Genomic DNA, 72,089 nt, shown 5'->3' with positions numbered 1-72,089 from the left:
TATCACGACATCGTCTGCATAGCAGACAGGTCTAAGTCATTTCTGGGTTAGGTTCCTTAGGAAGCTATTAATCGTGGTAACCCAGAGTAAAGGTGACAAAATGCCACCCTGTAATATAACGCGAAATACCTTCTTCCTGATAGTTATATCGTACATCTCGCAGCTTAATTATATGTTCCTTAGCATGTAGTTGATCCAGTTACGGAGCACCCGGTCAACATAAAACTGGTCTAGGGATTGGATAAGAGTATCAGTGTGCACGTTATTGACGTCGCATTCGATGTCAATACGTACCGCCAGTGTATACAGTTTGCTATCGAAGGATTCATTTATGTGGGGTACAACTTCGTTTTAAGCGGATTTCATCGATCGCCCCTTGAAATTTGGTGTAGGAATTAAGCAATCTGATGAAGTTTAAACTCATCTGAGAAAATTTCAGAGTAAAATGAAATCGTATTCTCAAGAAAGTCAGTTTCATGTTATTATACATGCGATATGATGATTATGCAATTATACCTCAACTGAATCCTCTACCGACGCCTTTTAATACAAAACCCTCGTTCCCACGACAATTGGATCTTCGCTCCGGAACGACCCGAGTCATACTCTGCCAAAGATTGTCATCCCAGCGACAGCTGTATCAACCGAAAGTTTTTCCCCAGGAAAGAACAATCGGCCACAGTCGAACTGTTACAACAACAACAATTCAAAACCCTGTCTTTGACACCTATCGATTGTCTCCAAATTGACGAATGGTTTAAAGTATTTTATATCTTCTAATTAAAGGTTCTGGTTAAAGGTTCAGCATCATCAGCAGATGTGGTCCCATATTAGAGACGGATTTAACATTCGCAATAAGTTGTTATAAGGGAGGATATATGACACCTTTTTATACCCACCATCAAAAAAGATGGGGGGTATATTGATTTTGTCATTCCGTTTGTAACACATCGAAATATTGGTCATAGACCCATAAAAGTATATATATTCCGGGTCCTTATTAAATTCTAAGACGATCTAGCCATGTCCGTCCGTCCGTCCGTCTGTCCGTCTGTCTGTTGAAATCACGATAGGGACCACACGAGAGGAGCTAGACAGTTGAAATTTTGCATAAATATTCTCTATTGTTAAGGTTTGTTTGGTATTGAAAATGGGCAATATCGGTCCACTTTTTCGGATAGCCCCCATACAAGTGGACCTCCAAAAAACAGCTTTAACGGGCATAACTGTTTTATAAGTAGGAGTATAGTGATGAAATTCGACATAAAGAAGTTTAATGTGAGCCAAAATCTTTCTACCAAAGTTTTTGAGGATCGGCCTATAAATGACCCTACCCCCCATATAAGGTCCCCTTATGAAAATTACTTTAACAATCATTACTGGTCCCAAAATGCAAGTATAGCGATGAAATTCAGTATAAGTATGTTTCTTACGAACCAAAATCTCTCTACCAATTTTTTTTAGGATCGGCCCATAAATGACCCTACCCCCTATATAAGGTCCCCTTTAGAAAATGACTTTAACACTCATTACTAGCCTAAAAATGCGAGTATAGCGATGAAATTCAGTGTAAGTAAGTTTCTTACGAACCAAAACCTTTTAACCAATTTTTTTTAGGATCGGCCCATAAATGACCCTACCTCCTATATAAGGTCCCCTCCTGAAAATGACTTAAACACTCATTACTGGCCTTAAAATGCAAGTATAGCGATGAAATTCGACATAAATAAGTTTCATGTGAGCCAAAATTTTTCTACCAAATTTTTTGAGGATCGGTCCATAATTGACCCTACCCCCCATATAAGGTCCCATTTAGAAAATTACTTTAACACTCATTACTGGTCCAAAAATGCGAGTATAGCGATGAAATTCGGTATAAGTAAGTTTCTTACGAACCAAAATCGCTCTACGAATTTTTTTTAAGATCGGCCCATAAATGACCCTATCCCCCATATAAGGTCCCCTTCTGAAAATGACTTTAACGATCATTACTGGCTAAAAAATATGAATATAGCAATAAAATTTTACACAATTAAGTTCTTCGCGAGCCAAAATCTTTTTAATAACTTTTATGTGGATAGGTCCATAACTGGCCCTACTCTCCCTATTGGGTCCACTTCAGGAAATAGCTTAAACGCTCATTACTGTCTTAAAAATACGAGTAAAGCGATGAAATGCTACACACGTAAGTTTCTTACGAGCCAAAACCTCTGTACCAATTTTTTTGGATCGGCCCATAAATGAGCCTTCCCCCATATAAGGTCCCCCTCTGCAAATAACTACATGCTCATTATTGGCTTCAAAATATGAATGTGACGAAAATTGACGCACATAAGTTTAATGCGTGCCAATATCTCTCCACCAAATTTAGGGAGGATCGGTCCATAATTTAATTTTCAGAAAATTACTTAAACGATCATTACTGGCTTAAAAATATGAGTTATGAAATACGGTTATGAAATTCGCTCCGAATTTCATGTGGAATGTGTTGGTAATACACAAAAGGTTCCCTTCAGGAAAGAGTTTTGGTTAATAACTACGAGTGTTCCTTATTTAAAATATACATAATCTATGTACAAAATTTTATGAGTATCGGTTCATAATTGACGCTCACGGTTTAAGAATTGAAATAAAATATTTGTTTTTTTTTTTAATTAATATTTTGGTAGTTCAAAAGAGCTCTGGCCATAATTGACTTAAGCCATATTCCAAATATCACGCTGATGTTTATATGGGAGCATTCCTTTTACAGCATACGGTTTGATGGTGGGTATATGAGATTCGGCACAGCCGAATATAGCACTATTACTTGTTAAGAGTATATTTTTGTATTCCCTTTTTTAAAACTACATACAGACGTCCTTATTGTCAGATCATTCCTTTTCACATTTGTTCAGCAAAAAATGTGTTGCAGTTAAAATCTCTGTGCAACTTAACAATCAAACTATCGGTGGTCTTAACAATTATGGACAACACCTTGCTCTCTCAGTTAGTGATCACGGTCGTCGTCACCATCACTTCGTCGACATGGGCTTCATCTTCATTGTAATAAACGGCTACTGTTCTTTTAGTATTATGAATTTAATCGTACGTACTTGGATGGTTGGTTTGATCGGTAGCAGTAAACCAGTAAACAGTGTCTTCGATAAAATGCTCCTTTAAGCTTTAGGCCAAATTGTTTAATGAGCTTTTAAGGTTAACAGCTTTAAAGAAGATCTAAAACAAGAAGATATTTTTTGTTAAAAAAAAACAACAAACATAACAATATAACACGATCACGTATTGTTGGCCACCATAGCCACAGGTATTACACATTTAACAGTTCTTTATCTTTGGAATCTTATCTCTGGTTTATAAACTGTTGCTTTTTTTTTCTTTTTATTTAAGCATCTTGTAGTTAAATCTGTTCTAGCGATTATCGTTTTAAAAGTGTTATAGCAGCACTTGCAGTTAAGGCTGCTGTTGTTGTTTTTAGTTATTATCCGTTAAATGTAGTTTTTTTTATTGTTGGTATTGCTGCTTAAATCAGTAAACCAGTACTTAAAGTGGCATCATTTTGGGCCAAAACTGTGCAGTATGTAATTGGTCTTCAACAGTTTTCCAACACCATGGACCAAGTAGTGTTATATAGATAATTGGCAATAAAAATTCATGTTAATGGATAATTAATCATATTAGCAATTAAGTTTACATTACTGAAGATCACGATATCATGTAAAATGTTAAAAATCCAAGTCAATTCAAAACGAGTACCAGGAAAACAAAGTACTGAAATATGTATGTATTACCTTGCATTGAAATTAAAAATTGTCACTGTAGTTTTTTGTACTTCGAAGGAGACTTTTGATAAATGTGTATTATGAAAATTAAAAAAGAACTCAATACAATAGAGTTATGAAATTGCTCTCCTGCTAAGTTTTTCAATAAATTATTTTAATCCCACTTTTCTAAGGTAAAATCACTTTTGCAAAACAACCTTACTATGCCCTACAAATTAACAAATAACAACTGCTTTTGGATATCTGGTACAGTGATGAACTTCGGAATAACAAGTTTGCGAAATGGGGTTTAATAGGAATATGACAAATACCTATTGATACTACAAATGGTTCAATACTACTTGAAAGAGTCGGTAGTGATAAATATAGAAAAGTATTGGTGGAGTCTTTTGTGCATTTTTAAAAACTATAGTTTTCAATCTCTTAAAAATGCCTAAAATAGCTTTAAACATAAAATTAAAAAAAAACAAGTTAGAGTGCTATATTCGGCTGAGCCGAATCTTAAATACCCTCCACCAGCTACTTGTATGTTAATACTTCTCTAATTGATCAAATATTTGTAGAAATAAGTTTTCTCATGTCTTAAATAGAAAAAATACCAAGATTTAAACAACTTAAATCTATTACAATTCCAAGATTTATTGAACATTACAAACTCCATTTTCTTTATATTTTAATAGCGCTTAGTGATATTTAGTAATTTGCACGAATGCATGTGTGTGAAAGATTTAAGGATTTTCAAAATACATACATATAATTTTGTTCTACACAAATTGATAATGCAACTAGTTAAATACGGTTTTAAGGGCAGGACCTAGTTTTGGAGATATGACCAATTATATACCGATCGTAAAAAATTCTTTAAGCTAAATTTCTGTACATAAAGGCTATATTTCAGTCAAATTTTGTATCCATATCGAAATTTTGTAATAAGTTATGAGTGTTGATTTTCTGAAGGGAAACTTTTATGGGACCGACCGCACCCATGTTATGAACCGATCGTGAAAAAATCTTGAAATAGAATTTTTGTATACAAAACTAATATTTGTGCCAAATTTTGTATCAATAGCTTTATTTGGTAATGAGTGATGTGCGTTTAAGAGATTTTCGTAAAAGGACCTTGTATGGGAGCTATGACCAATTATGTATATAAACACAAAATTTCAAAACTCTGTATCTATATCATTATTTGGTAATGAATATTGTGCAATTAAGTGATTTTCTGGAGGGGGCCTAGTATGAGAGCTATGACCAAATATGGACCGATCGTAAAACAATTTTAAAGGTTAATTTATGTATATTTTTGCTAAATGTATGGATATCAATATTTGGTAATGAGTTATGTGCGTTTAAGTGATTTTCGGGATGGGACTTTTTATGGGAGCTATGACCAATTATAGACCGATCCAAAAAATTTTCATAATAATATTTGTGTATATAAGAGCAATACTTGTACCAACTTTTATATGGATATCTTCATTTACTAATGAGTTATGTGGTTTTAAGTAATTTTCGGGAGGGGACCTTGCATGGGAGCCATGACCAGTTATGGACCGATCGGAAAAAATGTCTCAGTAATATTTCTCAGTCATATAAGCAGTACTTGTACCAAATTTTATATGGATATCTTACTTTAGTAATGAGTTATGCGCGTTTAAGTGATTTTCGAGAGGGGACCTTGTATGGGAGCTATGACCAATTATGGACCGATCGGAAAAAAATTTCTCAGTAATATTTCTGTACAAATAAGCAATACTTGTACCAAACTTTATGTGGATATCTGAATTAAGTAGTGAGTTATGCGTGTTTAAGTGATTTTCGGGAGGGGACCTTGTATGGGAGCTATGACCAATTATGGACCGATCGGAAAAAAATTTCGTAGTAATATTTCTGTATGTGAGAGCAATACTTGTACCAAATTCTATATGGATATCTTAATTTAGTAATGAATTATGTGCGTTTAAGTGATTTTCGGGAGGGGACCTTGTATGGGAGCTATGTCTAATTATGGACCGATCCAGAAAATGTTTGCTCTGAATGAATTCTATGGACATAAGATTTTAATTTGTATAATTTTGTGAAGATATCGACATTGCGACGGAAGTTATTAACAAAAAACTCATTTTCCGGGAATATGTACTTTTGTATGTGAGGTATATGAAATTGTGGACCGATTCTAACAATTTTCAGCAGGGATTAAGTTCTAATGTAGGAACTTATGTATGGTAATTTTCATGAATTTATCTTGCATAGTTTTCGAGAAAATTACATCCGAATGTGCAAAAAATGCTTATTTTTTTCGAGGTTGTTTTAAATTTTGATTCATAACTTTTCACGGTATGAACCGATTTTGCTCATTTTCAATGTCAAACTGCTTAGGATAACAGTGAATATTTTCGGTGAATTTGGTGTACTTCCTTTGCTTAGTTTTAACGTGAGGGTTTTTTAGGCAGACAGACAGACAGACAGACGGACAGACAGACGGACATAGCTAAATCGACTCAGAATTTGATAAGGACCCAGAATATACATATATACTTTGTTGGGTCTCAGATGAATATTTCTTGGTGTTACACACGGAATGACAAAGTTATATATACCCTCTATCACCACTGATGGTGGTGGTGTGTATAAAAAAAAACGAATGCCCAAACGTTGATCTGCAAAGTGCATCGTAGATAATAAATTTTTATATTTTTTTCAAAAATAATCGAAACTACATTAAATATTTTATTGACTTCTACTCAATTCAATTTTAAGTTGCAGCTAAATAATTAAATTTTTTATGACACCTTACGAAAATGAACTGTTAAATCCATGCGCAACAACAACAAACAAAAAAGCTTACAATATAAAAATTTAACTACTGGAATTTTTATAGACTTACCGTACAGAAATGTCAACGATCATAAATCAGGATCAATGATAAAGCGATCATGGGGATTAATCAATGAAGTAGTGAAGAAAAAAAAATCCACATCAATCGAAAGTAAAAAATAATAAATAATGAAGGCTCAACTTAAACTAAATCCCTGAATGATATATTGTATTAGGTAAGCGAAAGAAATTGCCATTAATAAAGTTTTAGATTTAAAAGATTAAAATCATTCACATAAAATTCAAATAGAGTCATTACAATGGGGAGTGTCAAAATACTGAACGACATATTTAATATGAAAACATGGTCTACAATAATAATAAAGATAAATTTCAATTAACAATGTAAAAACATAAACCAACCAAAATAGATAATGAGGGCCGACCACACGTACTACTACCAATTGACGGACCGCAGCATGTTTGTTAACAAGAAGAGGTGACCAGCAAGTAGAAAAGATGCTGGTGGTGGTCGTCAACATAATGTTTCGGTTTCTTGTCATATTTATGTTGAATTGAGTTTGAAATTGAAATGTTTAAAAATATAAATAACAAAATTTAACCCTTAAATGGTTAGAGCTATTGATTGGACTATAATATTCAAAATGGAGGTACTCTAATTGCACCCAATTATCTGCATTTGTCGAATTTTTCCATTGCAACACATATTTTGAAATAAATCTGGAAAACCAAATCGCTTAATAGAGAGGTCTGACAACAAATTATATGCAAACCAATAAAAAGGCACCAGATAGAGTATAGCCAACATACACCAAGTTTTAGCATTTCTTCAACTGTGGCCCTGATAGCCGTTCTTTAGTGTTCTATAGGATGGCAATGTTGTCGCCCGCCGGCACCACCATCCTCCCTAGTTTATCCATGTTGGTATTAGGTTTGATTTTGTTGTTACAATTTGAGGTTTCAGAGTCGGAACCGTCGCATTGACTTCTTCATATTTTTCAATGTTATATTGTACACTTGATGCATTGTCTGCCACATAAGCCCCGACAATCACTTTCATAGTATTATTTTACTCAATTGTGATCGTGATGGTAGGATGACGACATATGATTCGCGAGTAGATCAACTCTTGCAACCAGTACAGGGTTATTTAGGCTCTGCACCATAACTTTACTATTTATGCATTCCATTATTGGTGTTTGTGTTTCTTGAAGGATAACACTATCTTAACAGGCAAGAAACACTACCGATCCTCTAGAGTCAGACATAGACCAGGTTGTCAATCAGGAGGTATGAGGTATACCTAAAATTCGAAATACAAAACCGATTACAACATCTAGTCGCCCATGTTAGTCAGGGCCTCAGTAAAGCAATCGAAAAAAAATTTTCATATAACATGATCATATTAAATGATAAGTGTAAAAAATTTCGTGCATTAAAATTAACTTTGACCCATTTATTTTCAACATGCAGGAATCTCCCAATTAACGAAACTTTCAATAAAAATATATTTATATTTTCATGGATGCATATAGAAAAGGAATTATAAATTTTTTGATTTAGAAAGAAACCCTTAATCTACAAGAACTTAGATACCTTGGTGCAAACTTCTAAACTGAAAACTGACTCAAAAATCAAAGTACTTATCCGTTCACGGAGCTCATTTTCAACCACTGGGTGAGCTTTTGTGACTACATACCACCGCCCCATTGTACTTCTTGCACTCAAGTGACAATTTACGTGCCCTTTACTCAAGTACTTGGGCTATCTAGTATCTGACCATTGCTGCTCAGTTGCTTAACTTTGGAGTTGCAAAAACATCACTTTCGTTTACAACCACAGATGGGATGGCCTCTGTTGAGTCGGCAACAGCACCTAGAGACGTAACCGGTAGACCGAATTACCAATCCATCAAATAACCTGAGACATTTTTCTTACCATCACACAGTGGGGCAGAATGGAAATTTTTTGGAAATAAATCTGGCATTTCTAAACGGCTGATCCGATCGGGATAAAATTTGGCGTGAGCGTAGCCGAGGAGTATTCGAGTTTAAGTTTTGAAGATGAACCCTGCAGATGCCCCAGGGACGGCGCTGTGGCGGCTCAAAGTAGGGTACCTACGACATGTAAAATTTTTAAACTCGTGCCATTTTTTTGTTTTTCACCCAAATACAAAGATTTTTATATTTTGTGAAAGCGCTCGACGAGATCTTGAAAAAACATGCTTGGACATACTACTTATCTCTTATAATATCCGAGTTATAGGCATTTAAAAATTTAGTGATACAAAATTTACCATACCTTGGTCCGCCTTTTTTTGAATACCGGGCGTAATTTTGGACCAAATGGACTCAATTTTTTCTTGTTAGTTAGACAACAAAATTTCCAATAATATACAAAAAATTTCAGATCAATATTGTTTACAGATCCAAAAATATACGTTTTTTAATTTAAAAATTCAAAAAATTTTAGATTTTTGGCGTTTTTTTGCCAAAACTGTGTCTTAACTCTTTTATTAATAAAATAAAATTTTTATTAAGAACATATAACAATTTTATAGTTTTCTAAAAGATATCTTTACGCAGAACGCTTTGGCGTAAAAAACTTGTCCTATTTTTTGAAAATGTTGCCACTGCGTCCTTCCGAATATGACCTATTTTTTATCAAAACTTCAACTTTGGGCGACATGTTCTAAAATCCCAAAGCTGGGATCAGAAAACTGAAAGCAGTTTTGGAAACCTCAATATGTTTTCTATTTACTCCAAAAGTATTTTCCCAGCCCTGAAAGAAATGTGGACCCTATGGGCAAAAAAGTAAAAAATCCCATTTTTGGGATTTTCATTCCTATTTTTGGGAATTGCGGGATGCCCTTTGACCTTTTCAATTTTTTTTTTGCATATTCTTATTTGAAATGACAAATTTAACAAGCGTTGAAAATTTCATTGAGTTTTGTTCATAAATAAAGATTTTGTCATATATTACATATTTGTTTAATTTCTAAAACTATGATTTATATCAAAATTTTAATAGGATCGCAGATAGCTACAACAATTTAGTCCATATTTATCCCTTAATATAATTTTTTAGTTAGATATGGAAATTCTCGACCCTTTACAAAAAATTTCAAGCCAATATCTCAATTACATTCAAAAATATGTTCATTTAAACCTGTGTCCTTTAATTTCATCTTTTTCATATTTTAGTATTAAGTATGACAGCACATATTTAAATCTTATATTTACCTATTTTCTATTTGTTTGCTTATCCTTATAATTGAAAGGTCCTATTATGCTTGTATTTTCAAAAATTTATAACCATTTTTTACCTAAATTTTTTCGACAGATCATTTCGTTCTGTTTCGTTTATGATCATGTAGGTAAAAATATACAGGTAATGATAATTTCGATTCATTCACTAATAAGAAATATCAATGACTGAATTACAGGTTATAGTAATATAGTCCTAAATGTTAATAGGTAGACAATTCGTAATTTTTTACTTTGGAATAGCTGTATCGGAAATGACAAGAATTGGTATATAAGTAAACTTCTCAGATTTTAAGTACCATATTTAATAAATCTACAATTAAGATTACATTAAAGTACGAAGAGTTGTGTTCCGTTTTATGGAGTATATCTTCAAAAGGGCCAGAAAGAATTGAAGACATTTCAAATTATATAAAAACTACATATAGTAGAAAAGTAGACAAAACAGGCATATCAAAAATTGAAAACTTTTTAAAACTTTTTGATGTAAAAAGTAAGTCTGTGGATGGAAATCAAAAGAAATTTCGATTAAAATTTTGTAGTTGGATGGAAACTACTACGGAAATCTCAACTTACAACACATCAACAGGAGCGCCTTGCAAGTCATACGAAGATTTATGTTCAAGGTAAAAAAAAGAGGGTCACACAAAAACTTTTTTCAATCTCAAATGAGGAAATTGCTGATACATTTAACGAAATGCTGAAAAAGGAAAACCAACATATGGATGTCGTACATATTGCAACTATTCTTCCTAATGCATCACCAAAACGACTTAAGCGAATTGTGGAAAGTATACCAACTCCAACATCATAATCAAATTTTACTGAAGAGGAAGCAATAGCGCTTATGTTGGAACTGGGTCTCAGTCGAAATAAGTACCAAATATTAAGGAAAGCTCTGCATGAAAAAGGACACAATATATTACCATCATACAAGGCGATCCAGGAAAAAAAAACTATCCTACTAAATCAACAAAAAATAATGAAGAATTGAAAGAACTGAGAGCTGCGGAAAAAAGCAGAATCCAAGAAGAATTTAAAGTTCAGATGGGATTAAACATCGACAAACCACTTTCAAGTTGCGGTAGTACAAATGACGGTAATACGTCGAGAAGGTTTTTTCGTGATTTTGAAATTACTTCAAAAATAACTGGAATCGACAAGGAGTTGCTTCGAAGAGTTAAAACTATTTTAATGGCACTGAATAGTAAACATAAAATTAATGAAAATCGATTTGGGGAATACACATCTGAAATTTCTAAATTACTTGTATCTCTGTATCCATGGAGGGAACTAACACCAACAGTACACAAAGTATTGTGTCATGGTCAAATAATAATTGAATCGAATATTCTTCCACTTGGAGAGTTAACAGAAGAAGCCCAGGAAGCGAGGAATCGAGATTTTAAGCATGTTCAACTATTCAGCTCAAGAAAATGCTCCAGGCAATCACAGAATGAAGATATTTTTAATAGTTTACTTCTATCTTCTGATCCTGTTCTTTCAACTATGCGAAAAAGATGGATTTGTTATGAAACTCTATCATCTCAAAACAAGGAAGATTTAAAGGACTTATATTACCTTCTGGATATGTATACCGATATGACAGATTATTTTATAGAAAATAAGTAGTGTTAGGAATTAACTATATAAGTAGGTTGTAAGAATTAATTGTATTATGTTTAAGATAAACAGTTCAAATAAAAAAAGCTATTATACTAACTGATGATATTGTATTAAATTGTGTTTTATATTTCGGTGGGCGGGAAAGGTAATTTGTGTGGGGTGATTTAGGTGTTGTTGTGCGTGGCTCATAATAAAATTATAATTTTTTTATTTTATATACAATATTATAATAAAATAATTAACTAAATAATTTTTAAAAATTGTCCAAATATTTTATTCAACAACAAATGTATGTTCTGTCATACTTAATACTAAAATATGAAAAAGATGAAATTAAAGGACACAGGTTTAAATGAACATATTTTTGAATGTAATTGAGATATTGGCTTGAAATTTTTTGTAAAGGGTCGAGAATTTCCATATCTAACTAAAAAATGATATTAAGGGATAAATATGGACTAAATTGTTGTAGCTATCTGCGATCCTATTAAAATTTTGATATAAATCATAGTTTTAGAAATTAAACAAATATGTAATATATGACAAAATCTTTATTTATGAACAAAACTCAATGAAATTTTCAACGCTTGTTAAATTTGTCATTTCAAATAAGAATATGCAAAAAAAAAATTGAAAAGGTCAAAGGGCATCCCGCAATTCCCAAAAATAGGAATGAAAATCCCAAAAATGGGATTTTTTACTTTTTTGCCCATAGGGTCCACATTTCTTTCAGGGCTGGGAAAATACTTTTGGAGTAAATAGAAAACATATTGAGGTTTCCAAAACTGCTTTCAGTTTTCTGATCCCAGCTTTGGGATTTTAGAACATGTCGCCCAAAGTTGAAGTTTTGATAAAAAATAGGTCATATTCGGAAGGACGCAGTGGCAACATTTTCAAAAAATAGGACAAGTTTTTTACGCCAAAGCGTTCTGCGTAAAGATACCTTTTAGAAAACTATAAAATTGTTATATGTTCTTAATAAAAATTTTATTTTATTAATAAAAGAGTTAAGACACATTTTTGGCAAAAAAATGCCAAAAATCTAAAATTTTTTGAATTTTTAAATTAAAAAACGTATATTTTTGGATCTGTCAACAATATTGATCTGAAATTTTTTTTATATTATTGGAAATTTTGTTGTCTAACTAACAAGAAAAAATTGAGTCCATTTGGTCCAAAATTACGCCCGGTATTCAAAAAAAGGCGGACCAAGGTATGGTAAATTTTGTATCACTAAATTTTTATATGCCTATAACTCGGATATTATAAGAGATAAGTAGTATGTCCAAGCATGTTTTTTCAAGATCTCGTCGAGCGCTTTCACAAAATATAAAAATCTTTGTATTTGGGTGAAAAACAAAAAAATGGCACGAGTTTAAAAATTTTACATGTCGTAGGTACCCTACTTTGAGCCGCCACAGCGCCGTCCCTGGGGCATCTGCAGGGTTCATCTTCAAAACTTAAACTCGAATACTCCTTGGCTACGCTCACACCAAATTTTATCCCGATCGGATCAGCCGTTTAGAAATGCCAGATTTATTTCCAAAAAATTTCCATTCTGCCCCACTGTGCATCAGTGACACAGTGGTAATTCTGGTATGAACAAAGTTTACTCTGTACATACTAGGGTGATCGACTCGATTTTTCAACCGGTTTTAAAACCGGTTTTTTCTGCTTTACCAGTGTCGGTTTTTTCTTAATGTTGATTTTTCGAATATCGAATAACCCGGTTTTTTCATTTTTTAAAAACCGGTTTCGAATACTTTTATTTGCTTTGTATTCAAAGATTATTTAAATGAAAATTTTAAGTAAATAGTAATACAGCCCGTCTAAATTTTAAAAATATTCGAGTCGAAGAACTAGCGTATATTTTTCTACAGCTCCTTTGGTTAAACTTTTTTGATTTTCCTAATTAATTAAAAAAATTTATTTGTAAAATTGATAACTGTTTGATAAAATTTTATCAATCTTAAGATAATATTCCAATTACAATAATTAATTTACGGCTGAAATTTTATGGAAGTGTTGGAATGCCTAAACAGGGCTTTAAGTTACTAAACAGGGCTTTTAAAATAAGCTAGGATTAATTTTTTTATATTAAAGAAATAATGTAAATCAGACGACTAGATCTAAAGTTATAATCTTTTAAACTGTTAAAAATCATTTCGGGCCATGTTTTATTAATCAAATTTAAACATAAACATTAAGTTTTTCAAATTAAAATACATATATATTTTTTATTTATAATGAAAAACCGGTTAACCGGTTTTTTCTGAATTTGAAAAATATCAACCGGTTTTTTTTAAATGTCAACTATTCGAACTATTCGAAAACCGGTTTTTGGAAAATGTCGAATAATCGATCACCCTAGTACATACCTGGACAAGGAAGGAAAATTCAGTGGTATCACTTATATAAGATACCTTTCAACCATCACCATTCAACCCAGCACACTTCTTATTTATCCGACACACTCATAAGAGAACAACTACCTTACTTTAGGTATACGGGCAAGGCGTGTATACATCATCCTGTATCATATACAATTAACACCAACTCATTTCCAACGCTTAGACCCCCAGTCACTCCATTGTCATTCGGCAACAGCACCGTACTTATCCCGAAATAGAGATTTCACCATGCATCAGTCTTTTAACCGCCTCAAATCATACCAAGGATTAGGCGAGGAGTGAAGTGACATCACCAGTTTATAGTCCCGGCAGACTAGAGGTACTGGTAGCACCTCTTTACCCCGGGATTTCAATGCAGCAAGATGAGGGTCTTTCATCAAGGAATCATGCCTTTGGGGGCGTAAAATAGTAAGTGAAATGCACTAAATAACTAGAGCAACTATCCTAATCTAATTTAACCAATAAATCTTGGGGATCTATATAAATGTGATCTCCAGCTAGAAAACACCATAACTTAAAACAAATGCTGGTAAAGGGTTAATATTAAAATCATACCCAATCACTATTTTCTATTTAAATGTCTCTAGTTATACGAACATTTTAATGTTACGATTTACAAACTAAGAAGCGAAAGTGTTCAATAATCGATTTTGTTTTATCACTCACTCTTGTTTTATATGTCTTTTATCTTCTAGCTTTTACCTCCACCAGCAAATATACCACCATGCAACCAGCCAACAACAACAACCATCATTATCATTATCCCCGAAAGAACAACTTGTGTGGCCTTTAACACTACAACAAAACAGTGTTTGTTTGACCGCGTTTTGACACTTTAACTGTCACATAAACTAGAGCTGCTGATTAGTACAAGACATACTAATTCCAATATGAATATAAAACATGTGTGTTGTGCCTTGGGATTCCCTTGTAGTATTTTAATGTTTGGGTCTACATATTATCTAGTATTTAAATGAAAATCTTTGTGTATTGAGACGCGCGTGTGATAAATGACTGTTAAGCAATTCTCTTAATATTGTATTGTAATCGATATTGATGGAGAGTGTCTTAGTTATTATTTAACGAGCATTTTCATTTTAATATCATTGAAAAATTAATGATGGTTTTATATAAATAATATTGAAATCTTTAAATAGTATTTTCATTTTTCTTAAGAGCAGAGAATTTGCATAAATTGTAGACACTATTTTGTTGCATCACCTGGGTGGTCCTTATGGACCTCACACACGCTAACGGTGGATTTGATGATGCGGTATTTCTTGCATCATACACTCTACTCATACTTAGATTAAGTGTTAAAAATGAATGGTATTGTATTTTGTCACTCTAGTAAAGCGATTAAATATTGTCTTCTTGTTTGTAACTTTTTAAGTTGGTCAGTTGCTGGTTTGTTTGAAAATATTACGACGCACAGTGGTATAGGAAAAAAAAAAGAGGGAAATAATTCGGTAACTTCTACTTTTGAATTTGGACCTTATAGGCCAACCAGGGGCCCGGTGGGGGGTCCTCAAATTAGGACACCTCGGCTATGTTAAATTTTTAAAACGATCCTATTTCTTCATTTGAGTTCCGATTTAAAAAAAATTTCGTATATAGAATCTCCTCATCGAGCACTATAAAAAATGTCGTCGTAGCAGTAAATTATCTCTTATAGTTTAGGAGATATTCGCATTTGAATATTAAAATTTTAAAATTTTTACCGTCCTTACTTTAGTTTTTTTGATAATAGCAGGTCCAAATATTTCCGATTTTCGCCATTTTTTTTTATTTGCTTAACAACAAGTTTATATACCAAGCAGTGAAAGAATTATGTAAAAATCATGACTGAGTCCAAAGTTATAGGCATTTAAATTTAAAAAATTAAAAAAAGGCGATTTTTTGTCATTTTTTTGGGAAAAAAGTATCTTTTTCTTTTTAAGTTATCTAAAAAGTTTCTAAGAAGATGTATATAGAATTTATACGTTTTGGAAAGCTGACTTTACATAAAATACGATAAATGAAACAAAACCTAAAAATTTTTGATACCGAGGGGACCAGGTCCATCCAAAAAAACCCTATTTTTTATGGAAAATTAAATTTTGAGCAAAAATTCTCAAATCGCATAGTCGATATATAATTATAGTGACCTGTTTTATATGACCCAATAAGTTCTTAATCATTTTGTAACGGGTTTCGATAACCCCGCCCCTGGTATGGATATAATAGGCAAAAAACCAAAAAATCCCATTTTTGGGATTTTTTAAAACTTTTTTGGGAATTCCGGGATTTCTAATAAGAAAATTCGAAATTTTTATTTAATTTTGGATTTTGAGTAAAAAAATCTACCTAACTGTAAAATTTCATCAAAAAATATTCATAAATAAAATTTTTATTGCAATTTGAAAAATTTGTATCTTCGCAAAAACTGAATAAAAAACATTTTTTAATTTTTTTTTAAAAAAGTATTCCGCGAATTTTTTAATTTTCAAAAATTATATACAGTTTTGAAAAATAGACAAAATTACCTTTCCATTGATATATAACATGCCTACCTAATGTTTTTTAAGTGACAAATTAATTAGGGAAAACTCAACATCTTTTAGAAAATTTACCTAGCACTATTATTTTCATCCATATATGTAACAAATTTAAGAGTTAACCTTATGGATGAAAATAATAGTGCTAGGCAAATTTTCTAAAAGATGTTGAGTTTTCCCTAATTAATTTGTCACTTAAAAAACATTAGGTAGGCATGTTATATATCAATGGAAAGGTAATTTTGTCTATTTTTCAAAACTGTATATAATTTTTGAAAATTAAAAAATTCGCGGAATACTTTTTTTAAAAAAAATTAAAAAATGTTTTTTATTCAGTTTTTGCGAAGATACAAATTTTTCAAATTGCAATAAAAATTTTATTTATGAATATTTTTTGATGAAATTTTACAGTTAGGTAGATTTTTTTACTCAAAATCCAAAATTAAATAAAAATTTCGAATTTTCTTATTAGAAATCCCGGAATTCCCAAAAAAGTTTTAAAAAATCCCAAAAATGGGATTTTTTGGTTTTTTGCCTATTATATCCATACCAGGGGCGGGGTTATCGAAACCCGTTACAAAATGATTAAGAACTTATTGGGTCATATAAAACAGGTCACTATAATTTGATATCGACTATGCGATTTGAGAATTTTTGCTCAAAATTTAATTTTCCATAAAAAATAGGGTTTTTTTGGATGGACCTGGTCCCCTCGGTATCAAAAATTTTTAGGTTTTGTTTCATTTATCGTATTTTATGTAAAGTCAGCTTTCCAAAAAGTATAAATTCTATATACATCTTCTTAGAAACTTTTTAGATAACTTAAAAAGAAAAAGATACTTTTTTCCCAAAAAAATGACAAAAAATCGCCTTTTTTTAATTTTTTAAATTTAAATGCCTATAACTTTGGACTCAGTCATGATTTTTACATAATTCTTTCACTGCTTGGTATATAAACTTGTTGTTAAGCAAATAAAAAAAAATGGCGAAAATCGGAAATATTTGGACCTGCTATTATCAAAAAAACTAAAGTAAGGACGGTAAAAATTTTAAAATTTTAATATTCAAATGCGAATATCTCCTAAACTATAAGAGATAATTTACTGCTACGACGACATTTTTTATAGTGCTCGATGAGGAGATTCTATATACGAAATTTTTTTTAAATCGGAACTCAAATGAAGAAATAGGATCGTTTTAAAAATTTAACATAGCCGAGGTGTCCTAATTTGAGGACCCCCCACCGGGCCCCTGGTTGGCCTATAAGGTCCAAATTCAAAACCTAAACTCGACAACACCTCCTCTTTGTGCACACCAAATTTCATTAAAATCGGATTAACCGTTTAGAAGTTACCGAATTATTTCCCTCTTTTTTTTTTCCTATACCACTGTGCGACGTTTATCATTTAATAGAGACAACATTGTTGTGTGAAATTTATTGATATTTTTTAATCTTTAAGGGAATTTGTTTATTGTGTGGTCTTTAAATAAAAAGACCACAGTTTTCGGTGAAAAATAGGGGTTATGAAAAGGAAATTGTACGTTTTATGTCTATATTTATTGAAGACTTTCAAAGCTAATCTTTGAAAACTGGTAATAAACTTACTTAGAATCAGATTCTAGAAATCAAAATAATGTTTGGATATTCTGAAGGTTAAGTTTACAAGATCTCAATAATTGGCAACCACATATTTTTTATGGTTTTATTCTGCATTTTAAAGAATGCGAACGTTTTGAGTAATGCCCATGACATATATAGGAGAGGTTCTCGTTATGACCAAATCAACATTTTGCAAAAAGTGGTGTTGTTCGGTATTGGCTCTATTATAATAGCGAAGATTCAAAATATTATTTTCAGTTTTAATCCACATGTTGTACCAAAGAAGCCTTTGATACGCATATAATATCCTCTTTTTAGAGTGCATGACCAAGCTGTTTCGAATATTAAATAGTGATTCCCTTAACAAAACATATCATTTGTCTGCACTTTTATCATAATACTCAACATTTGGAACCGATAAACTGTTTTATATAAGGTGGATAAGATCCATTAAGAACCGATGCTTATAAAAGTAGAATTTGTCGAATTCACAGTTGTAATGAGCGCCATTTTCTGAAAAACATCTGATATGGAGGTGAGAACCAATTTTTAATATGGATCGATCATCATAGATCATGTTAGAGAATTTTTGGTTAATATAAAACTTGTTTTTGTGGAATATCATCGTTGTATTGGTGTTTTAAGCTAAACAGACGGTCGGACATTCTTAGATCGGTTTACAATCTCAAAAGCATATTCATATGTATTTGCTATTGGGTGGTATCCGGTTGATTAGTGTTCTAGTCTGGTAGACCGGAAGTGGTGGGTTCGATGGCACAGATTAAGGAGCCCCTAGGTGCATTTCTTCGGATTTGATGTACATACAGCCTCCGGGCAAACTAACGAACGAACGAACAACGAACGAACGAACGAACGAACAAGAACGAACGAACGAACGAACGAACGAACGAACGAACGAACGAACGAACGAACGAACGAACGAACGAACGAACAACGAACGAACGAACGAACGAAGAACGAAACGAACGAAACGAACGAACGAACTAACGAACGAACGAACAACGAACGAACGAACGAACGAACGAAACGAACGAACAACGAACGAACGAACGAACGAACGAAGAACGAACGAACGAACGAACGAACGAACGAACGAAACGAACGAAGAACAACGAACGAACGAACGAACGAAAACGAACGAACGAACGAACGAACGAACGAACGAACTAACGAACGAACGAACGAACGAACGAACGAACGAACGAAACGAACGAACGAACGAACGAAAACGAAACGAACGAACTAACGAACGAACGAACGAACTAACGAACAACGAACGAACGAACAACGAACGAACGAAACTAAAACAACGAATAACGAAAACGAACCGAAGAAGAAAAGAACGAACGAACGAACGAAAGACAACGAACTAACGAACAACAACTAACTAACTAACTAAACGAACTAACTAAAACTAACTGAACTAAAAACAACTAACGAAAACGAACTAACAACAACACGAACTAAAACAACTAAACAACTAACTAACTAACTAACAAACTAAACTAACAAACTAAACTAACAAACGAACGAACGAAAGAACGAACGAACGACTAACGAACGAACTAACGAACGAACTAACAACTAACTAAACGAACTAACAACTAACGAACTAACTAACGAATAACTAACTAACTAACAAAACTAACAACGAATAAACTAACGAACTAACAACGAACTAAACAAAACTAACTAACTAACTAACTAACTCTATACAACTAACTAGCTAACTAAACTAACTAACTACTAACTAACTACTAACTAACTAACTAACTAACTAACTAGCTAACTAACTAGCTAACTAACTAACTAACTAACTAACTAACTAACTAACTACTACCTACCTACCTAACTAACTAATTAACTAACAAAATTAGTATAAGTACGTCTTTTGTTGATGGTGGGTATAAAAAGTATTAATTTTAGTTCAAAGTCTTGTCGCTCATTAAGTCTCAGAGATCTCCGCCGTGTAAATGGTGCAAGAAAAGGTTTTAGACGGATGGTTTTGACGATTGGTGGGTCTTACGTTAACTATTCTAAATCCGAAACCAATGTGAAATCTTTTCTCTCTGAGCTTGAAAAATGATTTAGGTCCCATTACAAAGTAATTTTAATAGTATTACTTTTACTGAGCCGGTTAAAAACTTTGCAGTATTATACCTCCTCATTTTGACCAATAATGAGTTACATATCCTCATCGTTGGAGTTTAAGGGTTTTTATGAAGTATCAAAACAAATATTTCAGACGTATCAGGATATCCCATGTTGGTTTAAAGGAAATCCAACAAGACGATCTATATCTGCATATAGGAAGCTTGGATCCCTTAATTCAGTTTTTAGTGCAACTCCACAGTAAAGCTGAATAGTTTTAATGTTCTCTTTCAGGGTTGAGCTTTAATTGTCTCCAGCAGGTTATATGGTCTTCTATGGTCTCCGCCAGTCAAAACACAACATTACTTCGAGGTAAAACGAAGGCTTCGAGGTAAACCGAAGTTTGGAACTCAATACTATGTTTTATTCTATCTTTCAAATTAAATAATTCTGTTTGACCCAAAACTTGTTACAATTAATATGATATAATTTGTTGTTAGCAATAACAACAATAAAACTTTATTTTAAAATTCTCATGACCATGTAATGTCAACATAAATTTTCAATTAATTGAAGCATTAATTAAATAATTAAATTTAATTAATTTCTAATACACAAAATTTCATTTCTAATTGTGATCATCAAAATATGTATATGTATGTATGTATGTATGTATGTATGTATGAGTGTCTCATATACAATTAATATTTTCATCAATTGTCTACCAATTTTCCCAGACACAAACACTATCATATGGTGGAAAAAATAAAACATAATTCCTAATGCTTTTCAAATACGACTAGACTTTCTTAAATTTCAAAAACTACTTAAATAGAGATCTTTGTCATCCATAAAAGATGACAAAGATCTCAAAAAGGCGTATTGTAAATATTTTTATTTAAAAATGTTTTGTTTTTCTAAATATTTTAGGGATTTTTTGCAAACGCCTACAAATATGGAAATTTTTTCAACATATAAAAAGATTATTAAATATAAAGAGAACAAAAAAGAAACTACCTGCTGTTAGTTTAGAGAAAATATTTTCTTTGTATAAAATTTCCCTTTAAATGTTAAAATTTCCCAAAATATTTACACTCAAGAGAGTGTTGACATTAATTTCTCTTAAGAATTTTACTCATAATTTTCACTTTCATATTGAGCAGTGTGAACGAATGAAAATAAAGTCACTCAAATTTAATTGAAGATTATAATAGATTTTTATTATAAACAGACCCTCTTATAAGATCATCATAATGATGAAAATTTATTTGTGGAATTATTGGTAATGGTGATACAATTAATGCCCTATGTTTTATTTTAATAAATATTTAATTTCAGTAGATTTCTAGTATTTTATGAAAATAAGTATCGAAACAATGTTTGTCTTTTCGAATCAACAAGGCACATCGGTGCTGTGCGATATGTAGGAGAACTATAGGCATGAAATGGGGTCTTTGTCCTACTATGACAAATTGGCTTTATAAAAGTGTAATTAAACCAATTCTAGCTTATGCTTCAATAATCTGGTGGACTGCTTTGGACAAAAAGTGTAATATCAAACTACTACAGGGAGTTCAGCGTACATGTTGCTTGGATATAAGTGGTGCCATGTGTACTACTTCAACCAAAGCTCTGGAAGCGTTGTAGATATTCCAGCCATTGAAACATATTTAAGATACGAGGCGGCGCTTACAGCCGAACAACTCTTTACTTTAGGAGAACTTGCCAAAAGCGCTTATAGAACACGTCATCAATGTATACTGGACACATTGGAAGGTTATACACAATCATCGGACATGCCTGATCGCATACCAGACACAGAATAAGTCGGAAACCTTGAAAAGCTGATACCAGTTAGAATGTCTTGGTCAAGCGAAATCTGTTGCTACACTGATGGCTCTAAATTAGGGGACAAAGTGGCCCTGAACTCTATATTAGAGACCCAGAAACAAAAATATACCACCTATTACCTAATCATAACACAAGCTTCCAAGCAGAAGTCCGAGCAATAACGGAATGTGTAAATTGGATTAGAATAAATATGGCGCCCACAGGGCTTAATATATTTACCGACAGTTAGAAGGCAATTAGGGCGATATCAGATGATAGATATAATTAATTTTTTTGGATTGTAGGAAAGCCTTAGCTGAATATTCTTCCAGAGGTAAGGTTTGCATCATATGGGTACCAGGCCACTCGGGAGTAGTCGGCAACGAATGGGCGAATGTAGTAGCTTTAAAGGGAAGGTAGCTCGAGGTAGTTAATCTTGAAAATGTAAAACCATTCGACGCAACAAAATCTGAATTTAAAATATGGGTGAGAGAATCCCATGAGTCCTCTTGGAAGAATAAAACGGCGGGTAGAACCGTAAAGATCCTATGGGGTGACCCTGATGAGAGCAAGACGAAAAATCTCCTCAAAAAGTCCGAAATTAGTATGATGATACGTATTCACAGGATTACGAGCACATCTATACAAAATTGGACGTGCGGATTCAGACGAATGTGAGCATGTGGAGAAGACAGTGAAATTCTGGATCACTTTTTTTGCCACTGTCGTCGAAGTTAGATCCAAGTATATTGGAGGTGATATTATTCCGGAAATAACATTTGTGATTAACACTGATTGGAAAATTCGTAGGAATTACATCCAGGAAACTGAGTTTCTGAACATTGAAAAATAATACATTCAGTGAATTTTTTTCATGAAAAGGAGCGCACAACAGGCCCGATAGTGGCTTAGGTGTATTTCTTCGGATTTGAAGAAATACACCTATACATCCTCCTATCAACCTAACCTAATTTATTGAACTTACCTAACCACGTGGTAATCAGAACCTTAACTGAAGAGCAACATAGCTTTACAACACCACTGACCTTAATGTTTTCTACAGATTGAACAGTTAAACCTCTTTTTGATAGTCAATCATGGAATCCGAGTACATATTTGTTTAAAGTTTAGAAATATCACAGATATATTAACAAAGTCTTCCTGCAATTTGAGTTTCACCCACAACGTTACTCACGAATAACAAGACACTGTCCTATATACTGTTTTTCTGGACAGTATACTATGGCAGCCCTATTAGACATAGAAGTTGCTTTCAGTGATACTTCTGCAGTTCAATTCGATCTTACTAATCTAATTAAAGTATTGAAGAAACTACTTAGTAACAATGTATGTAAGAACCTAGTATAGTTACTACAAGTCTTGCTAACAGCTTTAAGTCCAAGCTAGTAGAACGAGAAACATTACATGGTAGCGTAATATTTCCAATACTTTGGCTCATTGCTCGAATCTTATTGAACTGGTCAATAGAGGGATAAAAGTTGTTGCATAAGCGAAATTATCCTAGACTCCATACCATCATGAAAAGTGAACATCGAGTATAGAGTAAAAAAAAGCAACGGTCGTCAACTACACTAATTGTTCGGAATAAATTGGAGACTTAGACCCAACATATATTAATGCATATTCGTCATATTCTTACATATGCATCTCTACTATGGTGAACTTCAAACAGATACTATTCAAAGTTTAGGGGTTTTTAGACACTGGAATGATAATTGCTATTCGTTTTGTAGTCCTGAACAGTATATTGAACAGTATATTGAACACTCTACCTACAGATTTTCACTTTTCACTTCAATCTTGCACAACCAACCACACACGGAGACCGTTCCAAGAATCAGTGCCATATAGATGGTTCTAAAATGAACTCAGGTGATGGTTCTGGTTCTTTTGCAAAGAAACTGGGATAAGTATTTTTCAACGGGACTACTATGAAATATAACATGGTGAACTAGACAGAACGTGTTCTGCCCAACTCCGTGGGGTTTTATTAACAGTAGTGTCCTCCGGTTCTTTTTTCAAACGTCCGAAAACACATGGAATAATCGGGAGTCTAGATTATATACACATTTGTTGGAGCCAAGCGCACTAGGCAACTTATAACCCGACAGTAATAACTGATAGCCAGACATGTAAGTCAGATTGGTCTCCCCTCAAACGAATTTTATAGAAGCTGCAATGTTGGGGATAACGAGGAAACTGTCTGCGAATGTCTTGCCCTAGCTGTTAAGAGGAATAAATTTCTGGAAAGATACACTACACCCAACCTCACTGAACTATCTAGGTCCAAACTCAACGACCTATTAAGATATCTTATTGCTGGATTGAATACTACATAAAATACACTACTACATCAGATGAGTGGTGAAGTGTTTTCAAAATGGGGTACTTTCGACTCTACTTGAAAGTTTACGCCTAGTAAACTACCACGTTAACCTAGCAATATCCTGGAATTGCAATAACTATATGAACATAGACGATATCTACATAAGTAGTACCATCGTATTATACAATAACTTTTGGCGAAAGACCCTATACTTGGTCGTACTCTATAGATATCAATCCTATAGTGGTTTGGGGAATCAAAAAATAATAATTCGATTACGTGTCATGTATAGCTTATTTCAGTTCGTTCTTTACCAATCAGGAATTTTTTCCATGTTCTATTTAAATGGATGCTACTGGTGAAGATAATAATGATTGTTTTTGCAAATGTTCTTCTTTTAAACAGATTTGGATTAAAAAAAAAAATTGTGTTTTTTTTAATTTTATTTTGTGTATACGAGTTTGTTTTTAATTTTTATTCAGATACACACATTATACAGAATCAGAGCATCATTTTTGTATTTATCCATTCAAGCATCAAGCCAACATATTCTTATAATCCAAATCATTTCATCCCATGATCAAACGCAACTCATTTAGAACAATTTACGGCAGCCGCCACCACCACCGCCATCTCTTTACACATGAGTGGGGGATACAGAAAGTTTGTTTCTGATTTCAATTGCAACATTTTGTATCGAGCGTCTATATAGTCTAGCTGCTGACAGCAATCACATCTGATCAAGCCTACGCGTACGCCGTCAATATTTTTTTAATAGCATTTTAGGGTTAAAAATAATTTCAGTGTTTTCTTGCTTTTTTTTTTTTTTTTGTTCTTAATGATTTCAAATTTGTGTTCTACAACAAACAATTCAAATGAATTGATTTTAATAAGTGAATTCTGTTAAAAATTGTGTTTTTATTCTAAATAAATATTAAAAATTGCAGTGTTTTTCGTTTAAAAGAATTTTTTTCCTTTCAATTTCGTTCTACATGTGTTTTATAAATAATTTTACAACAAATAATTATTTCAATTTTTCATTAAATTAATAAAATAAACAAATAATAAATTTATTTAGCACTTGTTCTGGAATTTTTATGGTTTCGAGTAAAGAGCGAAAAAAAAACAAACAAACGAATTTTGAAATTGATATCAGTGAAAAAATATAATATTTTTTTTATCATCAAATAAAAGTGAAAAGTGCATAAAACACGTACAATAAAATTTAAATATTTTTTTGAACTAATAACAAGTGTGGGCATAATTTCATTCGATACATTTCATTGGATATTAATAACATGATAAAAGCTATGACGAAGATCTGTGAATAATTTTGGGTAAGTGAAATTATTAAGTGATAAGAATTCAGAAAGTATAATCTAGCACGACCAAATATGTATAAAATTAATTATTAGAAGGTTAGGTTGAATCCGCATGGCCAATTTTGTATAAATGTGCTCGCAATACTGTGCGTCCACTCAGAATACGTACCGTCATACTAACTTCGGATTTGCTCATTTTGTGGAGATTTCTCGTCCTGATCTCATCAGATTCATCCCAGAGGATCTTTGTGGTTCTACCCACCGTATATTATTCCAAGAGGCTTTATGGGATTCTCTCACCCATATTTTTAATTTAGCTTTTGTTGTGTTGAATGGTTTTGCGTTTGTCAGGTTAACTACATCGAGCTCTCTTCCCTTTAGAGCTACTACATTCGCCCTTTCGGTGATATATTTCTGTTTCTGGGTCTTCAATATGGAATCCCAGGCCCACTTTGCCCCCTAATTTAAAGTCATCCGTGTAGCAACGGATTCCCACAAAGTTTCCGACTTATTCTGTGTCTGGTATGCGATCAGGCACGCTCGATGGTTGTGTATAACCTTCCAGTGTGTCCAGTATACATCAGCGATGTGTCCTATAACCGCTTTTGGTCAGTTCGCCTAAAGTAAAGAGCCGTTCAACTCCTTGTTTCAATGGGTGTAATATTGTACCACTTATACCCAAGCAGCATGTACGCTGAACTCCCTGTAGTAGTTTGATATTACACTTTTTGTCCAAAGCAGTCCACCAGATTATTGAAGCATAAGCTAAAATTGGTCTAATTACACTTTTATAAAGCCAATTTGTCATAGTAGGACTAAGACCCAGGAAGCTGGGTTCAGTGTACGTAGAAATGTTTGTATTTCTTATGAAAAGACAGATTTCTGTCTTCGCCGGGTTAACATTGAGGCCTTAAGGTTGAGCCCAGCTCAAGGCCGAATTCAGAGCCTCCTCAGCTCTTTTACACAAGTAATTTAGATCCTTTCCCTTTAAAAGTATTACGAGATCGTCTACATAGCAGTCAGGTCTAAGACCTTTATCGGTTAGGGTCCTTGGGAGGATATTAATCGTGTTAACCCAGAGTAAAGGAGACAAAATGCCACCCTGTGGTATACCGCGAGACACCTTTTTCCTGATAGTTATATCGTACATCTCGCAGCTTATCCATCTGTTCCTTAGCATGTAGTTGATCCAGTTATGGAGCAGCCGGTAAACATAAAACTGGTCTAGGGATTGTATAAGAGTATTGGTGTGCACGTTATTGGAGGCGCCTTCGATGTCAATACATACCTCCAGTTTTTAAAGTTTGCTATCGAAGGATTCACCTATGTAGTGGACAACTTCGTTTAAAGCGGTTTCCACCAATCTCCCTTTACATAATCATGTCGCTTATATTTAAAGTCGTTGTGTGGTATACTGCTTTTAACCATACTAACGACTATCCGTTCCTAGGTTTTAAGTAGGAAGGACGTAAGGCTTATCGATCGATAGGTTTACCTGGTATAGGTATAAAATTTACCCTCGCATCCTGCAGATTCAATATCTGTGACAGATGTATGGAAACCAGTCCCGCCTCCATCTTTATAGGGAGCAAAACTCTTGATTGTCCCTTTAACCATGTCAGATGTAATAACTATTTCCGTATTAGGCTCCCCTTCTTCAAATATCGGGTCATCTACGTTATTCGATATAACTGGTGGGAAACGAGAGTGTATTATGAGTATTATTGTCTCCTCCAGCCTCCTGTATGTGTCATCGATTATGGATTCCGGTTGAACATGAGGATAGGATTTTTTTATCTTCGATACGTCATTTACGCTATCTACCTGTTCACAGAAAAGTTTCCAGGAGTCTCGTTTGGCTTTTCGAACGATTTTCTTATATTCACCAAGTTTATTTCGACACTCATCCCATTATACTGCGGTCTTTTTGCGCCGTGCCCGGTTAAATAGTTTGCGAAGAGTCTTCCCAAGGTTTCTCCCCAGTTACCCAGATCTCCGCTCTCGCAGCAGTCCTCGAACGATTCAACCAGGGCACTTTTGAATGTTTCTGCTTTGGCGTCTATATCCGTTTTATTTCGACATTGAAAAGTGTCCTGAGCTAAACGGTTCTTTAGTAAGGTCCCAAATATTGTCCAATTAGTTTTAGACTTATTCCGAAACTTAATCGGCTTTGGTGGTGGTCTTAGTATTTTGAATCTCCAATCCTGAATTTGGTTTATAAGCTCGTCTGAGCATATAGTTATATAAAATACTTCTTCTCTGATTCTATTAACGAGGGTAGCTTTATTACCTAAGTTCAATGTGATCAAGTCTTTAGTATTAAGGAAATTCATAAGGGCTTGTCCCCTGCGATTGGTGTTTGTACTACCCCAAGCTACATGGTGAGAATTTTCATCACAACCTATTACAACTTTCTTATTTTGACTTTGTGCCTTTTCAACCAGTTTCATCAGTTCCGACGTTGGTGGTAGTGTCGGAAAATCGAAAGGCAGGTAAACGGTTGCAAGGTAGATGTTGCCACGACCTTGCTTCAGTACCGTTGCATCCGATGTGGATAATTCTGTTGATAGGAGAAAACATAAGTTCTTGTTACATAAGATACATTTTGCGAGACCCTGTATTGGCGTAGAAAAGTTGGAAATTTACTTGATTTAATGCAGAATCATCCAAGATTCCTGGTTTAAAGCTATATGTATCTGATGCTGTTCTGTCTTCTGGCGAGTGAGTTATTTTCCCCTTGCTTTTAGGACTTGCTAATGAGGCTTTGGGTACCGTATTAGGTGTTTTAGAGTCATTGTCTGGGCCGGTTTTGACAGCCCTTTCAATCGGTGCCTTCCCAATTTTGAAAAAGTTAGCTGCACTTTCTTCTGACAAATTAGTGGTAACTTCATGCTCTCTATTGGTTTCTTGCCCTTTGAAGCGATTGTGTGGTCCAATATCTTATTGTTGGCCAGATCTTCTATCTTATCCTGCTGATCTATTGGAAATTTGCCTGTCGGATTACCGGCATCGTAGACTGCATAGCAGAGATCGTCCCGATGTCTTCTTCATGCATCTTTGGCGTAAGATGGCGGCTCTTTTCCTTTTCCACCATCTAGGTTCTCCTTTCTAGCTTTTCGGGGCTTCTTTTGAGATACCCTTACCTTCGAGGTTGATTTCGCCGACGTGTTCATCTTCGGAATATTTGGCTTACTCGCAGGATTCTGACTTGAGGTTCCTTTGAGTGAAGTATGGCTTGGCTTCGACTGTATATTAGAAGCTCTTTTTTCTTAGGTTTATTGGGATCCTCTGATCCTTTTTGCCTCAGATCTTGTGAGAGTCCGATTTTTCCTTTGGAGTGTCCTGGCACTGACTAACTATGATTTCCTGAAGCATCTTTTTCAACTTCCTCCTCTGTGCTCCAGAAAGTATTTTATTAGTAATAGGTAGTTTATTGCTCTACTTCATCCCTTTTGCTATAATGGTGTTGTTATTATCATCTGAGGATTCTGAGTCGGAGCGCTCACCTATGAGTGAGTGACAGAGATAGTGAGAAATGAGTAAAAAATATATTTCAATGTAATATACTATTAACGGCTCGAAAATGAATTCACAGTAATTAAAAAATCCAATTCATAAAGTCACATTTCGCTTTATTTATGTATGTATGTATGTACATTGTACAATATAGGAGATACATTCATATATAGATTTTTTATGAATGGCATCGCAAAAATATTCGCTACATCTGATTCCTATAATCTACTTTAAACAAGAAACATGCCAATAATTGAATTGACCCACAGAAAGTGAATTTGCGAAGGAAGACAAAACAAAATTTTTGACGTCACAGACAAAAAGAAATTTTCAATTAAGACAAAAAAAAAATAGATTTAAGAAAAACCGCAACAACAAAATTGTCAACTGTGTTGAATATGATTTTGTATTTAAATTAATTTTTTTTTAATTTAATTATAAACAACAAATGACGTGCACATTTCGATGATCGTTTTCAATTTCTATTTCTAATTTTAATACTCACAACTCACGTGATAAACAATTTATAATAAAATATATTTCTATTGAAATAAATTAAACATGTTAAAGATTTCTAGATTCTCTCTCTTTTATCTTTAGAAGACTATTTGTCAACGATTTGCGACATAATAAATTTATAAAAAATGTCTTGGTCGTTATTGTTATTGGCTTTTCTATTAATTAAATATTAACACGCACATCTAATAATAATAATAAAGAAATGAAAAACAAATTAAATATTTGCTAAACGATGAGAATAAATAAATAAATTTATAGATCTAATAGACTAAATGCTTAATAGACTTGTAATTGAGTAACATACATACATACATATGTAGTTCTTTCTGTTTTTGTCTAAATAGAAATTGTCTACAACAAGAGGCAAATCGTTTATATCGAATTGATTTGTTTGAATAAGTCTCTTCGTTCTCTTTTACCCCTTTATTTAAAATCAGTGGTAACCAGAGTGAGAATACTTATAATGAAATAGTGCTTTTTCAGGGTGCTTTTTCCACCAACAACAGGGTGAGCCACACGCAATATTGGTTAATGGCGAACACCACACTAAGTAGGAGCACTGTGCTCACGTACTAACTGCACCTATGCAAATATGCATATTTTGAGTCCGCCAATATCTGCCATTTCAATATTATATATAATCTATATTTAATATCACTTCACTGTGGTGTTCCTGGTGTTCCGTTCTTTGGACTCATATGTCCTCAATATTCATTTCACTTCTCTATTTTATACTCTACAAATTATTGATTGAATTATTGATCCTTGTAGGTAATCCCATAACTCTTCCCCTGTAAATATTATTGGTATACATAACCTGTTCATTAGTCCTATTTAATGCAGACATACATAGGTCCATAGCTTTAAGTACATATGACCATGTTGCGGATCATATACTCCCATATTTAATGCAGACATACATAGGTCCATAGCTTTAATTAAATAGGACCATGTTGCGGATCATATACTCCCATAATTTTAGCAAGGAACTAGTTTAGAGATTATTCAAATGTTAAGCATGGATAGATTACGTGGTCCTCACCTCGGACATAAATAACATTGCTAAATGGAGTATGTTTTTTAGTTTAGGACCAGTCCTTGTCCTTTGAGGAGCACTCTTTACACGTATATGCGGAGTAATCTAAATTTTTGGAGGATAGTCGCAGAGCTACTGGTAGCTCCTTTTTACCCCGGCATTGCAATATTATAAGGGAAGATCCACAAAAAAAACATGCCTAGGGGGACCTTCCATCCTATGAGAAGTTTTAACGAATTCCAAGAGCGTTAGGAATCATTCATATTAGATACTGAGACCATGTCAGTATAGACTAATATCTTGTTGTCCCGAAAACTTCGTGAATGTGTGTAAACTGTCCTGGGGTGTTGAGCTCACAGAGCCGCTAATGGCAAGTCATTCAATTGTGTTTTGGATTCCAGAACCAGATAGGTCAGAATATATTTTATATCCTTGTAAAAGTAGCGTATAAACCCCAACTATTTCTGAAAGCTTTATACAATTATACGACTCTAAATCTTATATTTCATCGAGAGCTCTGAGTCCAAAAGTAATTTAAATAATGGATGGTCTGTGATCCTCGTTGGTTAACAGAAGCTATATTTGGATAAAAAGAATCCTTTAACATATTTACTGCCCAAAATACATATATATAAATTCTCAGATTCTTCTTGCGGTCTTATTAATAGCGTAAATTGCAGTCTTAATACAATGGATGCAATTTGAGATTATTAACCTTAACAGTTTTTTAAAACGTCTGTGTAGACTGAGATCGTGTCGTCCGGAAGAAGATTGTTTATATAGCAGTCATCTCCTATTGTTTTTCTTATAGGGAAGGTTTTGTGTAAACTTCGTTAATGTTTATAAACTGTCCTGTAGACCAAAGCATTCATGCCTCAAAGAGCTCGACTCTCAAAGTATTCGGAAAGCCATAGGATGTTGAGCTCATATATCCGCTGATATAAAGGCAAGACATTTTTGCACCTTGTACAAAATGGACAAATGTGGATTCTAAAACCAGATAGTTCAGAATATATTTTATGATCTTATACAAACAGCGTACAAACCCCACCTATTTCCGAAAGCTTTATTGCAAAAATATAAAGCATATGGCACCTTAATTATTCGACTCTAAATCTTACAATGCTACGAGAGCATGGATGGTTGGTGATCGTCGTCGCTCTAGTAATACTACCTTTAGTTCACAGAAGCTAACTTATTGAAGCCAAAACTAATGAATTCAATGCTCCTGACTCTTTGACTCAACTTCCATGGCACCGAACTCTACCATCCAACTGAAAATATCTAAATTCCTAAATTATCATATATTCGCCTGGTGTGCGTTCGCAACTATCTATTCCAGTGTAGTAGCTCCGTTTTTCTCTTCGAATTTCCGTAAAAAGGTACAGTTTAAATTTTCAATTAAGAAATCATTAATACTACCATTTATCGGACGTACAAACTCAAAATGCAGACGGTGCTCAATGGCCGCCTTTGTTATAGAGAAAACGCGCTAAAGTGCAAAAATTTTGGAGCATTACATGCCTAAATCGGTCTAATAATAATCTCAAAATATCAAGTTGTTCCCGAATATCTTGTACTTATAGACTGTATATTTTCCGTAGTTGGTGTAGTAGACACCTTTTATGAATTTATTAAAGAGTATTGAATATTCGACCCCACCTTTAACTCATAATGCTCACATTTGTTTAATTTAAAAGTCTTACAAAAAATACATTTCTATGATAGAATCATCCTCATGGGCATTGTCTGTTTGTGCTTCCACATCTTCGACAATAACAATGAAAGATATTTATTTGTTTATTTAAACAAGAAACTTGCTGTTAATCAGTACAGAGTTCCATATATACTCACAGCATATCAACGCCATATAAACTTTTCTTTTAAATGGAACCTAAACGTTTCGAAATGAATTAAAGTGAATTGAATGGCATCGAAAGCAACTCAATTTTCGATATTGAGTAAAACAATAGAATTTCTTTAGGTCTGTATCTTATGATTCTTTTGCTTAAATGATTTGGAAGTTCTTTGTCGATCGTTTCATCATTTTTTGTGTAAACTTTTTAATTGACGTCGTTGAGACGTTGTAAAGAATGAAAGGCAGAATATACTAAAAAGACAGATTGACAAGTGTCAGTTGTGGAGGTCAGTTGGTGTTAGCTACTCTATGAAAATAGTAAATGTTGAAATTTATATGTAAATATTTATTTTATTTACTAGAGAAACGATAAATAATGTGAGAAAGTTTTTTGGAGAAGTTTTTTTGAGAAGTTTGTTTTACCTTTTCCAGATAATTTGATAAATTTTAAATAAAATTTTTTAAAAATTAAATCAATTAAAATTCTTCAAATTCGCATGAAATTATACTAAAGTGATATGTGACATCTTTCATGTTTTTCCCTTTTTTTTGTCAAAACGATTTATGACATCCACCATTTCGTACTTAAAAGTGTGAAAATTACGCTCCTAAAAAAACAACAACAACAACATCAACGTCTACTAAAATGTCAAACTGTACATTAGTAGCATAAAACTGAGTGTGTATGGAATAAAATTTAAAAATAAATTTCACAAAAAAAAGAATTTAAAAATAAAATAAATTGTTTTTTAAAAAGGGGTAAAAAGATTCTACATATGGCCATAAAACAAAAAGATGACAACTTTTTGACATTTACCACAAGTGAATATTTAAATTTGAAAACGAAAATAAAAATATCTCGGCATAAACCACACTTTTTCGCTTAAAACAACAAACATTTACACACGCACACACACATTCGCTCTCGCTAATGAAAATATAAATTTTGTATTCAAAACAAAACGAAATAAAAAAGTAGACAACAAAAATAAAAAATATTAAAAATAAAAATAATGTGTAATAAGATGGGTTAAATTCGGAATAAAAAACATGAATAAGAACTGGGATTCTCTTTTTAAATGTGTACATTAAAGCTAAGAAGTCTGCTCAACACATGTATAAATACACTTACAGCAGGGATTAAAGAAGTAGCACTTTGTAAGAACTAATTACTACTTTTAAGATGAACACATTTAACTGAAATTATTTTACTTGGAAACAAAAGAGGAGGTTTTAAGGATAGTGTTATTTTTCCAGTAACGGTCTTTCTGATTCCCGGATAATCGGTTTAATATACTTCCACCCTAAAAGAAATATTAAGTTACTTAAAGTTTCTTTGTTCTAAATGGGTGGAATTTTTTAACAACAAAATCAATAATTTTTCTACTTATTCAGATACTTAACAAAGTCGATGGTCCATATTGAATTGTACTTCAGGAGTTAAATACTGCAGCTTAACGGTCCTACTATACATTGCACAAAGTTCCATTGTCTCAAGTTACCTCCCCCCGGACATGTTTTCATGATGAAATGTCTTATCATGGTGTATTGCAATCCCGGGGTAAAGAGGTGCTACCAGTACTTCTAGTCTGCCGGGACTATAAACTAGTGATGTCACTTCACTCCTCGGCTAGTCCTTGGTATGATTTGACATGTGGTTTAACTAGAGAACCACATAATTTGGTACTACGGGTGGCCTGTTGCCCGCAGGACTATGTCCTGACTGGTCAGTTGGTTGAGGTTCCTTCGGGATCCACGTAGTGGCTGTGGTTTAAACCCAAATTCGTGGGGGGCGTAAGTGGCAGTTCAGAGTAAACTCTGTTCATATCAGATTTACCTCAGTGTGTCACTGTGAGTAAGAACAAAGTCTCGGCTTATTTGATGGATTCCTACTTCGGTCTACCGGTTACGTCTCTAGGTGCTGTTGCCGTAAACGGAAGTGATGTTTTACATCTCGGAAGTTAAGCAACGGGGCAGCAATGGTCAGACATTAGATAGCTCGAGTACTTCAGCAAAGTGCTTGTACATGGACAGGCTTAGCCATGTACAAAAATTGACACCTGATTTCTTCATTAAAGATTGAAGGGGCGATGGTAGACCGTTCTCAAGGCTCGTTTGTCTTAAGTTACCCCCGGACGCATATTAGCTTGATGAAAGACCCCATCTTGATATGATTGCCGGGACTACAAACTAATGATGATCAAATGTATCCTCAGCCATTCCTTGGAATGATTTGACATGTGGCCGAACCAGAGAACCACATAATCTGGTAATACGGGTGGCCAGTTGCCCACAGGACTTTGTTCTGGTCGTTAATTTGGTTGAGGTTCCTTCGGTTAAAACCCAAATTCGCGGCAAGAGAATGTCGTTTAAAGGACTGATACATGGTGAAGTCTATAATTTGGGATAAGTTCAGTACTGTTACCCAAGTCAAAAGATAACCCACCGAGGAGTGACTGTGGGATGAAGCGTTGGAAATTATTTGCTGTTAAATGTATATGATACAGGATGAATGTAGAGGTATAGGGGCCTTACCCCCTTACTTGCTTATTTTGAGGAGATTGCACTTAGTTTTCTTGTTTATACAAACGATGCAAGCTCAACAAGTTACGTATAAAGCCGCGTGATGTTATTGTTTTTTTAATGCCAAAATCAAAGATGGAAAATTGTGTGTGGGGAAAAAATAATTTTAAAAGTTAAATATACCAATGGAGTTTTATTTGTAACTATAGTACCAAGGACGTTTTTGGAACTTTTTCGTTCTTTAACAGAAACGTGAAATTAATTAAAAAACCTATAAAAGGGGACATTTTCCTACTTTTCTTCTTTAAAGGATACTTTTTGAATTTTCTATTATATTGATCCTAGAAACATAAAATTAAACAGGTAGAGCCCGTAGTAAATATGAACCTATAAACGGGAACCTTTTGAAACTCGAAACTTCGAACCCTGAACCCGCTGATGACTCAAATCTTTGGGGGACCTAAACAGCATAGACTTCACCTATTAGAAGTCTATTATTCAAGTAATTCCTTGCCGATCCGTCTTAAACAGAAATATTAATATAGTGCACTACTTATTTAATCACAGTTGTACATTCGCCCATTCGAATATCGAGATTCATATGTACAGAATATTTTTTTTAATATAAATGCAAACAATAAAACAAACTAAACGGTGAAACTAAAATTAAATGTAAACTAAAACAAGTAAGAAAGTATAGTCGGGCGTGGCCGACCATATGGTACCCTACACCAGTTATGAATATTAAATATGATTTATTTTTCATAATAAAGCATTTATCTTCAATATTCCCTTGTTCCGAAACATTTAAGCAATTTATGGATGAAAAACTAATTTTCTGAAAGAGGCTTTATATGGGGGCTAGGGGCAAATATGGACCAAGCCCGATACAATTTTGTGAATATATTTATATTTACATAATATTTTATTGTGCTGAATTTCATCGCGATATTTGTGTTTATAAGATAATTTGGGACATTCAAGTAATTTTCTGAAGGGTACTTTGTATGGGAGTTAGGGTCAAATGGGGCCCGATCTTTATGAAATTTGGCAGGGTCATCAAGACTTCTATAAAACTTAGTTGTGCCGTATTTTATCGATATATCTGTATATTTAACATAATTATGAGCTCAGAAGCCCTTTTCGGGGGGTTCTGTTCTATGGGGGCTAGGTGAAATAATGGACCAATTTCAATAGGCTTCGTCCTTGGGTCAAATAAAACGTGCGTGCCAAATTTCATCCAATTATCTTGAAAATTGCGACCTGTAGCTTGCGCACAAGGTTTACATGGACAGCCAGCCAGCCAGACGGACGGACGGACATAGGTTATTCGACTCAAAAAACTACTCTAAGCCGATTGGTATACTTTAAGGTGGGTCTAGGACGAATATTTTTGTATGTTACAAACATCAGCACACATCCAAAATACCCTCCCCACTAAAGTGGTGTAGGGTATAACTATATGAGAACAAATAAAATATAGTTCCTTTTCTTTACATGTACTAGTGTAGGTATGTATTTATAAAATGAACATTTTCAAATAAAAAACGAGTGCGTTCATTTCACTGTACCCACAAACAAACATATTTATGTACATATGTATGTATACAAAACGGTTTGTCTATCTGTCTTTTCGTCCGTTTTGCCATTAACACTCTCACACTAGATTGTTCATTCAACTATGCGTAAGCAGATAGATATGTAGTTATGTCTGAATATACGATGTATTTATGAACTAGTCAACTAGAAGAGGACAAGACCCTAAAGAATTGGAATATAAGATCACTAGCAAAGTACTAAATTTACACTAAAGTACGTTTTTACACATCTAACGACTACATACATATGTATGTGGAATTACTTACAAGTACATTCACATTAAATTACTTTTTATTTATGTTTTGTTCTTGTTTTCGTGTGTGTTTTTTCGTATTTAGGAAAATTAAATATAATATGTACTGAGGAACGGTAGACAAACATAAAATAATATTTGCCCTTGTGTCTTGTGCCATCATGAATGTGGAACCAAAAAAAAAAATAAACTTCTACACTTACTCAAATAAAAGTGACTAAGTGTAAAGAATGTCGGCATTGTGGAACGTTAAGCGTCTTGCATTTGACTATCAATGCCGGCATCATGAAATGCTGCCGCAATGTTTTCAAATGCAGTGAAGACTGCCTTTTCACGTGAAAGACAAAAATTCCTGCATCTTGTTTTCTGGGAAAGACTATACCAGTGAATGACAGAGTTAAGCTTGTGTGGAAACGATGCTAGATGTTTCCCCAACTGGGATATATAAGATATAAGGCGGTACTCAGAGCCGACTGTTTTCTTTAAACGAATTAACCAAAGATGTCATTAATTGAAACTGAACACATTGGTCAGTTATATAGAAACAGCGAGCGAACATGGTCGCATACCAAAGACAGAATTTCTCGGGAATTGTGAGGAATTTGTTGTTACGCGAATGGCTCTAAAATGGAAGACAATATGGGTCTAGTGATTCAGATTGAGAACCCAGGAATCGAGAAATACTACTGTCGTTTAATGCAACGAATGCTCAATTTATTTAATTTGGAGTGTTGGAACTTTGTGTAGGACTAATTATCTTCCTCGGAATGAGAAAGTCAGAGTTTAGTATGATGATATGTATTCTGAATGGACAGATAAGATTATGGCATAACTATGCAAAACGAACGGATTCAGAGGATTGTAGAGCTTTCGGAGAGGGCAGTGAAATGCTGTGAATCCTTCTCTGTCATTGCCAGGCTTTTATCGGAATTAGATTCAAATAAATAAACAACTACGCCATATCACAAAGGGATCTATTTACTGGAGCCAAGTGCGTCCCATTGCGAGAACGACCTGCTAATCTAACAACTACGCCCTTGAAGCTAATTTGTAACCATTGGACTATAATTCCTTTCATACTGTATAAGCTTTGGACTATAATTCCTTTTATACTATATAAGGTTTTTCCAACAAAATTTGCTGTGTAAAACAAGTCACAAAAGATCGATAGTGACCTTGAATCTGATGGAGTATACATCTTCCATTTATCCTAACAAGATTCCACGAAAAATAATTTAAGACAATTCAAAGTTATCATTCGGAATTCACTTGACAATTGAAACTACTCCCCTAAATGAAAGAAGACCCAGCTGATTGGTTTATATACTGTTAGCTCTATTAAACGAATGATTGGCAATTGTGGAACTGTTACAAAAACAATTATAATTAGGGACATAACAATTTATAAAGGGCCAATATAAGCACACACCTCTAATACTAATGCTTGTTTCAAAAACGCCTGATGTAGGGTATTTTTTGAAATTATATATTCAAATATACTTATACATGCATGTCCATCACCTAAATCAACCAAATACACATTTAGTATAACCAAGTATCTACCCCAACAAGTTGTTTGCAACAGAGAAAAATTATTCATTTAAAATTATGTTTACGGTTTTTATCTGTATTTCTTCTTCTCGATTCAAATGTTTTAAAAGTTTTTTTTTTATAATTCTGATGTCAATGAATTGCGAGGTAGACAAACTAAATAAAAAGTAATTTTATGTTGTTTTGTTTATTGTTTATTTTTTTCTGTTAATTTAGTTTTTAAATAATACATTCTACACTCTACAGTGGTATTAAATGTTTGAGATAAAGTGACCTTAAATATATTGGTTTTGGAGGAAAATATATTTGTGATCATAAATGATCCATTTAATCGGGTTCCCGATTGGGTGATTGTCTCCAACTATGGTTTTTGAAAAATGGACAAGTATCGCAAACGGTTAAGTAGAGTCGAAAGGATTCTCACCAAGATTGGATATGAAGTAATCTACTAAAGCAGGCTAGTAGCAGAGGGAATAGTAGACAATTTATACCCTTTTCCCTATCTTTACGACAGTATTCATTAATGGAAAGCTGAAACCGAATTGCATACCTGCAATTCGGTTATTATTGCCAGCAACTTCGAACCTTAAAAAAGCTAACCTGCCAGGTATAATTGATTAGTTCTATAATTGTACTATTCAAACTCGGTGACAGTAAAATGCTAATTTAAAAGGTTTAAGAATATTTATACCAACAAAAATTTATCATGAATCAGGGGATTAAGAATATTTTAAGTGTCGAGCAGACAAGTATATTTCTAAAATTAGGTAGAAGGTCTCCTTGTTTTTAGTATTTCCTGAGGATTTGCCAAGACAAAAAGTGACACGAGGGTTGAATCTGAATATTCTCGCCACTAGGAATCCATACCAGGGCTCAGAACCGTTTTATAACGCTTTAAAAGAGAAAATCCAAAAAGATAAAGACGATCAAATACTATTCTTCTTGCAGATTCTGTATAGAGGAAACCTTAGAACATATACTGTGTAATTACCCACTACTAGGGTCCCACACTGCTAAGATATTGGGTGCAGCAATACTTGCCCCAAAGACAGCTTCCTCTACCAACTATGTCAGTCATCTTCAAGCGTGAACTTAAAGTATTATGGAAATCCGCACCAAAGTTCTACAATCCAAAAACATATTAAATAAAATATAAGGGAAAGAAACCGAATACTCTTTCATTGGTAAAATCTGCATCACTTGTTACCCAGCCTCTCGGCAATAATCATAAATGAAAGAGCGAATGTTATAATGGGAAGGTAACTTGAGAAGTTAACTTCACAAATGCAAATTATAATCACAGAATCCCATGTGGTCACTTGGAATAGTGGGTGGGACGGCAAAGATACTATGGGGTAACTCACGATGAATGTCAATGTGCTTAACGAGAACATCTGCCTTGATGGCCTTATTTCACGGTGTATTTTTTATCAACTGTGTCGACTTAAAAGCGGTCCACCACTCGCCCCGGAATGTCTTCTATGAAGAACACTCAGGTGGTAAGTTTTTGTACAGGGCTGTGTCGTTTCAGATGTGATCCAGGCAGAAGTCGAAAAACATCTGTCGCACTTACTCTAGGTATACGGGTGGATAAGATCCGCATAGCCCTACATTCATCCCATATCATATGTACTTAACACAGACTCATTTCTAACGCTTAGTCCCACAGTCACTCCTATCTGTGGTACCTGTTGTCTTGGCAATAGCACCGAACTTATCCCGAATTATAAACTTTACCGTGCATTGGTTTTTTTACCGACATTCATTTCCCTCGAATTCCCACAGCCACACCGAAGTGACCTCTCCAATAACCGGGACAAGACAAAGTCCGAAACTCTGCCTTGCGAGCTACCGGTTCTCGTGGTACCAGATTATGTGGTTCTCTGGTTCGGCCCCATGTCAAATTATTCCAAGGAAAGTCCGAAGATACATTTTATAGTCACGGCAAACTAGAAGTACTGATAGAACCTCTTCTCCCCGGGATGTCAATAACACCAAGATGAGGGTATTTCATCAGGGTAACATGCTCCTGGAAGAAAAAAAGCCTCTTCAGAACGCGAAAGTTCGAGGCTAGTAAGCTCATTCATATCCTGAGTGAACGGATTCAAATGAATATAAACTTTCTCTGTCATTGCTTGGCAGCGATGTTATTGAATAATTTTACTACTGAGTTCTGCATATTAATATATGTTTATTTTTTTTTCATATAATGGATCGTTCAACAATAGCGATCAAGTTGTATACATTCTTCCTCCTACCGACATCAGAATTAACAACTCTATGAAAGCATTGATCATGTTAAATATCAGATTATGTGGTTTTCTGGTTCGACCCCATGTAGAACCTCTTTTCCACGGGATTACAATTACTTCAAGCTGAGGATATTTCATCAAGGTAGCATGCCCCTGGGGGATCGACTCAGGAAGAAAAAAGCCTCTTCAGAATGCGTTAGTTCGAGGCTAGTATACTCATTCATATCCTAAGTGAACTCACCGGATTATGAGCATTTTCATAGCTCGTCACACAGTTCTAAAACAGAACTAAAACCAATAGAGTCCTAATAAAAGGACGACGTCTTGTCACCACTCCTGTTACATTACTACTTATCTAAATTCCAGCACATCCCCAAAGAAAGATGATTAGTACTATATGGCGATCAGGCACGTTAATCATCTTTGTGGTCTGGTGAATGGTTATGTCGAAGTAAAACAGAACCACTTATATGAGGAAAGGGAGCTTTCAACTTTAATATCAAATTTATAAAAGCTCCTCCAGAACATTTCAGAGAGGACCTTGAAGAGAATAGGAAAAAATATTAATAAATATGAAAAAATTAGAAGCAGAAATTCAGAGACGTTACCACAGAAGTGTAGGGTATTATTTGATCAAATTTGACTGGCCTTAATTTTCTTAAATGTTATAGTTTATTATTTATTTAGTTTTGTGGTGTGTTATTAGTTTTTTTTATATTTCTTCTCTAGTTTAAAATACATAAAAAACATAAAATCATAAAAAAAACATTTTTAAATTAATATGGGCTTGAGGACGACATAGAAAATTGTACGCAAAAAAAAACCCATCAACAAACATTTTGGGGGAAAAACTGAGTTTGTTAAAGGCAGATGTGCTCAAGTACTATTGTGGAACTAAATATAAGTATTTGACTCCCCCCGTATTTAAAAAAGAGATGCGGGTAAAAATAAATAACAGAAATTATTTTATTATTCTATACAATAAGAGAACAACGAGATCAAACGAGTGAATGAGTGAAAATAAATGGAATGAATTTAAATGAGAATTTGTATGATTTTTCGCCGTTATAATTTTACAAATTATTTTTGTTGAGTGAAATTGTTTCAGATCTTCGGATTTTTTCACAATTTACGTGATTTAGTGCTCTACATTAAAATTGTTTGTATTCTGTAAGTCTGTCCATACATCCATTCCATACATATGTTTTTAAATGAACATTCATTTATGTTTATTTCGACTCGCATTGTGAGCAAATGCTGCTGGTTGTTTTGTATTTTTGTACTTTTTTTTCATTACAATTGAGTACAAGAGTATAATAAATTTCACAAAAAAAAAAAAACCTAAAAAGATGCGTATCTCACAATTTCATATGGGGATGTGAAATATTGACGATGTTCTAAAAGATCTCGCCGTTTTGAGTAGGAGGCCGCTATAAATGATCAATTTGAAACAGTTTCTATTTTGCTCTAGACATATTAACAACGCGAAATTCGTTTTGTAATAGGTGTAATACAGTGTTGCCATTTAATTGAATAAAATTAAAAAAAATCCAATAGAAAATTTTTAATGCTCATATTGTTTAATTAAATAAACAAACCAAAAGAAAAAACGAGAGAGTTTTTTCTATTTTCAAAAGCAAGAAAAAGAGTAAAAAAAATATACGATTTTGTATAAAAACGTAAAAGATTTTCCTCCATCTGGATTTGTGAGTCTCTAACACCGAGTGTATGTGTAAAACAGTGATTTATAACGAAATTATATGGAAATTTTCAAATACGTTTCAAAAGGTATATATACCAAGAAAGAAAATAAGCATAAATAATAACAAATTTAAAATAAATTAAAAATTTTAAATTATAAACAAAGCAAATCGTAAATAATATTTAAAGAAAAATATCTAAAAACTAATATTTGGATAAGAAAAAATAATAAAATTAAAGAAAAATATTATTAAGAAATTTCGGTGAAATATTTAAAATTTTTCCTTGGTGCTAATAACAGTGTGATAAGGAATAATTCATACATTTATGTAGGTATATAGCAATAATTATATATAAATATTAAATGATAAAATGATTTTTATAACTGAAAATTTTGTCCAGAATGACACTACTTTTCTTATGACACAACCCTTAAATACCCATCAAACAACAATAGTTTCTTTGTTTTCAAATTCAAATTTTCTGTCGTTATTTCAAACAAAGGTAAAAAGTGTTTTTGGATCGTTTTTATAACGTTATGAAAATAATGTGACATATATGTGACATATAATAATTCATACAAGTTTAACATTTTTTAAAATTAAGAATTCTCCTCAAATCTCAACTGTACCTTTATAAACTTTTGCTAAATTTAAAATTCATTCATAATAAAATGTTTATTTTTGCAAATGTTTATAAAGCAAATCTTTCATGATTTTTTTATAAAATAAATATTTCTATTCTATTGCTATCTATTGCTATCTAAATGCTATTGTATACATATTTTAAATCGAATAAGAAATCGTATATATTTTCGCAAATTCGCTTCAAATATAATTATATTCAAAATGAAATGTTTTGAAACTTCTATTATAATTTTTAAAGGTCTTTAGTATAATTTTAGTTATACATATTAACAAGTAAAATTTCCACTATAATTTGTGAGAATATTAATTGAATCATAATCAGAAAACTCTAAAAAAAAACAAAATTTTCCATAAATTTTGCAGTATTTTTAGTGATTTCTTCCATCCCCTTGTAAACCTTGTAATCAAACTATAGGTCGTAATTATCAAGATAATTTGGAAAATACAACCGTACACAGAGGGAAAAGGAAATATACTCGCCTGTTACCAAATTGACACCAAATAGTTTCTAATTTTTCAATAACATCTGTTGTCAAAGTATATACATACGTACGACAAAGTATATACATACGTACGACAACACTATGTAATGTTGACAACGCAACGTTGTCAACATGCTTTTCAATGACTACTATTTACCGTATGCATTATTTTCAAGTACTCTTATAATGACTTACATATGTATAATCATATATGTAAGTACTTTATTTTGAGATCTCACCTCTAGTAAAGGCGACATTTTTAGAGAGTACAACGATCTCTTTGAAAATTTGTTTAATAAGAAAAAATTATTCTTTACCATAATAAGACAATTTAAATCGCCAAGAAACATATCGATCAGTTGAGTTATATATCGCTACCCCAATCAGCTCCAGATTCATTATACTTAAGCTATAGTTTTTTATTCCCAAGCATAAAGCTATAAACTGGAAGAAATGCTAAATACAGCATTAGCTTTAAGCCACAAGTCCATGCTATCAATCATGCCAACTGATTTATAACGACGACGTATTGATCTGTAAGAGACCTTACTCTTCCAGTTTTAAACTTTTCATTATATGTGCTTCAGGACACATAGGAATAATTAGCATTGAAAGATCAAATATACTTACTATAAAAGGAAGGGATCTTGATATGGACGTTAGCATCCCATACGTCGACTAGTAGTAGTGGGTAGAGCGAGAAGTAACCTCAAAATGTGTACAAATCAGCATATTCTGGAATCCTAAACGCGATCGGTATTTCTTACCGAATTGTTTACCGGTCGTGTAGTAGGGAGCCGGTGTATGCTGGAGAATTGTCAGGTTAGCGTTCAGAAGTTGCCTGTCATTCCGTAGAAAGATCTTTATGATGATGGGAATGGAACTGATGCAAAAATTGGTGAAAGATTGAAAAAGTCGCCATATATTGGAGACTAGTACTGATTTAGTATGACTTTTTACGCTTCGGAGAAGTTTCATGCTACGCGACTATTTGTCGGGGCAATTATTGGGTTCAGTTGACTTTGGAAATTCTTACATCCTTTGTTACAGATCGGTTCATGAAGGGGGATCCTGATTTATTATCTTGGGTATTTCGGGCTACCAAATACGTCTCTAGGTGCTGTTGTTAAACCAATAGAAGCCATCTCAGTAGTGTGGTTGGGCCACTTTAAGAGGTCCAGGAATGCGCTGGGGTGAATCTTTAGATGATGAGAATGTTTATAGGGACAGAGCATTCCTCATAACATCAATAGGGTGTTTTCACCTGATGTTGGGTACGCCCCTTCTATTGACTCTAACCAGTGATTGCCTTTTCCTTTGTCGGGGTTAGATTGAGCTTACTCAGGACACCTGTCCTTCCCCAACGGGGCTACTATGGCAAGAGATTAGATAGCTCGAGTACTTCAGCAAAGTGCTTTTACATGGACCGGCTTAGCCATGTACAAAAATTGCAACATGATTTCTTCATTGAAGATTGAAAGGGCGATGTTAGACCGTTCTCAAGGCTGCCCAGTGGAAGAAAAAGACCACCGTGAGATAGGAGGCTGTATATCACATCAAAATATTTTGTTAACTGAATGTATTATCCTTTAATGTTCAGAAACTCTGTTTCCTAGACGGAATGTTATATCCGGAATAGTATCACTTCCAAGATATTTGGCTCGTACTTCGACGAATGCCTGACAGTCGCAATGAAAGTGTTCCAAAATTTCACTGTCTTCTCCACATGCTCTACATTCGTCAAAATCCGCACATCCAATTTTGTATAGCTGTGTGTCCACTCAGAAAACGTAGCATTATACTAACCTTAGACTTACTCATTTTAATGGGATTTCTACTCCTGCTCTCATTTGGGTCACCCCATAGGATCTTTGCAATTCTACCCACCGATTCCATTTTCCAAGAAGTCTTATTGGATTATCTCACTGTCGGTAAATATTTTAATCCAATTTACGCATTCATCTATTGCTCATTTTTCTGCCTGGAATATGGTGTTTTGATTAGGTAAACGGTAGTATATTTCTGTTTCTGGGTTCCCAATTTAGAGCCCTAAGTGTAGCAACAGATTCCTGCGGGTATTAACTGTAATATTGCGCTTGACCAAGACATTATATCTCGGATCAGTGTTTCAAAGTTTCCGACATATTCTGTGTCTGCTATGCGATCGGACACATCCGATGATTGTGTATAGCCTTCCAATGTGTACAGTATACATTGATAACGTGTCCTATAAGCCCTTTTGGGTAGTTCGGCTTAAGTTACGAGCATTGGTTGACGTAGTACTCATGACACCACTTATACCCAAGCTTGAGTAGCTTGATATTACAACACAAAGAAGTCCAGCAGCAAGATGCATAAGCTAAAATTGGTCTAATTACACTTTTATAAAGCCAATGTGTCCCATTTTATGCCTAGGTAGGTAGGTAGGTAGGTCGATAGGAGGATGTATACTACATCAAATCCGAAAAAATACACCTAGGCCACTATCGGGCCTGTTGTGCGCTCCTTATCATGAAAAAAAAAAACTGAAAGAATTATTTTTCAGTGTTCAGAAACTCAGTTTCCTGAACATAATTCCTAAGAATCTTCCAATCAGTGTTAGTCAGGAATGTTATTTCCGGAATAACATCACTTCCAAGATACTTTATACTTTTATGCCTATAGTTCTCCTACATATCGCTCAGCACTGATGTGTCTTGTTGATCCCATCCTCTATGTGGTATTTCTATTTTAATTTCCGGTCAAGGATTACACCTAAGTACTTAACTCTGTATGTCACCGGTATCTTCTTGCCCAGAAAATAGGGTTCAGTATACTTAAAAATTTTGGTCTTTCTTTTGAAAAGAAAGATTTCCGTTTGCGGCCGGTTAACGTTGAGGCCTCTTGGTTGAACCCAGCTTAAGGCCGTATTCAGAGCCTCCTCAGATCTTCTACAGAAGTAATTTGGATCCTTTACCCTTAGAAGTACTTATTACGACATCGTCAGGTTTAAGTCCTTCCTTGGTTAGGGTCCGTAGGAGGCTATTAATCGTTGCAATCCAGAAGGAGACAAAATGCCACCCTGTGTTGTACCGCAAAATACCATTTTCCTGATAGTTATATAATACATCTCACAGCTTATCCATCTGTTCTTTAGCATGTAGTTGATCCAGCTATGTCTGGTATACTGCTTTTAACCACAGTATAGACTATCCATTCCAAGGTTTTAAGTAGGAAGGACGTAATGCTTATCGGTCGATAGGACTAAGGTGTCGCGTCGCTAGGTTTTCCATGTTTGGGTATAAATATTACCCTTGCATCCTGCCGTTTAATTGGGGTATATGTCAGTTTCAAGCAGGCCGTGAAAATCTGTGAGAGATGTACGGATACCAGTCCCGTCTCCATCTGCAAAAGTGCTGGGAAAATGCCATCCGGACCTTTATAGGGTGCAAAGCTCTTGATGCCAGATGTAATAACTATTTCTGTGTTTGCATCCCCTTTCTCTAATACCAGTTGGAAAATGAGAGTCTATTAGGAGTTTCATTGTCTTCTCCATATCCTCCAGCCCGTGTCACCGACCATTGATTCCGGTTGGACATGAGTTTTAAATAGCAATTTTTTATCTTCGATACATCATTTAGGCTATTTACCTTTTCACAGAACAGTTTCCAGATGTCTCGTTTGGCTCTTCGAACGATTTTCTTATATTCACCAAGTTTACTATGATACTCATCCCAGTATACTGCGGTCTTTTTACGCCGTGCCGGAATAATCAGAGCTCGTTCCAAGACCCACTAAACCACGATAATGATCATAAAATTAAATTTATCGAAAAAATAATTTTTAATGTATGTATATAATTAAAAAATTATTTTATACATAACCGATGATCAAATACCTAATCACCCTGTAAATTTCATTACTATCTTTAAAAAAAGAAACAAATTAACATTTTATTCTTTAAACGATTTGAAAACGCTTAAAATGTCATTGGCATTCTAAAGTGAATTACTCTCTATACAAAAAATTCAACATTGACTACAACAAAACAATACAACTTGTACTTAAACGCAAAAATTCCTTAAATCACAGTAATTTTTTTATTAAATGATTTAATAACTGAAAAACTCTCAGACAAACAGATACACAACACAAGTAAAGCCGGAAATCTGTGCGACATTTTTAATTAATGTCAAGTTAAAAAATAAAATTTTACAAACTGCTGTTTTGTTCAATTAACCAAAAAGAAAAAAAAAAACTACAATAAAAATATAAACACACTCAACGAATCACCAAGATACAAATGCCATGGAAAAAATATTCTGCAAACTATTAACATGAAATTATCCTGAAAAAATGCCACAATAAAACCAAAAATAAATAATAAATTTATATTTGACCATGCAACACCACACTGCAACACACACTCTACAAATCAAATTAAATAAATTTTTTTCTTAAAAATTTGCAATCGAAATAAAAATAAAACAAAAACAAAAACAGCATTTAAACTGATAAACACCATAAGGAAGGAAATAACATTTAAAAGATACAAATAAACAAATATGTATCCGAAATACGAAAATAATAAAATTTAAGAAAAAAAGATACAATCAACTACTACAACTTGTTTAAATCATTAATGAGTGATTTTTCTTTCGATTTGTTCTATTCGTACATACTGCTTGACCACAACACACCCCCCACCCCCACAAACAATGATGATGAATTGTTTATACAAAATGTACCACCGAGTACAAATAGATTTTCAAAATTTTCAAAAGTTCTTCTTCCGTTCGTTCATTCACTCTCTTAGTTTGTATCTACTATATATATACTTGTGTTTTATATCTTTCGAATTTTCTATCTAGTATATCACACTCGAAAAATATTATTGTTTTTGTTTTTTTCTTATAGTCCAAAATGAAGAATATTTCTTTGTATGTATTATAAATCAATTTCTAAGAAAATACACTACAAATATCTTTTTGCTTGTTTCATTTTTAACAAAATTTAAGAATTTTTTTAGTAAATAAATTATAAATATTTATTTGTGAATGAAAAATCTCATATGTTATACAGTGTATGACAATAATAAATGGACACATTTTGCTAAATAAACTAAAGGTAGATTAGATTATGCTTTTGAGTAATAAATTAAAAAAAACGTATTTCATAAATATTACGAAATAGTCATACACTGTATGACAGATTTGAAATATTTTGAAGAATAATTTCTAGCTGACTGACCTGTTTAATCATGGCTGCCACTTAGAAAATATCTAGATTTTAAATAGAATATCAATAGTACTACAAGCTACAACTGATTAGTTATAAATTGTAGCCAGCCGATCATACAATACCCTACGACTTTAAGTAGTTTACACAATTCACAACCGGCTTGTGATAACGGCCTGATGATGATTATTGAAAGTAAGCAATACACAAGATGTCGAAGCGCCTTCAAGGCAAGTGTTCAATGTTGTCTTTTTCATCCACAGACATATAGACTAGACTATAGACTAGACTATAGACTAGACTATAGACTAGACTATAGACTAGACTATAGACTAGACTATAGACTAGACTATATACTAGACTATAGACTAGACTATAGACTAGACTATAGACTAGACTATAGACTAGACTATAGACTAGACTATAGACTAGACTATAGACTAGACTATAGACTAGACTATAGACTAGACTATAGACTAGACTATAGACTAGACTATAGACTAGACTATAGACTAGACTATAGACTAGACTATAGACTAGACTATAGACTAGACTATAGACTAGACTATAGACTAGACTATAGACTAGACTATAGACTAGACTATAGACTAGACTATAGACTAGACTATAGACTAGACTATAGACTAGACTATAGACTAGACTATAGACTAGACTATAGACTAGACTATAGACTAGACTATAGACTAGACTATAGACTACGATAGACTAGACTATAGACTAGACTATAGACTAGACTATAGACTAGACTATAGACTAGACTATGGACTAGACTATAGACTAGACTATAGACTAGACTATAGACTAGACTATAGACTAGACTATAGACTAGACTATAGACTAGACTATAGACTAGACTATAGACTAGACTATAGACTAGACTATAGACTAGACTATAGACTAGATAGACTAGACTATAGACTAGACTATAGACTAGACTATAGACTAGACTATAGACTAGACTATAGACTAGACTATAGACTAGACTATAGACTAGACTATAGACTAGACTAGACTATAGACTAGACTAGACTAGACTAGACTATAGACTAGACTATAGACTAGACTATAGACTAGACTATAGAGTAGACTATAGACTAGACTATAGACTAGACTCTAAACTAGACTATAGACTAGACTCTAAAATAGACTATAGACTAGACTATAGACTAGACTATAGACTAGACTATAGACTAGACTATAGACTAGACTATAGACTAGACTATAGACTAGACTATAGACTAGACTATAGACTAGACTATAGACTAGACTATAGACTAGACTATAGACTAGACTATAGACTAGACTATAGACTAGACTATAGACTAGATTATAGACTAGACTATAGACTAGACTATAGACTAGACTATAGACTAGACTCTAAACTAGACTATAGACTAGACTATAGACTAGACTAGACTATATACTAGACTATATACTAGACTATATACTAGACTATAGACTAGACTATAGACTAGACTATAGACTAGACTATAGACTAGACTATAGACTAGACTATAGACTAGACTATAGACTAGACTATACACTAGACTATACACTAGACTATACACTAGACTATAGACTAGACTATAGACTAGACTAGACTATAGACTAGACTATAGACTAGACTATAGACTAGACTATAGACTAGACTATAGACTAGACTATAGACTAGACTATAGACTAGACTATAGACTAGACTATAGACCAGACTATAGACTAGACTATAGACTAGACTAGACTATAGACTAGACTATAGACTAGACTAGACTATAGACTAGACTATAGACTAGACTCTAAACTAGACTATAGACTAGACTATAGACTAGACTATAGACTAGACTAGACTATAGACTAGACTATAGACTAGACTAGACTATAGACTAGACTATAGACTAGACTATAGACTAGACTATAGACTAGACTATAGACTAGACTATAGACTAGACTCTAAACTAGACTATAGACTAGACTCTAAACTAGACTATAGACTAGACTATAGACTAGACTATAGACTAGACTATAGACTAGACTATAGACTAGACTATAGACTAGACTATACTAGACTATAGACTAGACTATAGACTAGACTATAGACTAGATTATAGACTAGACTATAGACTAGACTATAGACTAGACTATAGACTAGACTCTAAACTAGACTATAGACTAGACTATAGACTAGACTATAGACTAGACTATAGACTAGACTATAGACTAGACTATACACTAGACTATACACTAGACTATACACTAGACTAAACACTAGACTATAGACTAGACTATAGACTAGACTATAGACTAGACTATAGACTAGACTAGACTATAGACTAGACTATAGACTAGACTATAGACTAGACTATAGACTAGACTATAGACTAGACTATAGACTAGACTATAGACTAGACTATAGACTAGACTATAGACTAGACTAGACTATAGACTAGACTATAGACTAGTCTATAGACTAGACTATAGACTAGACTATAGACTAGACTATAGACTAGACTATACACTAGACTATAGACTAGACTATAGACTAGACTATAGACTAGACTATAGACTAGGCTATAGACTAGACTATACACTAGACTATAGACTAGACAATAAGACTACTAGACTATACTATAGACTAGACTATAGACTAGACTATAGACTAGACTATAGACTAGACTATAGACTAGACTATAGACTAGACTATAGACTAGACTATAGACTAGACTATAGACTAGACTATAGACTAGACAATAGACTAGACTATAGACTAGACTATAGACTAGACTATAGACTAGACTATAGACTAGACTATAGACTAGACTATAGACTAGACTATATAGACTATAGACTAGACTAGACTAGACTATAGACTAGACTATAGACTAGACTATAGACTAGACTATAGACTAGACTATAGACTAGACTATAGACTAGACTATAGACTAGACTATAGACTAGACTATAGACTAGACTATAGACTAGACTATAGACTAGACTATAGACTAGACTATAGACTAGACTATAGACCAGACTATAGACTAGACTATAGACTAGACTATAGACTAGACTAGACTACTAGACTAGACTATAGACTAGACTATAGACTAGACTATAGACTAGACTATAGACTAGACTATAGACTAGACTATAGACTAGACTATAGACTAGACTATAGACTAGACTATAGACTAGACTATAGACTAGACTATAGACTAGACTATAGACTAGACTATAGACTAGACTATAGACTAGACTATAGACTAGACTATAGACTAGACTATAGACTAGACTATAGACTAGACTATAGACTAGACTATAGACTAGACTATAGACTAGACTATAGACTAGACTATAGACTAGACTATAGACTAGACTATAGACTAGACTATAGACTAGACTATAGACTAGACTATAGACTAGACTATAGACTAGACCTATAGACTAGACTATAGACTAGACTAGACTAGACTATAGACTAGACTATAGACTAGACTATAGACTAGACTATAGACTATAGACTAGAACTATAGACTAGACTATAGACTAGACTATAGACTAGACTATAGACTAGACTATAGACTAGACTATAGACTAGACTATAGACTAGACGATAGACTAGACCTATAGACTAGACTATAGACTAGACTATAGACTAGACTATAGACTAGACTATACTAACTATAGACTAACTAGAGACTAGACATAGACTATAGACATACTAGACTAGACTATAGACTAGACTATAGACTAGACTATAGACTAGACTATAGACTATAGACTAGACTATAGACTAGACTATAGACTAGACTATAGACTAGACTATAGACTAGACTATAGACTAGACTATAGACTAGACTATAGACTAGACTATAGACTAGACTATAGACTAGACTATAGACTAGACTATAGACTAGACTATAGACTAGACTATAGACTAGACTATAGACTAGACTATAGACTAGACTATAGACTAGACTATAGACTAGACTATAGACTAGACTATAGACTAGACTATAGACTAGACTATAGACTAGACTATAGACTAGACTATAGACTAGACTATAGACTACTATAGACTAGACTATAGACTAGACTATAGACTAGACTATAGACTAGACTATAGACTAGACTATAGACTAGACTATAGACTAGACTATAGACTAGACTATAGACTAGACTATAGACTAGACTATAGACTAGACTATAGTCTATAGACTAGACTATAGACTAGACTATAGACTAGACTATAGACTAGACTATAGACTAGACTATAGACTAGACTATAGACTAGACTATAGACTAGACTATAGACTAGACTATAGACTAGACTATAGACTAGACTATAGACTAGACTATAGACTAGACTATAGACTAGACTATAGACTAGACTATAGACTAGACTATAGACTAGATATAGACTAGACTATAGACTAGACTATAGACTAGACTATAGACTAGACTATAGACTAGACTATAGACTAGACTATAGACTAGACTATAGACTAGACATAGACTAGACTATAGACTAGACTATAGACTAGACTATAGACTAGACTATAGACTAGACTATAGACTAGACTATAGACTAGACTATAGACTAGACTATAGACTAGACTATAGACTAGACTATAGACTAGACTATAGACTAGACTATAGACTAGACTATAGCTAGACTATAGACTAGACTATAGACTAGACTATAGACTAGACTATAGACTAGACTATAGACTAGACTATACGACTAGACTATAGACTAGACTATAGACTAGACTATAGACTAGACTATAGACTAGACTATAGACTAGACTATAGACTAGACTATAGACTAGACTATAGACTAGACTATAGACTAGACTATAGACTAGACTATAGACTAGACTATAGACTAGACTATAGACTAGACTATAGACTAGACTATAGACTAGACTATAGACTAGACTATAGACTAGAATAGACTAGACTATAGACTAGACTATAGACTAGACTATAGACTAGACTATAGACTAGACTATAGACTAGACTATAGACTAGACTATAGACTAGACTATAGACTAGACTATAGACTAGACCTATAGACTAGACTATAGACTAGACTATAGACTAGACTATAGACTAGACTATAGACTAGACTATAGACTAGACTATAGACTAGACTATAGACTAGACATAGACTAGACTATAGACTAGACTATAGACTAGACTATAGACTAGACTATAGACTAGACTATAGACTAGACTATAGACTAGACTATAGACTAGACTATAGACTAGACTATAGACTAGACTATAGACTAGACTATAGACTAGACTATAGACTAGACTATAGACTAGACTATACACTAGACTATAGACTAGACTATAGACTAGACTATAGACTAGACTATAGACTAGGCTATAGACTAGACTATACACTAGACTATAGACTAGACAATAGACTAGACTATAGACTAGACTATAGACTAGACTATAGACTAGACTATAGACTAGACTATAGACTAGACTATAGACTAGACTATAGACTAGACTATAGACTAGACTATAGACTAGACTATAGACTAGACTAGACTAGACTATAGACTAGACTATAGACTAGACTATAGACTAGACTATAGACTAGACTATAGACTAGACTATAGACTAGACTATAGACTAGACTATAGACTAGACTATAGACTAGACTATAGACTAGACAATAGACTAGACTATAGACTAGACTATAGACTAGACTATAGACTAGACTATAGACTAGACTATAGACTAGACTATAAACCAGACTATAGACTAGACTATAGACTAGACTATAGACTAGACTATAGACTAGACTATAGACTAGACTATAGACTAGACTATAGACTAGACTATAGACCAGACTATAGACTAGACTATAGACTAGACTATAGACTAGACTATAGACTAGAATATAGACTAGACTATAGACTAGACTATAGACTAGACTATAGACTAGACTATAGACTAGACTATAGACTAGACTATAGACTAGACTATAGACTAGACTATAGACTAGACTATAGACTAGACTATAGACTAGACTATAGACTAGACTATAGACTAGACTATAGACTAGACTATAGACTAGACTATAGACTAGACTATAGACTAGACTATAGACTAGACTATAGACTAGACTATAGACTAGACTATAGACTAGACTATAGACTAGACTATAGACTAGACTATAGACTAGACTATAGACTAGACTATAGACTAGACTATAGACTAGACTATAGACTAGACTATAGACTAGACTATAGACTAGACTATAGACTAGACTATAGACTAGACTATAGACTAGACTATAGACTAGACTAGACTATAGACTAGACGATAGACTAGACTATAAGACTAGACTATAGACATAGCTATAGACTAGACTATAGACTAGACTATAGACTAGACTATGACTACTAGACTAGACTATAGACGAGACTATAGACTTAGACTAGAGACTATAGACTAGACTAGACGATAGAACTATAGACTAGAGACTAAGATATAGACCTAAGCTATAAGACTAGACTATAGACTAGACTATTAGACTAGACTATAGACTAGGACTTATAGACCTAGACTATAGACTAGACTAAGAACTAGACTTATAGACTAGACTATAGACTAGACTATAGACTAGACTATAACTAGACTATAGACTAGACTATAGACTAGACTATAGACTAGACTATAGACTAGACTATAGACTAGACTATAGACTAGACTATAAGACTAGACTATAGACTAGACTATAGACTAGACTATAGACTAGACTATAGACTAGACTATAGACTAGACTATAGACTAGACTATAGACTAGACTATAGACAGATATAGACTAGACTATAGACTAGACTATAGACTAGACTATAGACTAGACTATAGACTAGACTATAGACTAGACTATAGACTAGACTAATAGACTAGACTATAGACTAGACCTATAGACTAGACTATAGACTAGACTATAGACTAGACTATAGACTAGACTATAGACTAGACTATAGCCTAGACTATAGACTAGACTATAGACTAGACTATAGACTAGACTATAGACTAGACTATAGACTAGACTATAGACTAGACTATAGACTAGACTATAGACTAGACTATAGACTAGACTATAGACTAGACTATAGACTAGACTATAGACTAGACTAAGACTAGGACTATAGACTAGACTACTAGACTAGACTATAGACTAGACTATAGACTAGACTATAGACTAGACTATAGACTAGACTATAGACTAGGGACTAATAGACTAGACTATAGACTAGACTATAGACTAGGACTATAGACTAGACTATAGACTAGACTATAGACTAGACTATAGACCTAGACTAGTAGACTAGACTATAGACTAGACTATAGACTAGACTATAGACTAGACTATAGACTAGACTATAGACTAGACTATAGACTAGACTATAGACTAGACTATAGACTAGACTATAGACTAGACTATAGACTAGACTATAGACATAGACTATAGACTAGACATTGGACTAGATATAGGACTAGAAGACTAGACTCTATAGACTAGACTATAGACTAGACTATAGACTAGGACTATAGACTAGATATACGGGATAGACTAAGACTAGGATATAGACTAGACTATAGACTAGACTATATACTAGACTATTAGGACTAGACTATAGACTGACTATAGTAGCTATAGACTAGATATAGACTAGACTATAGACTAGACTATAGACTAGACTATAGACTAGACTATGACTAGACTATAGACTAGACTATAGACTAGAGCTATAGACTAGACTATATACTAGACTATAGACTAGACTATAGACTAGACTATAGACTAGACTATAGCTAAGCTAGCTATAGACTAGACTATAGACTAGACTATAGACTAGACTACAGGGTAGATGGTTCTGCCGGTCCATGTACAAGCACTTTGTTCAAGTACTCGAGATATCAAATCTCTTGCCATAGTTGCCCTGTTGGAGAATGACAGGTGTCATGAGTCAAATTGAGAGTCAAGCTATGAGAAATGAAGGAAAATCAGCAGGCATGGGGGATAATGAGTACACAAAGTAATTCATTACATGATCAAATACAATTACTTGTAATGTGTAAATGTGCAATAACCAATTACAAATACTTGTAATTGTAATTGAAGTTTTTCCAATTACAATTACTTGTAATTGTAATTGAAGTTTCCAATTACAATTACTTGTAATTGTAATTGAAGTTTCCAATTACAATTACTTGTAATTGTAATTGAAGTTTTCAATTACAATTACTTTTAATTGTAATTAAGGTCTTACTAATGACAAATTACATGTAATTATAAGGAACAAAATTCATAATTACAAGTAATTGCAATAGGAAATTCTTCAATTATAAGTAAGTATAATTGTCAAAACTTGAATTACAAATTTAAGTAATTGAATTGTCAAAACTTCAATTACAATTACAAGTAATTGTAATTGGTAAAGCTTCAATTACAATTACTTCAAATGTAATTGTAATTGAAAATGTAGTCATTACCCCCCAAGCCTGAAATAAATTAATCATGTAAAATTTTAGTTATACCTAGCTTTACCAACCATCTCATGGTACATCAACTCATACCCTTTGCATTATCAGCCCAAATCTAACCTTTTATTAACTACAGCAGTGCCCTCTGTCCGTTCCACAGTGGATCTCGAAGAACTCTCAACCAATTGACTGCTAGGACAAAGTCCTGCGTTCAATTGGCCTCCTATAGTAGTGTAGATTGTCTGGTGGTCTAGTTCGATCCCATATCAAAACATTCCAAGGAAGGCCGATGATACATTTGATCATTATCAGTTAATAGTTCCGACGGACTAGAAATATTGGTAGTACCTCTTTTCCTCGGGCTTAACGCCAAGATATGAGAAGGCCGCTATTAGTTATCTTCGACACGTAAAATGTTTAATTGCAAGCTTAGAAATGCCAAAGTTATTTCCAAATAATGTCCATTCTGCATTGCTCCATTGTGCCATGCTTGAATGAACTGAATTCCGCGATCACACGAGCTTTTCATGCTTTGCTCACAAGCCTCGCTTAATCGTGTAATAGGAACACATACATACATATACTTGATACTTCTAATTAATGTATTTCGGTTAAATTGAGAGTTAGGGACACTGAAATATATAATGACATTGGTCATGGTCCCGCCCTACAAAAAGTAGGTAGGCCAAATCTAAGGCAACAGGCGGACTATATATTACATGTACCAAGCTCTTTTTTAAACATTCCCTATTAGAATACCAACAAAAGAAGACTGTATCGCTAACACTGTCCTTCGCAAGATGCTATATATAAAACTGTTACGGGTAATGGCTCGGAGCTGGGCCTCAAAGTTCCCATCACATTGCCAAATGCCTGCCCTGTTTCTTAGGGTGAAATTTTCGCCATCGATATGGCAGCGAGAAACATCTGAGAACAAAATCTCAAGGCGTCGATCAAAACGTCTAGCCTAGAAAATGATAAGGTCGAAATGTGTTCTCAATACAACTCCGAAAAGATTTTAGTTAGAGAAATCAAATTATCAACGAATGCGGAATTAAGGGAACGACCTGAGCAGAAACTTTTTCGCAAGAGGCTTTATGACTCATGTGGAATACTATTAATCCTTGCAGAATATCGAAAATACTCTGGCCAGTTTTTCGTGGAAAAAGGACCTTGATTCCATTGGCTCTTAATATAATATTTTCAAGGTTTCTTAACGCATGTATTTCAGATCGTATAGAATACCCAAGTAACAGTTATTGTAAAAGTTTTTTAGACAAGGAGGAAGAACAATCGGTACTGCATCACTCTACAAAAGCACTGAGATATCTTGATACAAGCTACTGTCATGAACTGAACTATTTTAAAAATGTATTACTGACAACGATTGTCTCTGAGACCAATGGAAAAAATAGTGAATCAAGTTAGGTAAAGGTTTTATAATGAGTCCTTGAGTTCTCCCACGAATTCCTTTAATCCAATTTCAACTGTGCATTGGTTTAAACAACTTTTTTAAATAATTGGGGATATCGTGGTATCTCATATCCATAGCTCCCATATAAGACCCTCTTCCGCGATAAAAGATATATGGTAATAAGGAAACATTTACAGCAAATAACAAAAGTATCTATTCGTAAAACACTTTTACTTGTACATACATTTTTATTTCAAGACCCACATGACATTTGAGGGTTAAATATTTTTTTTTTAAATAACAAGCTAAATGAAATTTTAAAACAAGTACGTGCTTTAAAAAAAATATTTGTTTAATACTAATTAACAACAATTTTAAGAATTAAATTACATTTTTATTATAAATCATCACATTAAAAATATTTTTTTTCTCTAAATGGAGAAAAAAAGAACATTTAATAAAAATAATTTTATAATTTTTTTAATGGTCAATTTTAGTCGTTTTGTTGTTGCTTTCTCTAAGTATAGGATATGAATTGCGATCATTATTATTTGAATATCGCAGTAATAATACGTAATAGAAAAACAAGAACATATTTATGAATAAAATAAAAAAAAAATTTTAAATATGTATGATCAAGCACTTATACTTGAATGAATGAATGAATTGACTATGTATAAACATACAAATGGATTTATGTTTAAACTTTTATAACACGCCGGAAGTGTACACCATCTACGCCATCATGATCATCAGTAGCACTCGCACTATCATCATCATCATCGTCAACATTGCGTTCGTTGTTATTATTATCATTGTGATCGTCATCATTGACTTTAGTTACGGTAGAGAACAAGCTATAGAGCAAATAAGAGATCTTTTATAGAAATCATCAATAAAATCGGTTGTAGCAAACAAGTACATTTATTTGTTTAAAAATAATGTTTCATTTTACTCGAATCTGTTTTCGTATACAATTTTTTTTGCTAATTTATGGCAATTTTTTTTTCATAATTTTTGCGTTTTCCATTAAAAATTTTTGTTTTAACATAACGCGTGTTCTAAAGTGAAGCAAAAATTTGTTAAATATGTAAATTGATACACTGATTATAAAGTGCTATAAACATAATTTATATTTATACATATGAAATTATTGTTAACCTTTGTTAAAGGAAGGAATCCACCCACACCCCCCCCCCCCCCCCCCAAAAAAAAAGCTAAATCAATTTGTTAAAAACATTAAAGGGCTTGATAAGCCGCCAAATATATTTATAGAAAATGCACTGTCTAAAGTTTTTAATTAATTTTTAACTACTTTAAGTTATATTACGCCCTTACTGCATAAAATTGTAATTAAAATCACTGCATCAGTTTACAATGGAAACACTTGTGTTTTTAAGAACTCGAGTTTATATTTAAGAAACACTTAAAAAGTATTTATGAATGGAAAAAACGGAGGGAGGGAAACACTTGAGACAAGACCTCGTGCTAAAAATACAAGAAGAAAAACTACCTGACTTTAAAACATGTTTATGAACATTTGAGTGGCTATTTGAAACTAAGTATGGTAATAATAACACAACACAAACCCAAAAAAGTCCATAAATCTTTTCAAGTACGAGTGTTTTTCAAATGGAAAATTTCAAGGAAATTTTGCTAAATGAAGGAGGGATGTATAATTTTGGAAATATTATATTAACTATTGGAAAAAACATTTGTTTTCTAATAACTAAACTTTTTGGAAACATATTTGTTTTAGTAAAATGACAAAATTACAAATTTATAGGTTTTTCTTACAACAAATTTTCGGGATTTGATCATACTGATCTGAATCTTATAACCGATTTCGGAATATTGGATGTGAGGTGTCTATAGACACCACAATTACCGAAAGCTTGATGCTAAAGATATTGAAGCGGTAATGGGATTGAACATTAGAACATGAATATAAAACTATGAGGTTAATGTATCATTGATTGATAAGAGGGATTTCTAGGATTTCTGAAAGCAAGAGAAACATAGATGACATTATTTACTACTAGATTCCACTGTAAACTAAAGAACATATCTGGCTAAAACCTTATCAATCTGTTTTTTTTTTTTTTTTTTTTTTATCAAGGGAATAGGTTGGTTGTATCTAAGTTTGTTATTATTAACTCCTCTTTTTCCGATGTATAAAATGAGATCTTCACTATTTCTTAATCAATCAATCTTTTTAAAATTTTTCCTAGTTTTCGATTATTTTTGGGGTTTTATTTAGACTAAACTAATCTTGTTTGAAGCTTTAAAACGATATTATAGATCATATATCTAGCCAGCTATGTATGCCCGAACAAAGTTTTGATTCAAAATATATGGTCCAACATAATTTTATCATTTTAGTTATATTGTCTATATTTAGTTTAGTTTAGTTTGAACACTGAACCCTGCGAAAATTGAGACTACTCCGCACATGCATGTAAAGAGTTCTCCTCAAAGAACTAGAACTGGTCCGAAACTAATCCAAATGTATGAAAAAACATACTCCATTTAAAATTGTGAGGTCCTAGCTGAGGATGACGTAATCCATCTATGCATTACATCAGACTAATTCCAAATGTTGCTTTTTAAAAATTTTAAATATGGTCGATAACTCACCACATAGAACTACGTAGCGGACCATATATTCCAATAATGTATATGGGGGAGTAGATTTTCGATAAATGAATCTTGTACTCCAATAATTTTTGTAGGGAACTAGTACACGTAGGTCAGACCTGCTGAAAGTACAGTATACTATAATTTGAAGAGGAAGAGCAATCAAAAAAGGTGTAGAAGGAGGAGAGTCAAAGACATATTAGCTGCAACCAGAAGTTACCATTTTTTAACCAATTATATAGCTCTGACAGATCGTCAACAATGCACTGTCTTTGAAATTTAAAAGACGCATCTCCTAGCTTATGGCAGAAGTCATTATAGGGTAATCGCAGTACTTTAGCAAGGAACCAAATTTTCAATATCCGGTGATAACAGTAATCATATGCCTGACTTGGGGTCAACTTAGTTTGAAGAGATCTGATTATAGTTTTCTTTCCAAGAAGTCTAAAGACCCACTAAAGCAGCGTAAATAGAGTTTTATGGAAGGTATTCTCAATGATTCTCTTATAAGGATTCATTTTTTTTTTTTAAATTCAATTTGCAAGAGAATCCAACCCAACAAAAACTTATATTGAACAATATCATTACATATCATTTTCTTCTTCTTTCATGTATAATTCAACATAGAGTGACAGGGAAAAAGACACAATGGCATTTAAAGTCATTATTTTAATACAGTGATGATATTGGAGGCGAGTACTTTCCACGCTCGATTACAAGTAGGGAGTTATATAAGTATCTAATACCTATGAGTTACTAAGATACATCCACTGAGCCTACTTTTGCTGGGAAGTTCCTGAGCAAACAGTTATTGTCAAGTTTCTTAAAAGTGGTAAAAAGAAATGAGCATTTTTTTGCCATTCTTCAGATTATTGTAGTTCCCATATTCGAATAATTGCGAACTGGGTTAAAGGTGTTATGAAAAAATGCCTCCTAAAACTAGTCGAAAAGCAAATTAGAAAGACGGCAAACGAAAACATAATTATTTTGGAAATTCAGCTCTCCAAACTTTAGTTTGGGCCCAATAGCATTTTAATGGGTTTCAATCTGTTGGTAGTTTTCCTCTTTGGCCGATTTCCATTATTAAACATTTATGATCAATATATGAGGAACATATTGGATAAATTCATAGAAATATTGGCATTGAATAAGAATCCAGTTTTTTTTTTTTTTTTTTTTTTTGATTTTTTTAAAGCTTTTTGTCTCAAATCGTCAAAATATTTATGAATTTTACACAAGACTCTTTGGAGAATAACGTAGGACTTGAAAAATTTTAGTGAAATGTTGACTATGTATATGTTTTATTCAAGCCGGAAAGTAATATTCTGAATATTTTTTCAGAATTAAAATAATTAATCTTGCGTTTCTTCTCCTAAACAGAGGAAAAAAGAAATATACACGCCTGGTACCAAATTGACACCAAACTGTTTATAATTTTTCAATAACATCCGTTGTCAAAGTTGACAACATTGCAACAATTCGTTGACGAAATCTAAATTTTATACACATCCGTTGTCTAAATGTTAACAGACGTGGTAAGCTCACTATTGGCAACGGATTGTTTGTCAACGTTGCGTTGTCAACATTACATACACAGAGGGAAAAAGAAATATACACGCTTGGTACCAAATTGGCACCAAAGAGTTTGTAATTTTTCAATAACAACCGTTGTCAAAGTATATACATACGTACGACAACACTATGTCGCAACGTTGTCAACATTGCAACAATTCGTTGTCAAAATCTAAATTTTATACACATCCGTTGTCTAAATGTTAACAAACGTGGTAAGCTCACTATTGGCAACGGATTGTTCAAGTTCTAAATAAAACTATGTTGTTTTTTAGAATTTGATGTCACACATGCTAAAAAGGATATTATCCTGCGATATCCTTTGAAAAAACTTTTTCCATATTTCATCAAAAGTGATGAAACACTTCAAAATAAAGTGTGAAGTGAAGTTATATCAATTAAAAGTCCAGCGGTTTAGCTTTATTCATGAAAGGGTGGAAGAATATCGATATTTATTCCCTACACCACTGTAATGGGGAGGGTATTATGCGTTGGTGCTGATTTCAAAATTAGTATTCTTTTCAATTTCCATACAAATTAGCTAAAGACTTATAGCACGTAGGTGGGAAACTCTATGTACTTTCCTGACTCTTATATCATTAAGGACAAATTTCTTAAATTTTGATGCTGTTTTAACTACTTAATCAGAATAATTTTTAGTTTATGATATTTTACATGAACATCCAGCCAATTTATGAACCCCCAAACAAACATTTCAGTAAGTTATCTACAAAATGATTATATTCATATTTATGAAATGGTAAAAAGGTGTAAAAGAAATATTTATCCACTCGATTTAACATAAACATTAAGGGGAAATTAACGAATTCCGTTGAATTTTCTACTTCAAATAATTAAAAGAAATTTACAACAAAAATATGTCAAAATACCATAAACTATATAATCCTAAAGAAGAAAAATTTTTTTATCATATAGAATTTTAAGTATTTCAAAATTTTGTGTACAAATACATATAATAAATATACTTTTGTTTTCCCTCTTTTTTGTACAGATTTGAAATTGGACAAACGATGCTGTGGATATAAATCACATAAAACTACCAACAACAGAATAAAACAACTAAAATTATTACCGAAAAAAAAAAAACAACAAACCAAACTAACACCTTTAAAAGTTTTAAACAAAAAAACGAAGAAAAGAAAATGTGGGCCTAATAAATTTATCAGCGCCTAGACTATTTCTATCTATGCTCCAGAGGAATTATGGGAAAGATGATGAAGATTGATGAAGATATTATGCTAAAAATGACACAAAACCTAATTAAAACACATAAATAAATATCACATTTTAAATGATCATAACACAAAACGAAATAAGAACATTTCCGTTGCCAAGAAAACAAAACGAAATATTTACCTTTAACGTAAAACGAAAGGTGATCATTATCTTGTAATAACATCATCACCCGCCCAAAAAAGTATCATTTGTATTATTATAATCACAGAAATTCTTTACGCTTGCCACATCAATCATCACTGGGAAATTCTAAAGCAGGAGTTCGTACAATCGATCGATCGTACAACAAGGCGGCAAATGAGACACACAAACATTTATGGATTTTAATGATTTTAACATCAAACATTTAAAATTAGAAATTTAAATATAAAGACAAAAAGATACATATACACATATTATATTTTTAGATTTGTAGCCCCAAAAGAAACACATGTTGCTACAGATCATTAGACTAACAAATCAAACAGCTACAGTAACAACAGCAACAACAACTGCAACAATAGAGATTTTCAACTAGAAATAAAGTTTTGAGATTTCATCTTCTTCTCCTTGGGCTGAACAGCAAAAGAGGCGCATCATTTGCTGCGTTTCTCCTTGGGCCCAGTGCATTTGAGTTTTGAATGGATTTTCAATCTTTTTGCTTTTAAGTGGATTTCCGGTACAACACACCACAACACGACACAATAACAACAACAACCCAAAAAAAGTAATAGAAAAACATTTATTTTGAGGATCATTAAAAGAAAAGTGAAACTTAAAGCAACATACTTGCAACACATGTGTCATAAATGAAAACGGCAACAAAAATACCATGTTGTCATTAAAAGAGGCACAACCAAAAAACCCTTAAACAAACCCTCTTAAATTTTACTCAAAATCACATTGAGAGAAATCGAGAGAGCACGTGACAACAAGAGTGCTCAAGGAATAAGAAAGAGAGCCGAACTATCACTGATTGAGTGAACTTTGTTAAAAGGCCTATTGCCACATATATCACAGATTGTTGCATTCATTTTATAAACAAACATCATGGTGTTAAGATCGCAAAGTGCAAGACATAAAACTCCTTTAGGATACATTAATTACTTTTTAATATTGGCCGTCGCGTTAATATATATTACCGTCATTACAACAACGCCGGTAACGGCTATGGCTAGACGATTTTCTCCCTCGGATGCGAATGATTATGACTATGGCGGCTACACTTCACAAGTGGAAGTAAGAAAACGTAGTGGTGGTGCAAGTGGTAGTAATACAAATGCCAGCATATCTCCATATCAATTTGATGATACCGAAGCCGATGAGGAGAGAGCTCAGGAACGTGATCGTAATGATGATGCCGATGACGAAGAGGACAATCATCAACAACAGCCTCAGCAATCGGATAAATTGCCCAAATTTAAAAATCCCAAAAATCTACGTAATATTTATTCCAAACCCTCTGGCAGTTTTATACAACTCTCTTGCCCCTCCATAGGCAAACCGGATCCCAATATAACCTGGCTCGTTAATGGCACTAAAATATTACTCAATGGCAGTAAAATACGCCGCACTAAATGGTCACTTTTTATGGAGGATCTATTACCCACTGATTCAGGTTTATATACCTGTAAAGTTTGCAATCCCTATGGCTGTATAAATCACACCACAAGTCTGCATATTAGTGATCGTGTCAATCACAAACCTATTAGTCTGATATCACCGGCCAATTTAACTTTATTTATAAATGAAAGTGGCGAAATGAATTGTACCTATCTATCCGATCTATTCAGTTCGAAAAGTTGGACTTTCACCCCTTGCAACTCCACACACGGTTGTTCGCCCAATAGCACAGTACTCCAAGATGTACAAGATGTTTTGAGATTTGAAAATGTTACTAAAGATCAAGAGGGCTGGTACACCTGCATGGAAATAAATGGTTTGGGTAAATCTCTAAAAAGTGCTTACCTAAGAGTAAAAGATCCCAGCGAAACTAAGGTTACCAAAGTAATAAGATCACAAACTTTATGGGAAGTGGTGGTGGCCACAGTAATTATATTAATGTTATTGTTATTAGCCATTTTCATTTACTATGTATGGCGTAAAATGAAGCATGAAAAGTTGCTGAAACAGCGCATCGAAACGGTGCATCAATGGACTAAGAAAGTTATAGTATACAAACCCGCCAGTGGTGATTCCTCGGGATCCATGGATGCCATGATTATGCCAGTGGTGAAAATTGAAAAACAGCGTACTACCGTCTTACAAAGCTCCAACTCAGAGCCAGTGCCTTTTAATGAATATGAATTTCCTTTGGATTCTCATTGGGAAATACCACGCAACCAGCTGATACTGGGAGCCACCTTGGGTGAAGGTGCCTTTGGCCGAGTGGTAATGGCAGAGGTAAATAATGCTATAGTAGCAGTCAAAATGGTCAAAGAGGGCCACACTGATGATGATATTGCCAGTTTGGTGCGTGAAATGGAGGTTATGAAAATTATCGGCAAACACATTAACATTATCAATCTTTTGGGTTGTTGCTCCCAGAGTGGTCCTCTGTATGTTATAGTGGAATTTGCTCCTCATGGCAATCTCAAAGATTTTTTGAATAAAAACAGACCTGGCAAGGAATACGATAAAGATGGCAATCTAACCTCTCCGCAACATCATCTTACCGAAAAACATTTAATCTCTTTCGCCTTTCAAATTGCCCGTGGCATGGAGTATTTGGCTTCACGCCGTTGTATACATCGTGATTTGGCGGCGCGTAATGTTCTGGTATCCGATGACTATGTCATGAAAATAGCCGATTTTGGTTTAGCTCGTGACATACAAGACACCGACTATTATCGTAAAAACACCAATGGTCGTCTGCCCATCAAATGGATGGCTCCTGAATCTCTGCAAGAGAAATTCTATGATTCTCAAAGTGATGTCTGGTCCTACGGCATATTGCTGTGGGAAATAATGACATTTGGTGCCCAGCCCTATCCCACCATTATGTCAGCTGAGGAGTTATACAGTTATCTGATGTCTGGTCAGCGTATGGAGAAGCCCGCCAAATGTTCGCTCAATATTTATATGTTGATGCGTCAGTGTTGGCATTTCGATGGCACTGCTAGACCCACATTTACCGAAATAGTAGAGAATTTAGATAAACTACTGCTAACGAATGAAGATTATCTAGATGTGGCGGTGGCGAATCTAGAAACACCGCCCTCTTCCAGTGATGAAGAGGATTCCGATGAGGAGTCCTTGCGTTATCATTATAAGTAACGAGATTATCGGTAGGTTTAAAGTATTTAGAATAATTTAAGAGTTAATATCATAAACTATGGTTGTTTGTATGTATGTATATCGTTAATTAGTTTGAAGAGTGTAAATAGTGAAAATTTGTTAACTAAAATATAATTTATTGAATTTAAAATATGAACTTAAACTATGTACTAATTAACAATAATTTTAAAGAGATTATCACAAATAATTAATTTTGCAATTTATAATTTTATTTTATATTTTTTTTCAAATCTGTAAATATTTAATTTTAATTTTGTCTCATTATTATTTTCCCTTTCAAAAAGTTTATTTTGTAGTAAAACTTTTCGTAAACCAGCTAAAAAATCCAAAGATGTATAATTTTAAGTTTATAACTTTTTTAGTTTTTCCTACTAAACCAAAAAGTCTGTATAATATTTTTCCAAAGATTTAGTACCAAAAAATTTAAAATAGAAAATATGATTAATTAATGTATAAATATAATCTTAATTATAATAATGTAAATTATTAATTATAATATTTTTATAATATTTAAATACAATAAATTAAAATATACTATTTTATACTATAAATATTAAAATAATGAAATATTGTTTAATTAATTAACTACTTTGACGGAATCTAAAAAAGTAGGTGTATTCACATTTACCAATTTTTAGAAATTATTTCTTTTTTTGTTTTTTGATCCGAAATTATATGTCGGTTCACCTTTCAACCATACAAGTTAATAGCCTGGAACGTGAACATTTAAAATATATTCCCAATTAAATTCACTCTCTGACCCAACTTGGATGACATTCTCTTGAATTGATATGATTCTCAAATTAACCTTACAATAAATGCGCAATTAATGAATCGGCCTGTCTGCGGTATTGAACAAATTCGACATCTGAACGATATACTATTGCCTCTAGCTGAATATCAAATAAAATCTCGCTCTACAAGAGCACAGAAAGAGATACCATATTAAAGTACCGGAGGTTTCATCCTGTAACCATTGGAATAATTTATTTTAAAATTATAATAAGGTTATAACAATGGGCCAAGTAACCTGTGAGTGTTCTCGCAGTTCAGTTCTAGTTTACTTCTAGGTCAGTTCTAGCTCAATTCTAGTTGAGTTCTACTTCTATTCCGGTTCAGTTCTAGATCAATTTAGTTCTAATTCAGCTCTGGTTCAGTTTAGTTCAGTTCTTGTTCAGTTCTAGTTCAGTCCTAGTCCAGTTCTAGTTCAGTTCTAGTTCAGTTCTAGTTCAGTTCTAGTTCAGTTCTAGTTCAGTTCTAGTTCAGTTCTAGTTCAGTTCTAGTTCAGTTCTAGTTTAGTTCAGTTCTAGTTCAGTTCTAGTTCAGTTCTAGTTTAGTTCAGTTCTAGTTCAGTTCTAGTTCAGTTCTATTTCAGTTCTAGTTCAGTTCTAGTTCAGTTCTAGTTCAGTTCTAGTTCAGTTCTAGTTCAGTTCTAGTTCAGTTCTAGTTCAGTTCTAGTTCAGTTCTAGTTCAGTTCTAGTTCAGTTCAGTTCTAGTTCAGTTCTAGTTCAGTTCTAGTTCAGTTCTAGTTCAGTTCTAGTTCAGTTCTAGTTCAGTTCTAGTTCAGTTCTAGTTCAGTTCTAGTTCTAGTTCAGTTCTAGTTCAGTTCTAGTTCTAGTTCAGTTCTAGTTCTAGTTCAGTTCTAATTCAGTTCTAGTTCAGTTCTAGTTCAGTTCTAGTTCAGTTCTAGTTCAGTTCTAGTTCAGTTCTAGTTCAGTTCTAGTTCAGTTCTAGTTCAGTTCTAGTTCAGTTCTAGTTCAGTTCTAGTTCAGTTCTAGTTCAGTTCTAGTTCAGTTCTAGTTCAGTTCTAGTTCTGTTCTAGTTCTGTTCTAGTTCAGTTCTAGTTCAGTTCTAGTTCAGTTCTAGTTCAGTTCTAGTTCAGTTCTAGTTCAGTTCTAGTTCAGTTCTAGCTCAGTTCTAGTTCAGTTCTAGTTCAGTTCTAGTTCAGTTCAAGTTCAGTTCTAGTTAAGTTTTAGTTCAGTTCAGTTCATTTCTGTTCAGTTCTAGTTCTCTTCTAGTTTAATTCTAGTTCAGTTCTAGTTCTGTGCAAAACATATTCTAACCTGTTCAATCTAAAATAGCGTCACAGTTTCGAAAATTTTTTTATTTGATCGATTATACGACTAATGTGAATACTCTAAAGATTTACTCCGGTTAATATTACTTAGGATAAACCTATATAATACTCTTTGTTATTTAAAGAAATAAAAATTAATAATTAATTAAAAAATTATTGACTCAATTAAGCATTTAATAAAATTTATTATGCTTTAGTATTTAATAACTTTTATATTTTTAACAGTTATGTGTAAAAAAGTGCCTTTTCGGAATACAAAACATATCAAATATTTATAAGATTAAGTTAAATTATTTAATGTAAGTTTTATTATAATTTAATGTAAGTTTATTGCTTAATTATTTAAGTTAATTTTTACACAAATTACGAACATTATAAGTATTATATATTAAATAAATAATTATTAATAACTTATATTTTATTATTAAATTGTTTTCAGTGCCTTTAAAGAAGAAATTTAAAAAAAAATCCTTAATAAACGAGTTTAATAAAATTTTAAATATTTATTAAAAGTTAAAACTAATTTTTGCACTTATTTGGAAGGAATGTGTAAAATTGCAATTGGATGCGTACAACAAATTAATTATGACCAGTTTACATAAAATAAATTTATATTTATGTACAGATCCTACATCGCTATTATACGTTTGCGATAATGTTAGATCCCGTATAAAACCTCTTTCAGAAAATCAGCCTTTCCTCAATAAATTGCTCGAAATATAATATAAATTATTGATAATAAGAAAAATAGTTTTACCAAACTCTGAGAGTTTGGTCCATAGAGAGTATATTTATAATATTTATTTTGTAACAAAATTTAATTCAAATAAATTTGTAAGCAGCTATAGGTAGAGCGGGACCTACTTATTTTATGTAGGGAGGTAGGTAAGTTGACAGGAGGATGTATACTACATCAAATCCTAATATTCTGATAATGTTGACCGATTCGAAATATGAGAATCATTTTTTTTAAATTGAGTAAGTCTGGTTAGATCCGACGAAATACACATAGATCATTATCGAACCTGTTGTGCACTCCTTTAAAGATTTTACCCTTCGATGGTCATATACTCAGTTTCCTAGATATAATTCCTTAGAATTTTCCAATCAGTGTTCTTGAGAGTTTAAATATATGGAATAAAATCGTCCTCAAGATAATGGCAAAGAAAGTGCTCCAGAATTTCCCTGCTATAATTCCCTGTTATAATTACATTCGCCTGAATACGATTCAATTATATAAGTTGTGCCTGTAATCTACTGTGGCTGATTGGAGTAAGTATCATCATACTTATCTCGAACGTGCTCATTCTGAAAAAGCTTTTCATCCTACTTTCAATCCTTAACTTCCTCGAGCTCCCATTCATCCGACTATTCCCGCATAGGCTCTTAACCATAAGATACACCGATTTCCTATGGGAGACTATACGGTTAGGACATATTTTTAGTCCAATACGATCTTAGAATAACCTTGTAAACTCGCCCAATTCCAATCCAGTTTACTCATTCCGCTGTTACCCAGAGTCTAGTGTTGCGAGTAGGAAAAGGTTTAGTATATTTTGTTTGTACATCACCAAAGTTTAGATGTTCATGTATGAACCGATTCCGTATATTGGATATAATGTTATGGACAAATTCTGTTTGTTTTTCCGCTATTTCACAGAGGATTTTTGTTGCTGGGTTTTCAATATACATATTCTCTCTTGAGTATACGTTCGTGTAATCGTGATTTTATAAAGTCAGTGTGTAATAGTAGGTCTAAGACCCTATGATTCTCATTTTTACATTTGGTCAAGGATTACACCTAAGCACACAACGCTGTCGGTTACCAGTATTTTTATTTTTATTCATATCTCACAGTTGAGCCCATTATAAGGCAATATTCAGGGTTTCCTAGGTATTTCTATACAAGTAATTTGGATCTTTTCTCTTTAGTAGTATTACGACATTATCTGTATGTCATCGAGAATGTCTAAGTCCATTCTCGATGAGGGTCCTCAGTAGCCTATTAGTCTAGAGTACAAAATTTCTGAAATTTGCTGATAGATATAGCGTACATCTCTCAGCTTATACATCAATCCCTTAGCATATAGTGGACGAATTCATTGATTGCGGTTTTCCCTGATTAGACCTTAAAATTAGCATGTTGCTTATAGTTGAGGGCCTTGTCTGATATTCTGCTTTTAACCGTTATAATGAAATCTTCCCAATACATATAAATATCCTGGTAATATCGATGTTCCAAATTCTAACGATACTATAAATCTTATAAAGTTAATCGTTTTACAAATTTCCTACAAAATTACATAATTAATCCCAACAGTCCAGCTATCATTTGATATAGTGTATCCCAGGGTCTATCCCTGCCTGGCATTATAAAATGGTGAGCTTTACTTACGTGTATCTTGCATATTTGTAAAACTCACTTGCAAAATAAAAATCAATTAACGATTTCTTTTAGACATACAATTAATTAAACAAGCCGGACCATTATATTAATGT

General features: G+C 33.3%; 1 protein-coding gene across 3 annotated transcripts; it reads left to right on the top strand.

Annotated features, from left to right (window-relative positions):
* The first annotated feature begins 42,240 nt into the window (after positions 1-42,240).
* Positions 42,241-68,663, top strand: LOC119603609 (fibroblast growth factor receptor homolog 1). Of its 3 annotated transcripts, none has more exons than XM_037955692.1 (2): positions 42,241-42,563; positions 63,993-68,663. In XM_037955692.1, the coding sequence occupies exon 2, from the start codon at positions 65,267-65,269 to the stop codon at positions 67,490-67,492; it is 2,226 nt and encodes a 741-aa protein (XP_037811620.1). In that variant the 5' UTR covers positions 42,241-42,563; positions 63,993-65,266; the 3' UTR covers positions 67,493-68,663. The 3 variants fall into 3 exon arrangements, with proteins under 3 accessions (XP_037811620.1, XP_037811619.1, XP_037811621.1); XM_037955691.1 differs by having other exon boundaries at positions 42,241-42,805; XM_037955693.1 differs by having other exon boundaries at positions 42,241-42,809.
* Positions 68,664-72,089: the final 3,426 nt, after the last annotated feature.

This window comes from Lucilia sericata, unplaced genomic scaffold, assembly GCF_015586225.1.
Source record: "Lucilia sericata isolate MDLA Ls3-8-SP2 unplaced genomic scaffold, ASM1558622v1 Contig000316F_arrow, whole genome shotgun sequence".
Taxonomy (NCBI): Eukaryota; Metazoa; Arthropoda; class Insecta; order Diptera; family Calliphoridae; genus Lucilia; species Lucilia sericata.
Note: the sequence above shows the minus strand (reverse complement) of the source record. Positions and strands in the feature narration are given on the sequence as shown.

Coding starts and splice junctions, on each gene's coding strand:
- LOC119603609 (XM_037955692.1), top strand. CDS start 65,267: ATGGTGTTAAGATCGCAAAGTGCAAGACATAAAACTCCTTTAGGATAC.